The sequence below is a fragment of the Populus trichocarpa genome, chromosome 14, assembly GCF_000002775.5.
Source record: "Populus trichocarpa isolate Nisqually-1 chromosome 14, P.trichocarpa_v4.1, whole genome shotgun sequence".
In the NCBI taxonomy this organism is placed as follows: Eukaryota; Viridiplantae; Streptophyta; class Magnoliopsida; order Malpighiales; family Salicaceae; genus Populus; species Populus trichocarpa.
This window is the reverse complement of record NC_037298.2, coordinates 10,339,290-10,410,268: the sequence shown is the minus strand read 5'-3', so window position 1 is coordinate 10,410,268 and position 70,979 is coordinate 10,339,290. Positions and strand designations below refer to the sequence as shown.

The window sequence follows — 70,979 nt, the reverse complement described above, 5'->3', positions numbered from 1 at the left end:
CTTTCCAATAACATAGCCATAGTAGAAGTCCGCAGCTGGCAAGAAACACATGTAGCTTTTTGTTTAATTAGAGTGTTGGTTAAAGTTCTATTTTCTTTCTGCAAACATTTCAATCTGAACAAGCATTTTCCGCAGCTAACTATGACTTTAACACATATCATGGGAATCACCAGCAAATCATTCCAGTTTGAAAATTGTACTCAATTTAAAAGTTAAATAGTTTAGTGGCTTTTTTTTATTGGCTATTTACAAGAATCACGTGACTTCGAGGTAAAATTTGATGCTAAATTGATGTTCAGTTTTGAAAATTTAAAGTAAATTTAGCAAATATAAAATAATTAAGTATTAAGGAGTGGGAGGCTCTCACGCTATTCAAGCGAGACGTGAGTTGTATCTCGATGGCCAAATATTGACTTCTGCAACGACATTAAAAGTGTCACGCCGCTCTTTTCATGGTAATGCAACATGTGTCGATAGTGGCACAATGATTGGACTCTGGCGGGTTTTTTTTTCTCCTCCCTCTTTTTTCTTTTTTCTCCTCAAAAATTACACTGGTCTAAGAAAATTTAAAAAGTGTCATATTATTTGTTTATTATATCAAATTCAATCCTTATTTTTTTATTGCTATTTTTTTACTCCTTTTTTTTATTGATTTTTTTTTTGAATGTTGTCCCTTGGCTTTTGGTTTCATTTGAGTTTTATATCATATTTGATCTTCATTCATTTAATCGGTATTTATTTTTCTATCCTTTAATTCATTGAATTTATTTTTCAATTTCATCCCTCAACATTTTATTTCATTAGATCTTTTTTTCTTTAGATCTTTTTTTAATTTTATTTTATTTTTTAAATTTTACCTTTTAACATTGAGTTGGTTGGAAATTACTCTTCATAATCTTTTTGATGCGATGATGTTATACAACATTAACCTGGATTGACATCAATCATTTTTTTATCTCTTTTTTTACAGTGATTTTATTTTTTTGATTTTATCTTCAACATTAGATTTTTTGGGAATCGAGCTTCATATTTTTTTTGTTTTCCTTTCTATAAGGTTATCGTGGTCTCATGATCTAAATCGTGTGTTTGACGAGTTTTTTCAAGTTAGCTTGATCTTGTTTTTAAGCCTTTTTTCTTTAACATTGAATATTTTTTTCAGCTCCACCTTTTACCATTTTGTTTCTTTGAGAGTTGGGGCTTCATATTTGTTGTCATAACTCATTTTTGAATTATTCTTCAAATTCACCTTTTTCTTTCCAAAATAAAAATAAAATAATAATAGCAAGGAGACTAACAAGGTGGAAGAAGCTGGCTGAGGAAGGATTTCAAACATATAGGAAGATTAAACTGTAATTTTGGACAAATTGGAAGCCAATTGTACTGCATTACATCCAAAACTGGAGAGACAATGCAGATTCAAGGTCAAATTAAATGATTATTCGATGAATCTACTTAAAAATTAAGCTTAAGGACATAATTAGATTTTTAATAGGCCAATTTGATTTTATCATGGGCAAATTAAAGTTTAATTATGTTTAAAAATTAATTTGGGTCCAATTAAAGGATTTAATTAGGTGCAAGGACTTGATTATACTTTAAATGGGTCAAATTAATTTATTAGGGGTTTAATTGGTGAAAACTTAAGTTTGGAAGCCCCATAGGGTTTAATTGAGAAGATTAGAGTTTTAGGAGACCAAATTTAATTGAAATTAGAGGCAAAATCATAAGAAAATTAAAGTTTTGGGGTCAATTAGAGGTTAAATTTATTGGTAGACAATAAAGAAATGAGTGTTTGCCTAAACACGTGGCAGTCATTACTCTTCATTTCATTCAATTTGTAATCTTCCAAATTCACCAATCTAGATATGTCTAAAGCATATCAATCGGGAAAACATGGACTCTTAAGTCATTGGTAAACAATTAATTGTGTATTTTTGTCTAAGACAAAATTGGTTTTGGGCTTTATGACCCATGACTCATCATAAACCAACTCTATATTTTTATGGTGACAAAACAAAGGTATATACATTCTAGCATTCATGTTGTTCTTTACTTCCCTTTCACGTCCATAACCATGTTAAAAGTATTTTCAAACATATTTTTTTCAATGTGCATGATATCATGATTATGGCGGAAGATATTAGTCTTTCAATAAGGAAAATTCTATAAAATACTTCACATTACCCAATTGAGGGTCACACCAAAACTAGGAGACTTCTGCTTACCGGATTCAAAACCAAACACAATGTCATCGCTCTACAATACACTGTCATACATTTCTTCACCCGACAATATTGGCAGTGCAACATTCATTTTAACTCTACCAACAAAGGGGTCCTTTATGTTCTTTCTATACATGTGATCAATTGGAAAGAATTATAGGTGGCACTAAAAAAGACTCGTTACCACCATTTATTAAGGTGAAGACCTTGTTATTTTCCATATAATATGAACATGTTAATTTTTCATGTGTGCTCCAACAAGAAACCATTCCATACGCAAGAAATTATTGATAGTCTGGAGCAACTAACTTGTGCAGGGGTTATCAAATTTAAACTGACTAGTAGTGACTGAAGATGAAGAAGAAGAAGACGATAGATGGTGAAAAATAAGTGAGATACAGGACTAGAGAGAGAGAGAAGAAGAAAAGGAAGAAGAAGAAGAAGAATAAGATGAGAAAACAGAAAAGGTGTGAGGGAAGGAATCTTTGAGAAAAAAGGGAATGGGCTCAATATTAATTCTGTATGCCTTTGTTGAAAACAGAATGCAATATATATAGCAGTTTTTCCTTCTTAAACATTATCGTGTTTTCCTCATTATCAACACGTGGCTACTAACAAGTAAAAAATAAAACGCAGAGTATTGACTTATAATTGCTACACACCGTATTGTCTTATTACTACCCTTAATTTGAATTCCCCCTCCCCAGACAACCCCAGCTATCAGTTTCTTCCTTGCAACATAGTCCATACCAAAGTCGCCTTCATCTGAAAATTTTATTTTCTCAAGACATCATAAGTCAAAGTCCTAGATAACCATAATTGTTTCAACTCATCAATCAACAGTCAAAGACAAACATCTATATTCCGACCTGGACTATTAGAACCAGGTATGATCGTAGATAAAAACATGAACTTCAACCTCATATACATCCCCGGTGGCAAGTTGTAAACCATGAGTATCATCGGCCAACAAGAATAAGATGCAACAAATGAACCGAATGAATTGAATTCGTATATACATAACTCAAGATGTACGTTCCTTGATTCCATTAAAAACTAAAGATGCACCCTATTAAAATATTTTCAGGCTTCACCATCAAAAGGGTACACCATGACTCTATCCACCACATCATGTGAATGATGTCATGTCATGTGCTCAGGAGTCTTTGAAGATATGAACAATCTTTGCATTCTAAGAGTGATTGTGAAGTATCTAAGTTTTCTATAAGCGATAAGAGTCCTTCCTCTACCACTTCTAGTTTATAACGACCATGTCCATAGTTTTTGCACTCGGTCAAATCTGCCTTTTCAAGGTAATACAACATGCAGAAATTTGGACACGAGTTAATTTTATGGTATCCTAAGCCGAGGGTTTCATCATAGATTTATCAACATAGAAGTTCTCTTTCAACCTACTCCTTTAGGTAAAATGGTTCTCGCCCATTTGATAATTTTATCGTTACCGACTTCACTCTGCCCATGATCTTACTTGATGGTGAATACTTATGCAATGACCGATATTTTACAGTGATTTATACACTCATCCCATAATGGTTCGTCGGAGTCTTTCAAAAGATCAAACAACCTGGTAACGTCTACATTTGGTTCTTCATCTATGATTGAATATTCACCTGCATAACCCTAATTCATTCTTATCGCATCCATAATCATATTCTTATAAGGATTACTATTATCATCTACAACTTCATGCATGTTGCTAGAACTAGAAGTTAACCGAATCATCCTTTACATCATGGTCTCATAAGGAACATATGGTTCTTCGTGTATAAACCAACACAAGTATTTCTTCATGAACCTTTTTTTGTAGAATATGCATCGTTACAACATTTGAATCGAGAATCTTTTTATTTTTGCACCTTTTAAATGGACATCTAATATTACATCCACTAATATTTCTCATATTAGACAATGCATAATTAATAAAACCCTTAATCCTATTACAATAATCCATCTTGCGCAACCCTCTAGGTAAAACTCAATACATATTTTTAATACTTTATGTTTTTTTTTTTTTTGTAGAATTCTTTATACTATATTACCGGCCATGTTATTTTACCTTGACTAGGACACTAAGAATGAACTGTAAATTAAATACCGTACCCTTCTTAGAGTCAAAATCTGGCTGCTTTAGTTCTCGGACAACGGGACAAAGCCCACGGCTTTGTCAATGAGAGGTAATAGTCAAAAGGCCACTGTTATATATTCCCACACATAAGGGGTTTTTTAGCCCTACCACTTTATATAATTTAGGGCAACTTGAAAGAATGTTATTATCTTATTGCCAACCATTTATTACAAAAAAAGAAAAAAAAAGGTTTGGGTGTATGAGGTTGACAAAAGCGTCCTTCCAAGCCATAAAATTCATAAATCTAAGCTCTAAGAAATTATTGCATGAGTGTCCTTTCATTTTTACCAAGCCTGGCAGGTCAACCAAGGCAATCACATCATTGTGGCAATCAATTACAAATAAATAATTAAAAAAAAAAACCAATGTACTAACCAATTAAAATTGTTAACCATATAGGTGTAGCCAGTGGTAATAGTTCGGGATCAAGAAATTTGCTTCCTCTGTGGTCTCAGGTTCAAGCCCTGTGGTTGCTCATATGATGGCCACTGGAGGCTTACATGGTCGTTAACTTCAGGGCTCTTGGAATTAGTCGAGGTGCGCGCAAGCTGGCCCGGACACCCACGTTGAAAAAAAAAAAAAAATTGTTTGGTAAAATAAATTAGATTTTTACAATAACTCCTCGTAAGTTCTATAAGTTTTTATATTTTTTTTTAATAAATATGTTTCATAGAACTTCGTTGGTGGAAAAAAGGAAATTAACCCCTACCTAGTTTTAAGTGCATATATTCTATCCAATAAATAAAAAAAGTTAGAAAAAGAAAAAAAAAAAAGAGGGAGAAATATTCATGCCAAAAATAGCAATGCGGATGTAGCATAGGCTTCCTACCTCAATGACTCAAGACTACTCTTTCTGCTATATTTTGTTTGTCCACTATCAAATTTTCAACTAGTTATCATGATATTACTTTATTTTCCATGCTTAATCTCAGAAAAACACTAAAACTGTAAAATTTCATGTGTTTTATGTTATAGCATAACTAATTTTTAATTAAAAAAAAAAGAGTTTTTCTGGTGCAAATCTCCATAACTAAAGAATTATTTATGCATCTATTTTTTATTTCAACAAAACATGTCGTTTTTAATAATATTGTGATTTTTAAGAAATTAAAAACTAAGGGTAATTAAAATAAATATTCATGAGAATTTCTATAATTAAAATTCAGGAGGAAAAATATATTTTTAAGGAAAAACTCCCTTTTCTTTCTTTATTTATTTATTTATTTTTTATTTTGGCAAAAACATATTTTTCTTATTAGTAGTGTGTTTAAAAACTTACATGATTTAAAAAGCAGGTTTCAAACAAAAACCAAAATATCATGTCTTGAGTAAAACAATATTTTTCACAACATCATACTTGTCATATTTATCATAATTTGAAAAATAAGTTTCAAACAAAAACAATATTTTATTAGAGTAAAACACCTATGTATTTTCAACTGTTTATCACAATATCATTTATTACTTTATTTTCTATTCATAATCTTAAAAATATCAATTTAAAAAATTCAAAAGTTCATAAATTATAGCATGACTAAAGAGCTAGCAAGGATTATATTGCACAGTAAAGCATAGAATTTATAAATTTTATAGCGGTCCATAGAGACGATCTTGCAATTCAAAATTAATATTTAGGCAGTTTAAAAATTAGTAAAACACGGGGGTCATATTTTCACGATAAGAATTGAATTAATCACCATTGTAAAGATAAAATGGATTTCTCTTGATGAAAAATTTGAACCCATGATTCATGGTAATTAACTCACCACTTTTAAAGCAAAGTTCTGGCCGTACACATTATCAGAAACTCTATAGGACGTGATCATTTCATTGTAGTAATAAATGCTATAAAAATAACTATTTTGTTCTTCAGTGGAAAAAATGAGAGCCTTAGTCTTGGGGGTTATTTGATTTTTTTCATTGGCTTCTTGGTCATTAAAAAATTATCTAGGAATATCTAAATCTTTTTTATTGCACGGTAAAATTATGCTTTTACACTCGAAGTAAACAAATTTTAAAATTGTAGACCAAAGGTTTCTTCATCTTTTCACAAGCTTTAGAACAATAAAAATACTTATTTTTCCTCAATGTTAAAAAAACTAGAGTTATTAATTAACCAAGGAGTTTTTTTATTTTCTCTTCTTAGGCTATTGTTAAAATACGTCTTTGCTCTTAGAAAAGACAAAAAAAAAATAAGGTATGCAGTTAGAGGTGTTTTTGTCTTTTCACACAGGTTTATTTGTAATTTTCAGTGTTATGTAGGGTGTTTTAGTATTTTTATATTGATTTTTTAATTTTTAATTCTAAAATGTTGTTGGCTAATGCTCATTATGCTTAAGCATGTGAGTGGTACCTATGTCTTTCAAACAATACGTGCGACGTTGTCTGGTGGTCAAGCATGGCCTTCTGTCATGTCCTTGGAAACATCATCGTGTTCTTTTCCTCCTGGTATGGTGCGTGACAGGGGATGATAAGTGGTTTGTCACTGGTAGTCGTTTCATTTTTTTTCTTTCTTTTTTTCTTTCTTTTCAAGAGAAAGTGCATGTTTGTTCTCTTTTATTTTTGTTTTTCAATTTGTACCCTAAGGTTTTTTATTGCTTATTTTTGTCCTTTGTCCTTTAAAAAAAAGTATGTTTTCGATTTAGTCTTTAAATTACAATTTGTCATTTTTTTTCAATTCGCCCCTTATTCTTTTTTTATATTTTTTTTCTTGGCTATTTTGTTAAAGTTTTATTGGTTTTTAATTTTATCATTCAATCAAAGTTTATATTGTTTTATTTTATTCCAATCTATCCTTCATTCTTTTGATTTCCTTTACCTTTTATTAAAGCTTTTTTCTTTTCAATTTAACCCTCAAATTTAGATTTTATTGATACCCTCTAATTTATTTTTTATTTCAATCTTCACCCTCATTTTTTATTTTGTGTGATTGAATTTTTTTCCGGTTTCTTCCTTCAGCATTTAATTTGTTCGGGATTGGGCGTCACAATTTTTTCATTTGTCATGCTTCCAATCTAATAACACAAGTCACGAGTTTTAAGAGTTAATATGGTTAAGATTTTTTATTTCCTTGTTTTCTCTTGTAATTTTATCATTTTACATTATTTTTTATACTAAAAAAATTGGTTTTGTAGTTATCTTCAATTTCATTTCTATCGGTTTATTTATTCCGGTCTCATGACCCAAGCCACAGGTCTTGAAGACCTTTTTTGGATAAAGATTTTTTAAAATTATTTACATAATATCTTTTTTCTTTTCTTTTATTCACTAAATTTCATATATATTTTTATTTATGTTATCTTTTACTGGTTTTAATAAAGAATTTTAGTAGATATAAACGGGTAAATGTCTTATTTTACGAAATTAAATATCTTAATTTGCATCTATCTCTTAATTTTTAATGCTTATCTTTTAGTTATTGTTAACAATATTTTTGTTTATTTAAATAGATGATTATCAATTTATTTAATTATATACCTAGATAAGTTTTTTTATTTACACTTTAATTTTTTTATATAAAAAAATATAAAAATAGCCTTCTACTCAAATTTAAAAAAAAAATTATGATTTTTTTTTAATTATTACATGCAATAAAACACATGTCAAATATACATCCAGAGAAGAGGGTTACATATGAGCTCATGGTACCTTGAATGATTCAATCAATATATACACGTTTGTGTTTGTGATGGAGGGAGCTCAAAATTTTATAAAAGATGTTTAGATTGGAGGCCCACCCTAAGTTTGTTCAGGCTTCTCTATTAACACCTCCTATATTGACTGGGCTTTATTGTGGACCTTAGGCCCACATAATATTGGGCTAGTCGCACTCATTAACCCATGTTTCAGTTAAGGACCAAAAGGAAAGCTGATCAATATAATATACAAAACTTGAAAACCCAAGTTTGAATTTTAATGCATGAATTGATCCAATAATATTTATGATTATTGAAAATTTTTATTTATTATATCTCTCATCAATGATTTCTTTTATTCAATATATCGTTAAGTTAAGCAGAGTGCAAATCAAGGTTAGTTTAACACATATGACATGATTAGAATTATAAATTATAAATAAATAAAAATTGTAAATAAATAAAAATTGTAAATAAATAAAAATTGAATTTGGAGACAAGTTTTTTTTGTGTGTAAAATTATAAATTATAAATAAATAAAAATTGTAAGAAAATTGTGCGAATTGTTTTTTCTGTAAAACCATGTATATTTTTAATTATTTATTTATAATCTATAAAAAATATTTTTTTATAATATATAATTTTACAAAAACAAAAAAAACGGTTGCAATTTTTTAAAAACAAAAATACGTGTTTGGGAGTGTGGTTGCGATTGTTTTTCACTCAAAAATATATCGAAATAATATTTTTTTATTTTAAAAAAATTATTTTTGATATCAGCACATCAAAATGATTTAGAAACACCAAAAAATATTAATTTGAAGCAAAGAAAAAATAAAAAAAATTTAAAATTTTTAAAAAATATTTTTAAAACACAAAAACAAATAATTGTACTATAGTTAAAAACTAAACTGAAAAAAGTAAAAGATAAATAAAAAAATTAGTTTAACATATATATTTTCTGTAAAACAAAAAAAAAACGATTGCAATTTTTTTAAAACCCAAAAAATAAATTCGAAGATTACATTACTTGCGAATAGTACAATCTCTGGAAATTCTTAAAGTTTGTGTTTCTCGGAGTAGCGCAACCTTTGAGATTATTATTTTTTTTAATATGTGTGTGTGTGTTTTTTTTAAGGGTCATGTGCTATTCCATGTAATCAGCCTGTGAAATTTTAATTAGTTAACTCAATTAATTGAATTGTATTATTTTATTAGGTTGCAAATTATTTTTATTAATTATGTTATTTAGATTAAAAAAAAAAACTCTAAAATGTCATAAATCGCATATGAAGAAGATAGGAACAGCTATTTTACCCTCACTTCTTCACAGGTTAAATATTTTCTCAACAGAACATAAATATGTAAGTTTTTCCAATGTGTTTGTTAAAATAATTTTTTTAATAATAAATCAAAAAGTTTATTTATGCATTTAATACAAAAATAAAAATTATTTATATTAATAAAAAAAGATCGTTAACGATAGTTAAAAACTAAATTGAAAAAATTAAAAAATAGATAAAGATCAAGATATTTGATATCATAACACAGGTCATGTTCCTGATTGTATTTAATAACTTTGTTTATTAGAATCGATTTTTAATTTAATCAAATAATAATCGAAATAGACATACATATTAATGTGATTGAATAAAATTAAAGAAATAAAATTTAATGCAAGGTTGGACATATTAAAAAAATATATTATCATTATCTATGGAAAACAAGTAAAAACTAAATGGTATTTAACTAAAGACTAAATTGAAAAGTTGAAAAATAGATATGAATGTAGATATCTGATCTTGAAACATGAGGTGTAAACTCAATCGTAACTAGTAACTTTATTTATTGAAACTAATGTTTTATTTAATAAAACGATAATAAAAAATGCACACGTAGAAAAGTAATTGAATAAAATTAAAATAAATAAATAAATAAGGCTACATGTAAAGAATGCCTTTTGATAGAAATAAAAAAATATTGAAATTTAAACTAAATAAAAATAAAATTATATTACATTAACAAATACCATAGAAATATGTTAAAATAAAAAAAAATAAAAGTCAATATAAACTTAGATGTGTGGACCTGTTCTAGATGGCCCAACATACTTACGCTTAAAAAACCCAAAGTACATGGGACTTTCAGTTTATTCCCGCACACTTGGGTTGGGTTTTATTTTTTTTTAAGAGGTAATGAACATGTTTTTTATTTTTTTTGAAAAAAAAATGATATATTATCTGCTTTTTTCTATAATCCAGCTATAATGGTGATTTAAAAATTAATTACAATGATTTTTTAATCTAGAAACTTAATTTTTTATCCAAAATTCATATAAAATATTTGACACACCTTGGTAAACTATTATGTAAACAATGATGCAGGCTGTAAATCCACTAGCTTGGCCGTCGAATTTCGTCTTCCCCTTTTCATACTTTATGTTCTCTCTCCGTATCTAGATCTCTTAGTGATAATATAATTATGGTTGTTTATTATTTAAAAATATATTAAAATAATATTTTTTAATTTTTAATTTTTTTTTAATATTAAGTTATTAACACATCAAAATAATCTAAAAACTCTAAAAATTATTAATTTAAAACAAAGAAAAAAATAAAAACAAATTCAAAATAATCTAAAAACCTATTTACCTGACCAAATTCATTCAATAAATTGAAGTTGTTGGATTTTTTTAAAATATTTCTTTGCGTGAGGATATATATAATTGTTGAAATATGCAAATTTTAGGTTTCATGATGGTTAGGCTGTGCATGTTTACATGGGGCTTACCTTTAACTTTCTGGTTTTGACGAAGATTGATACAGATCTCATTATATTGTTTTCTTTGAAGAAGTTATGTTTTTCTTAGTAAATAAGACCATAGATTTCAAAAGATTTATTGAAAAATTTTAAGAAATCATTTTTTTTAAATGATTATGTTCTTATATTTTAAAATTAGAGGTATAAATCTGTTTAGTTTGTAAAAAGCTGAGGAAATTGAGTACATTAGAGTTTTTTTTTTTTGCTTAGCAAGTTTCATTTTACTTCTGATTGAATTTTAATTTGAATAAATTATTATTTAAAAATTAATATTTTTATTTATTTGATCAAATATGTTCTATATATATATATATATATATATATATATAATGTAAAGTTGACATTTCTTGTTTCTAAAATTAAAAACACTTAATTAATAATTTTTTGAGAATATATAAACTCAAATAACAAACAAATAATAAAACCACTTAATTAGAGAGATTTAAGAATAATAAAAATAAAAGCACTCCAATAAAAAATCGAAAACTGGACTCTCTAAAAATAAAATAATCTCAAAGTAGTGATAATATAATACACTAGCAACTTGATAATAAGAATAATGATAAAAAAAAAACAAAAAATAAAGTAAAGGTTCCCACATGTTTGACAAGTTGCTTGTCACACTATACATTGCACAAGATTACAAAACAAAAAGGTCACCTCAGGCTCAGGTTCAGGCTCAGGCTCAGGCTCCGTAGGGTGACGCAACAACTAGTCTTTGGACATTTCCCGAACGAGCCAATCTCCTTCCTCGAAATCAAACTTTCCTTTCCCATATTATCCTCTCTCTCTCTCTCTAGATTTTTAACTACCATAGTTATTTTTAGCAGTAGCAGCCTACAGTAGAGTTGTGGGAAGAAGCCTGCGCAGCACGCATCATGTATCAACAACCGTCGTCGTCTTCTTCTTCACCGCAAAAATCCAATCTGCCAAGTGGGCTAACAAGGTATGGTTCGGCCCCGGGTTCTTTTTTAACCCGAGCAGTTGATTCAGTCATCGGGGCTGACCGTGAACTCTCTGGTCTTGGATCAACTCCCCTCGTGGGCCGTCAACAACACTTCTCTGGGGACTCACCCTCAATCACCTCGGAGTCGACCTGCAAAGTCAACTCATCCAGCTGCGATCGAAAAGCACCCAAAAGTGGCGGCGGCGGGGGGTTGCAGAGGTCGTACGGTTTGAATGAGATAGCACATGGTGCTGGATCTTTGGTGCGGCAGAGGAGCTCGCCTGCTGGATTTCTAAGCCATCTCGCCACTGAAAATGGTAAATATACATACATATTTTCCTTAAAATAAATACATAAATACCATCAGTCTTTATCTTTGTGGATTGGATTGATACGGTGGACAGGAGTAGATAGATTCTTGATTTTGGGATGTGTTGTTTTGGTTTCTTTCATTTTCATGACAACCTTGTAAAAAGCTAAGGATAGAAAATGGGAGGAATCTTTGGTTTTGGTGGATAGAGTAGACTAGACACTTTCAATAAGTTGCAATTACTTTTGTGTCCTTTTTTACTGGGTCAAATAAGGCATTTCCTCATTTCATGATTGCGTGTACTTTTCTTAAATAAATAGGTTTTTACTTCTTACCACCAATTTCCTTTTATGTTTATTGTTGAGGAAGAGTTTGTTCGGGAGTGTTGATGAATTCTATTTCGATTTTTTTTTAAAAAATTTGTTTAAACAATAAACAATATATTTCCTGGATTTATTTTTAAATAAACAATATTGACAGGAGTGCCTCACAAATTGGCCTGTAATTTTTACCATTATTTTACTGGGTTTTTTTTTTCTTTCTTTATTAGTAGTCTGGTTAACGAGCGTTGACAAAAATGTAAATTGCAATATATCCCAAAGACAAAACTACCTTCAGTTTGATTTGCTGAAGGTGAATGAATGCTTTCTGTCTCTACATTAATATCCACGTGTGCGCTTTGTGGGAATGGAGGGTGGTTAGGGTATCTGTGCCTTCTTGGCAGCGTATGGATGATTAATTATTTCATGGATTCATTTGATTGGAGCCATGGAGGAAAATGGCTTGCTATTTCCTAAGTTTACAGTTGGTGGAGGAGAGACTGTGTTTTCTTTTGTTTATTTCTCTTGCGTGCACCAAGACATTGATGGACGTTGTTTATGGCTGTGCATACACCGAGACAGAGGTTCAGAGCCCCTTCCCTTCATTAAAACATGCATTCCAAGAGTATATTTATAGAGTAGAATATTAGTGGATAGGTTCCATCAGAAAAAAATATCTCAAGTTAGTCCCTCAACTATGAATTGATTTACAATGTAGTCCCTCAAACCATCAGTCTTCTCATCTGGGTCTCCAAAGTAGCATGCATCTTTCAACTGGGTCTTCCTTTTTAACAGAGGATGTCGGGGGTTTTTTTTCCTTCATAAAATGGTGTGTCAATTTATTGTTGGCGTACCCAGTTGAGAATTGGTGGATAGCTGGCAACTGATCTGAGGTTTGCACAAAAGGTTAAAGTTGTATTAATTATTTGAGAGTGGGTAGATAGGTTGGCAACGAAACGGTTTTAATTTTTGAAACCAAAACCAAACCGAGTGGATTTTATGGTTTTTAAATTGGTTTAGTCGGTTTTTCCTCTCGATTTGGTGTTTTCAGTTGTTGTTCTTTTTCAATTTAGTTGATTTGTTTTTTCGAACACCTCTGATTGTTACAACAAGGAATTAACAAGGCTTTGAGATTGAATGTATTTCTCAATTATGGCCAAGACCATGTTCTATTTATTTCTTCTTTATGAAAAAAGAAAAAACAAAGGACAGAAATAAAACATCAAAGTCCGTGTTGCGAAGGAGCAACTTGGACAGACTGTCCTGGCTGGCAATGACTCGGTGCTGTCTAAAGGACGAAATATTATCAAGTACCAGGACTTGATAAAGATATGGTCTTATCCATAATTGAGGCGGCTACTTTTGTTTTTTGAAGGAAAAATAGAAGGAAGAACGAAGAAAATGATAGCTACTTTTGTATACGAAACCGTACTGCTAAGATAGTTGATTTAGGTGTGAATGATATTTGGGACTGTTCATCAACAGCCACAGGTTGTTGGAAGACATGTCGAAGTGGATTTGAGGGATGATGTTCTGGGATTATGATATGTAATCTCTGTTAGAATTTACCTATTTTCAATCTTGAGGCACCTCTTAAAGAAAAGCTTCATTTATAGGCTGAAAATTATGATGAAAGTAAAAAATAAATGAAGTTTTTGAATAAATATGTTCCCTGAAATCATGTCAGTTTATGGAGGGAGATTAAGAATCAGGTCACGAGCCTGCACTAAGTTTATTTATTTGATATATTATAAATGTATTTGTAACACTATTCTAAACTCTTTATATGTCGGTTGAAGCAAGGATTGCAAAAACATACTCCGCAATGTGCCTATGGATCACAACCGCCGGCTCACAATAAATCTGTTTCTCTTTGGTGCTTCTTTGTGTAACTGCGCTGGTTTCATTTGTCCATTCATCTTGCCAATAACCAATTCACTAGATGAAGAAAAGGACTAGAAAAGAAAACGAAGTGTAATGAAATTGAAGTGCATATCTAATCAGAAGTTATCTGTTGTACATAATTTTGTTTCTTGAACTTTTAAAACATAAATGTTAACATGGTATAAGAGTTGTTTTAATCAAATGGTCTTGCATTCCATTTGCAAGATCTCGGTTTGGAAAGTCAAAAGTGATGCTGGAAATGTTTGGCTCTTGTGCAGAAAGAAGGATATGGTAAAAGCACATATAAAAAAAGTATTCCTACATCTGAAACTGTTGTCAGTTTATTGTTCACATTTTGTTGCGGAAATAAGTGACTGTGTGAATTATTTTGTACAACTCATCCTAAGATTATATGCATCGGTTACAGTAGCCCTAGTTAATTTTCAATGCAGTTTATATCCAACAAAAAAACTCTATTCGTACATCTGAAAGTGAGGCCTAAGTTATATTGTTATTCTTATCTTTAGGATTGAGGCTTAGACTACCTGTGATGAGTTTATATTTTTGGTTTTGAATATCATCTGTCTCTTTTGCCAATCTAAATAGGAGGTTTCTCAATTACAAGGGGAACTGGAGGCTATAACTCTCGCAATGGCTCTGGTGGTGGCCCCTCAAGGTTGAAGTCTCAATTGAGCTTCACTAGACAAGACTCTCTTTCTCAGATATCTGAAGTTAGTGAGAATGTTGTTGAAGGCATCGGCTCTGACAATGGCAGTCAGAACTCCACTCATTCTTATTCTGCGGCTAGCTTTGGTATGGAATCTTGGGACACTCCAAATTCCATTGTATTTTCTGGCCATCCCTCGAAACAAGCTAGGACTGGAGATGGAGACATTTATAGCTGTTTCAATGCGTTAGAAACTCAGGTACTAAAACTCTTTTCTGAAGACTTGTATGTCAGGAAATTCATGGAAGTGTGGATGATTTAGTTTGTTCTCTGGCCTCGACATCCCATAAACATGTAAAACACATGCATTTGCAAGTCCATACCACGCCCCAGCATTTTCTGGTAACTTATATACATATAAATAAGCTAAGGGTAATTGTAAATACATACAATTAGATTTAGACAGTTGCAAACCTCGTACGAAAACATATTTTTGTTTAGTTGTGAGCAAATTGCTGCACGCACATGGCATATTTCAAATGGATACTTGTTTTCTCAAATCATAGTATGGCCTGCTACGCTCTCTGAACTCACACCTACTTGTAGCATATTTTACTAAGGTTGCATTAAAAGACTTGCTGGCCTCATTTTTTACAACAAGAAGTAACCTTAGCCTGACATTTGCATGACAAACCTTATTTCAGCTCGTATATTTTTTTATTTTTTTTATAACAGGCAATTCTCCTTGGCTGGTGTAAATTATGCTTAATTTTATATTTTGCAGTATTTCTTTTTGTTTTTTCTTCTAGTATACCATATATCTGAGTCACTCTGCTCATTCTGCATTCAGTTTAGCCTGCCCCAGACAAGTCTTGAGATGGCAACAGTGGAGAAGCTGCTACAAATTCCTGAAGACTCTGTTCCTTGCAAAATCCGTGCTAAACGTGGTTGTGCCACTCATCCTAGAAGCATTGCTGAAAGGGTTAGTAAAGTTTTTTCAACTTTTTTAGAGAGGATTTATAGAAGTTGCATAAAGATTCCTTTCGTGCATCATTTGTAATTTGAGTCCACTTTTCAAATGGGATCATGGTGAATTGAAGTGACTTTTTTCAATACAGTCCTAAACATCATCTTATAGCATATGTTTGTTAGTGAATGTCCAACTTCTGATACGTGCAACTGCATTCATGACCTGCACATGTGATTTCCTTGGTTTCATTTCTAACAGAATCAACATTTTAGAAATAATACTGTGATAGGAGTAAATATTTTCAGATGCTTACTAGCAGAATTGATCAACCTTGTTAAGATATCTAATTAATAGATGACGTAGCTTCGTACCATAACAGAAAGTGCATGCATTATTATTTTACCTGAACAGTGTTTAGTGTGCAGTCTATTTATTTGTTACTCATATTTGTCCAAAAAGCGGGATGTTGTTTTGAAACCATGCTCTCTAACTCTTTTTGGACACGTTCTTGCTCCAATTTGCACAAGTGCTTGATACATAAATACTTTTCCCAAAGTGAGAGCAAGATTGTTCGAGAGAATTTTGGAAAAAAATTCAAATCACCCAATTGCGTAGTGTGATGCTTGTGGTGCAAGTAATGACAAGGAAAAACAAACACCTTGAAAGTGATGTTAATTTTGCATATTTCTCAAGGTGGATATTGGGCAGGCACCAACAAGGCTGTTTCGTGACTAATATACTAAGTAGGTTTGTTTCTAATTTGAGATATCATGCTGGCACAGTAACATGATTAACTAAGCTTTTCTTTTTAAGCCAAAGACTTTGTTTGGAAAAACCTTTTATAGCTCGCCTGCTAAATGCACTGTATTAAGAATAAAGGGACTGCTGTACATGATGCATACTCCTAGTCTCCTACAGCTTGCAACTTTCCTATTCAAGTTGCCAACACACCCACTTTGGTTCCACCCAAAGAAGAACAAGGCCAATTTCTCATTTGATCAAACGGCAAAGACGTGGTTCTACATTCTTTGCATTCCCTTTACTCTAATAAAACCAACATATTGAGAAGATGAACTTTGCTTAAAAGATCATGAAGAGATGTACATTCTTGAAGATTCTCCCCAGAGGTTCATTAGAGTTTGTTTATAGAAAATTATTTTACCATGAGATTTGCAGTTATTTGCTGATGCAAAAGGGAAACTCATCGGCACAAAAGTGCGAGTAGCAGATTTGATTTGTGTTGAGTGACCAATTTATGCAAAATACTGAAGAGGAAGACCATTTCTAGATTACCCTGTAACCAGAACCCTACTTTCGTCACAACAGATAATGCCCTTTACTGGAAGGCAGAAGAGGATAACCAATGAAACAAAGAATCATGTTGTAAAAGATAATCATAAACAACTAGGGGGTGACCTTCAAATTTGTAATTTTACATGTTAGTTTGAAAAGTGTATGCGGGGATAGAATTTCCAGGTCATAATATTTGTGCTTGCATGGTGCTGAAATATCTTATCTAGGAGTTGATCCAATCTGCCTGCATCATAACAAGAATATGGGTTACTTTGATTTGATGTCTACAAGACAACAATTCCTCGAATAATGCCCAAGAGTGAATGGCAGCAACCAAAAAAACAGATGCCATAACAGGAAGCGTGAGTGTGTATGTATCTCTGCTTGCACGTTCAAGAGAGAGAGGTAGTCAGTGTGTGCCACACCCTCTGTTGGACTTTTAGATCAGCTGAATAACTAGCATATAATTATGTTATATTAGTCTGGTTATAATGCATGCATCACAGCTAAACCTTGCAACAATATACTAGTGCTTCTGTTCATTCATTTCATAATTGGTTTATGCTGTATTACTGTAGATGTTGGTACTAATTAATTGCTGTAGATAGAAGTCAAGAGGATATCCCCCCTCTTTTCTGGGGTCAGTGGGAAGTTTAAGGAACAAGGATGTCAATTTTTTTGTCTGTATGGGTGATAATGTTAGTTTGCAAAATGTGCTACCGAAACCATGTTTTACTGATAGTAAAATTTCATTGCTTACGTATCTTGAATTGTTGTTGCATTGGATTAAAACAAATACAGATAACCTGTCTTGCGAACTTACAATTTGCAACTCCATTTGTTAGGAGAGAAATGGGTCTGGGACTCTAGGTACTGGGTGCATCAGACTTAATTGAAAATACACTATTAATATGTGCACATAAAAGGCTATTTGAGTATGCATGCATGCATACGTTCAATCGTTCAATCGTCTTATGTTTCATCTAAATCAGGAGAGAAGAACCAGAATAAGTGGGAAGCTGAAGACACTACAAGACCTCGTTCCTAACATGGATAAGGTAATAATGTGTCATTCATTTCTTTTCACATCATGCAATCTGGCTTTGAATGAGGTGTATGTTGATTTTTTTAACAACTTGCAGCAAACAAGTTATGCAGACATGTTGGAGTTGGCAGTGAAGCATATAAAGGGCCTTCAAAATGAAGTGGAGGTGAGTAGAACATTAAATGATAGCTAAACAAAAAGAAAATCTCAATTGCAAATGGTTGTATTTATTCTACTCTTTGCTGTCTATCAAAAACTGATAGATGCTATGCTGTACTACTTATTGCTGGTCCTTTCCTAATCTTCACTTGATATTTGTTTGCCCATCTCTCACAGAAACTCCACAAAGAATTGGAAGGTTGTACTTGTGGATGCAAACAATCAACCCCATGATATTGCCAACAAAGGAGATCTAAATCGACCGGCAAAATCTATGCTTTTTGAATGAAAATTTTTCACTTCACGGTAAGGTTACATGGTCTCTTAAGAGTACCATGCTGTCAGGCTGAAATCTTCAAAACATTGACCTGACAAATTCATGAAACAAGATTGTGATTCAAGGATCTTGAAGGCATGGAATCAGGCAGGCTGATGTTGTCTTAACAAATTTCAGTTTAACAATTGCACCGTTGGGGAATCAAACTCTAAGCTGTATATAGTGAAGTAATACTGTTGACTTGTAGTCCATCAGAAATCATGCATGTAAAATGCTGTTTAATTTCCCTCTTAGTTTTGCCTGGTATTAATTCGAGGATTGAGAGAATATTTGAACCTGGCCATTTCTATCTTCTAGAGTTCTACCATTAGTGTCCTTAGCCGTAGACTTAAATTTATAATTTATGGTTTGGCATTAATTTTGTACCTTGTGTAACACGCTTTGATTTTGAAACTGGTCCATTGACCCACGACAATCAATTTGCTGGTGCACTGAACAGGCTTGAGGTGCTTGCTGGTTTGATTGCATTGGTTCATGTTGGTCAGATATGTTGGATAGGTTAAGGCAAGCTGCTGCCGAAGATGTAGCTTATGCCAAGTTTTTTGATCTCGTAAGAGATGAGATCGTACAAAGATACTAGTTGGATAATGGCCTTCATTATGCGAAAAGGGGTTGCGGCAGGCCCAATGGGCGTCATGCCAGCACTCCCCTGGGTGTTAGGCTAGGGTGCCCATAGCCAAGTAAGCAGGTCCCTACAAAGCAATAAATGTTATTATAATTCTGGTAGGGATAGACTTTACTACATCTTAGATTCTCTTTGATCTGAGTCATCTACCACAGCTTTGTGCCACCACGCAAATATATTGTTGTGATGTTTTCTTGAGCATCAACTTCAATCTTAGTCATACTGAAATATTGCTCCATGTCTCACATAAGTTTTCCAATTCCTTGGAACGTCTTGCGCCGCTGAATGGTGAGGTTCAAGTAATTTGAGTTTAGAAATTTAATGTCACGCACACGTCGGTATAGAGCTCTTCTCGGAATACCTGAACATGTCGGTTAGGCCTTCAACTTGCGGGCATGGACAACAACCATGGTCATCGTGACGTCATGCTAAACAGATGGGCGCCCAGCAACTGCCTGCATCCTGGCACGAGCACAAAAAATGAATACCATGTTAAGATAGGAACATATAAAATCTCGTTAATCCATTAATACATGTCATTAATTAGATGACGAGGCATTTGGCTACCTTAGAAAAATCATAGTTACTCGCGTTGTTTACCCATACTTAGTTGAATTTCTTCATTTTGACATTCAGAGCACTAGTCAAAAATCACATCTCACAAACCAATTGCTAAACTGCCAACACCCTTGCTACCAATCTTACTATGTCTCAGCATGTCTTGGACTATCTGTCATCCAAGTTAGAGTTCGTGTCAAACATCTACCCATGTCTTGCTGAATTGTTAGACGTACACTACTACGAAATCTATCACTGTCAATGCACGCTACTGTTGTCTATGCATGTTGCCATTCATGCTAGTATGCCTAAAAAACTTCCATCAAGACAGATTGTAGATCACAAAATCAAACTTGTGCCCAGTGTGACACCACTGTCATAGGCTCACAGCCCTCATATCGTATGTCCCTAAAGGAATTGGGTTAGTTGAGAAAATAATTGACTAAATTGATTGATGCTCACGTGCAAACTAATTTTTAAAAAACTTTAAAAAGAATGTCAAGAGTGCATGGAATTTTTTAGTAGTAGCATTAAACCTCACAAAGTAGATTAATTTGGAAACCTCCAGTCTCGACTTTGTCTAGCTCAAGTTTTCAATAAAACCACGGGAGGAGCTGATCTAACATGAATGACCGGTAAAAACATGACTTTACTTTTAAAAAAAATTTAAAGAGACAATTTTTTAAAAAAACAAATATCAAGACTACACCTTTTTAGATTGACGTTGGTTACCTTGTGACCCAGATCTTGAATTTCATTGGGTTTAATAACTTTATTATTTTTATAAATTGTTTTTATTTAATTTTATAAAAAAAAGTAGATACTTGTAAAATTAAATATCAACTCTAAAATAGATATTTATCTGAGATTGTGATAACCCTAAAGTAAACATAAGTAAATCATGAAATTCATTTCTCAACCATTTTTATATTGAAGAAGGATGAAATAAAAAAACCAATTAAAAAAAATAAAGGACCAAAAACTAAAAACAAAAACATATCGGATTTGATGAGTAAACCTGTCAAATCTATGAATCAGGTAACTTGAATCAACATGTCAAACCCGTGAACTGAATCATGAACTCCACTAGGATTAATAACTTGTTTTTTTAAAACTATTGTTTATTCAACTACATAATAACAAACATAAAAGATTGCAAAATCGAGCACAAATCTAATATTGGGATTATTTTTTAGACAACAATAACCTTATAAAAACAAAAATGAAACAAATTATGAAATTTAATTTTCAATTAGCTCAATATTGAAGGATGAATTAAAAAAAAATTAAACCTGCCAAACTCGCGAACATGTCCATGAACTTTCTAAGATTTAATAAAATGGTTTTTTTAACTATATGATAAAAAAATAGATAAACACAAAATCAAATTCACTTGAGAAAAAATAAAGTACCATGTCAAACCCATGAGTCAGGACAATTCAGGTTACCTCGTCAAACTTGTAAATCAGGTCATTGACTCCACAAAGTTTAATAATTTAATTTTAAAAAAAATATTTTTTATTTAACTTTATTTTAAACAAAATAAATCACATCGCGATGTTGAAATATTTTTCTGATATCAATCTAATACTAAGATATTTTTTTAATAAAATTATAAGGGCATCTATGAGAGAGACGAAAGAAGATCTAAAAACTAAAAATAAAATAAAATTAAAATGCAAACATATAAATAAATTAACAAAACAATGTAGATTACTATTGTAATCTTATTTATGTTTATATGCATGAGGAATAATATTTTCCTGATATTTTTTAGTTTTTTTTGTAAATATAAAAAATAAAATAAAATAAAATATTAATTCTAAATCCTAATAAACACATAATATAATATAAGAACTAAATAAAAAAATTCAATAACCAAAGAAAAAAAGTATTAAAATGCAAAAAGAAAAAACTATTATAATCTATATTATTTATGGGTGCAGGAAAAATTGTATTTTCGCGGAACATGAAATTGAAATTGAAATGTTTTTGAGGCAAAAATGTGAAGGGGAAACAAACAGTATCTATCATGGGCCAATAATGACTCACAACCACACACCTCCCAAGGCCCCAAACCATAAGTAGTAGTCGCGTTTTTTTTGTTTTGAAAATAGCTTTTAATAAATAAATAATATTAATATTAATATTAATAATTGGTAATATTAATAAAGAAAAAAAATAAAAAGCATGGTAAATGAAAATCTTGAAAACGATTTTATTTTATTTTATTTATTTATTAAGATTAATGTATTATAAAATTAATATATCAATTGAAATTAAGGTTTTTCTTGAATAATCTTAATATTTTTATATTTATTTAGTGAATAATTTGTTTTCTTGAGATTTGAATTCATAAAAAAAAAACAGATTATTACTTGATAGCTTATGTGATAAATTAAATATATTTTTTTTTAAATTTGAATCATTATACTCTTTAAACCAAATTAAGTTTATTTTTCAAATAATCTTAAAATCCTAACATAAAATTAATATATTTAAAAAAATAAATTAAATGCTGGTCTAAAAGTTTAAATTCAAAAAATTAAATATGTTGTATATTAGGTAGCTTTTCTCTAATTAAACATTGATAGAGAAAAAACTCTCCTTAAACATCTCAAATAAATCTGAACTTGTTTTTTTTATATGAGAAAGGTAAAATAATTTACATGGGAGTATTTGATTTTTTTAAAAAAGTTGGATAAATGATATCATTAAATATTTGATTTAATTTATTACAAAGAAACATGAAAAAAAAAAGTCCCTAAAAAAATATAAATAAATGATATGATGAGTCCACAACATGCGCAGTCTGTCTGTGCCAGCTTTAGCTTAGACTGAAAAGTGAAAACGCACATTCAGACGCCTCTATCTCCACCTCCCTCCCTCCCTCCCTCAAAACCCACGCAGCTATCACAGAAACGGCAAGCAAACATGTCATCAGACGAGGAAGGAGGAGAGGAGTACTTGTTCAAGATCGTGATAATTGGGGATTCTGCAGTGGGAAAATCAAATCTACTTTCTCGATATGCAAGAAATGAGTTCAATTTGCATTCAAAAGCCACAATAGGAGTGGAGTTTCAGACCCAGAGCATGGAAATTGATGGAAAAGAAGTTAAGGCTCAGATTTGGGACACTGCCGGTCAAGAGAGGTTTAGGGCTGTTACTTCCGCTTACTATAGAGGTGCTGTCGGTGCTCTCATTGTTTATGATATCAGTCGCCGTACTACTTTTGATAGTGTCGGTCGATGGCTTGATGAGCTTAAAAGTAAGTTTTTCTTTTTTCTTTTTTTGTGAATTTGATGACTGCCCATTTTTTGTTGGTTCAAAAGTATTCAGTGGTGTAAAAGGTTTGGTTTTTTGGCTAGTTGTAGTTAGATCTGAAGTTGGAATGATGGATTTTTCAACAAGACTTAAGTTAGAAGAAAGCTATAAATTGATCTCCTTTAGAAAAGTTACTAAAGATGGTTGTTTTTTAGCTCAGAACTTGTTGCCATATCTTTATACTGTGCTTTTTTTTGTTTGGGTTTTCATAGTTGCATACTTTATGGATGGTATTGGCATGACATGAACTTCTTGAATGCTATTAGTTTGCTATTTTGTTGCTAAAAATTGGAAAATATATTCCTTGTTATGCTGACTAGCGATTTGGAAGTGCAAGATCTCAAATTATGATGACTATAATTTCCCCCCCCTTTTGGAGGGCAGGGTTAATGAGTATAAAGTATATACTAACACACTTAAATATAAAAGCAGCTTATTACGATTTCTATGTTGAGTTGCTGTGATTAATAGTTCGGTTCAGTTTAACAAAAAATATGGCCTGGTGAAAGAATACAGTGGGACCTCATTAGTGATTTTATACACTATGCATCTGTTTCTATGTTCACATATGATGACTCGCATCTTGCATTGTAGTGCAATTGGCTGATCTTGGTATATACATTTGGCCCTACAATCATAAAATGTCTATGATTAGCTTTTTTGGTGATGCCATGCCAAATTCTGGGATTGCATCCAAATTGGTCTTACTGTGTTTAATCTTTTTGCACAGTTAATCTTATCTCACGAATTGTTTAGTTCTATGTAATTTTGACGAGAAAGTTGAAGTTGATTTCATATTACTTAGGAACCGAATTACTATGATCATCATTTGCTTAAATTTGTATGCTTTAACCTGACCAGGTTGCCATGGGTGCATGCCAACCAAGCCCAGCCTTTAATCTTAACTGGGTTTGCTTACTTCTTTTTGAGGTTATATTGGGGGAAGTATTTTTCATGCAAAAGAACTTGTAAATACTCAAGTTCAAACAGAGGGATGGCAATGGGTACCTGGGGTTAGATTTCTTGATATCTATACCCTGCCCATTATTCATCAGGTAAGAAATTTAGATATCCATGAACTATTCATCAGAGGTTTTTGGTATCCATTATCTACTATTATTTATTATCAAATAAAAAATAAAATTGTTAATATATATATTTGAAGTATGTATATGTATGTTAAATGATAAATATTATACATATATATGGGATTTATATTAATATTGAAATATTTATATATAAAAATATATATTTCGGGTTAGGTTTGGGCGGGTTTCGGGTTGAGTTTGACAATATCTATACCTTATCCATTATCCATCAGGTAAGGATCCAAAAAATACCCACCCATTCGGGTCGGGTCGGTATCCATTAGGTTTGGATTAAATTGTCATCCCTATTCAAACACAGTACCTTTGTTTATAAGAAGCTCGATTCTTCCTTTAGTCCTTACATATGAGTATGACCAAAATCATCATGTCTTTGAGTGATGTATTGGATAATGTACACATCATGAAATCTACCACATGAATAGCACACAAACACTCACAATGGCACACTTGTAAATATATACAATGTTTTAATATTATGTCAGTGTTTGCAAATCACGTGCTTTGTTGAATGTGTCATTTCTCTCTGTACTTTCATGGGGAGTATCATGAGAATGAAATGCTTAAGTACCGAAGCCATGTTCTGCAGCCATATGATTTGGTGATTGGATGAACTTGACTTCAATTTTAGTGTGTTTGGTATTAGGTACGAGGTGCTTTTGAAAAGTATTTTTCTCTTGAATCAATATAATTTTTTTAAAGATTATTTTTAAATTTTTGACATCAACACATTAAAACCATTTGAAAGCACTTAAAAAACATCAATTTAATGTTTTTTCATGTCAAACACACTTTTGAAACACAATCAAATGCAGGTTGAAATGCAATGCCAAACAACCTACTGAGTCCATATGTTAGAGTAGTGCTATCCATCCTCAAATATTCATCTCAAATGAGTATGGTGAATAAATCGGATGGACTTAACTAGTGACTCTCATATAACTCCAACTATTAAGTGGTTGATATTGTTTAGGGACTCATTCTAGATGAATATTTTGGGATGAATAGCATTCCTCTTGTGCAGTCTACATTGCATTTAAGTGGCGTGTAGAAATAGCGTATGTCCCCAAGTGTGCTGGAGTTCATATCATACCCTATTTGTTCTTTGAAATAATGAATAAACATGCAGTGCTTTGAGCATTGAGCTTCTAAGTGGTGGGAATAATTGAGCGAGAAACAATTAGTCATCCGAGATTCTCAAAAGGTCAATGCACCTTTCCAATGTCTGCATTTTTTTAAGCAGTTCCATTACTGTTTAGTTCCCCTATCGTTGTTCATGTTGAGCACTCTGTTATAATCTGAGAACTGATCTGTTATTATCAATCGTTCTCTGTGCATGGCAACAAAATGATGTTTTTAGCTTGGGCTGGGATTGTTTAGAAATGGCAGAGTTAATATGATTGATTGTTAATGGTTTCTAGATGTCTCAAGATTCAGCAGTATTCCTTATCCTTTGCATGTATACCTTGCATATCTATTTGCTTCCAAGGAATCACTTTCCTCCTGATCGTGGCCCTAGATTTTCACAAATGCCTTTTGGTTTAAAAATCACCTTTTGAACTTAACTGAAACAATTCTGCAGCCCATTCAGATACAACTGTAGCAATGATGCTGGTTGGAAACAAATGTGATTTGGAGAATATCAGGGATGTTAGTGTGGAGGAAGCCAAATGCCTCGCAGAAGCAGAAGGCTTATTCTTCATGGAAACATCTGCCCTTGACTCAACAAATGTTAAGAAGGCTTTTGAGATTGTTATTCGAGAGATATACAACAATGTGAGCAGGAAGGTCTTGAATTCTGATACATACAAAGCTGAATTGTCTCTGAATAGGGTAACCCTTGTTAATAATGGGAATGATTCCAAGCAAGCTCAGAGCTACTTTTCCTGCTGCTCCAGGTGATCTCAGTTCTTCTCATCTCCAACAAGTGTACAAGTTACGGGATTTTACATGGTTGGTTTGATTCAATTTGGATGGTTGGTTTGTTTTATTTAATTGTTATGACATCAGGGCTTTATTAATTGCCAAATAACTTGATATTTATAGAAATGAAATTGTTTAATTCAAGATAAAAGAAAGGGGTCAAGCTCTTTGTGCTCTAGATAGTAGTCATGTAATTGCACAAAAGAAAGCGAACGGTCATAATCCTTTGTGAGCTTGTTTTTTAGTGGAAGTTTTACACGTAGCTCTTGAAATCTTTTCCTTCTATTTACCAGCAACTGCATCCTCTCTCATAAGAGGAGCAGCAGGGATGCATCCTGATCCATTTGCTTTTCGTTTCTTTCTTTTCTTCCTAAAGTCCCATTAAATTATGGATTACTTGTAGTTGGTCTGTGGAAGGAGGTGGACCCTGGCTCAGAGGGACAGCCAGCCAGTTTAAATTAAGCAACCCTTTTTGGGTGGTAAAGGTCTTGCAACTATTGTTCCCTTCCAAGTGATCATAAATAATCTGTGCCCAACCTTTCCTTGTTAATTGCTTTATCATGGCAGACTCTGCTCGGATGTAAGATGACAACGCTCGGGAGCTGAGAAAAATGAACTTTGGTTTCTGCTTGAGTTTGGTATTGTGATAGTTTTTATGGTTACGATTTGAAAAAAATTATTTTATAAAAAGTATTTTTAGTTAAGGTTGGTTTGGTATTTATATATGTTTGGTTAAAACTGTGGTTGGATTTAAAGTTGAATAAAAAGTAGTTTAATGTATTTGGTTAAAAAATTGCTTTTCAAATTGAGGTTATAAAATAATTAAAAAATATATATTAATATTGAAATACATCCGACGAGAACTACGGTTTCCTTGGTTTCTTAAGCGCACAACAACATCAGGTAACATATAATCATGAATAAAATTGGAATTGCAATTAAATTCTGCAAATGCTATGTCATCAATAAAACACAATTAAAAATAAAATTTAATTTTTTTTACTGGGTCGGACCCGGTTTAATATATTTAGCTTTGGATCGGATCTGGTCCGGCTGGAATCATGCACCGCTGTTCACGTGAATAGTAGAGTTGAACGCTAAGAGCTGCTTTCCGCGAAACTGTTATTTTTTTAAAAAAAATCTACATGGATCCCTCATATATAATAAATTATGTTTTGGAGTTACCTGCACCCTGCATTTGATTTCAAACACAGACGCAATCTCCTAAACAAACCGCCTGTAAGTGACTTGAGAAAGCAATAAGCAGCATTGCAGGTTGCTCTCAAGACAGTTGTGAACTTCTTTGGTTGCTCTCAAGACAGTTGTGAACTTCTATGGTTGCCTGGCAACCAAATATCACAGCCATAACGTGACCATGTAATTAACATATTGTTGGCCCAGCTATCCAACACCCAAGGTTGGGTCTCAATCATTACTACATCAAGCTTTGCTGAATTATCTTGTAGTGTTTGTTTTTATAATTCAACTATATTTAAAAAAAAAAATGAGTTGATTTTTTTTGTTTGAAATTTTATTTTAAATATTTTTAAATTGTTTTGATGTGCTGGTATAAAAATAAATTTAAAAAAAATAATAAAAAATTATTTTAAAAATAACCTTTATTATAATTTCAAATACACTCTTAATAAAGTGAGTATAGGCAACTAGCTTGCAGATAGGAGGCTCCCTTGTAGAGAATAGGTTAGAAATTATTGGAATATTAACGCACAAGAAAAATTCAATCCTAGTACCACTGTCACAACACCTAAAAACACAAAAGAAATAAAAAATTCATTGTGATCTTAGATACATTTCGCCCTTCCCAAACAAAATAAAATATTTTAGGATGGAATATTTTTTTTATAATTACCAGATTCATCGAGGAAATTTTTGTCTTTTAAGAATGATTAATTATTATCTAAATGTAAAAAACTGCAAGCACGTCCTATGCCTATGCATTTTAGGAGAGCCTTTTGTCTTGTCACTGGAAAAGCCTCTGCATCATTTTCCAGCTGGTATGGCATGTGTTGATGATGATGGAGCAGTTTATCATCGAAAAAAAAAAATTTCTCTCCTCTAAAAATTACAACTTAATCCTTTTTATTGTTAATATTTCAAATTCAAACCTTATTCTTTTAATTTTAAATTTTTGTTCTTGGTAAAAATTTTATTTATTTTCAATTTCATCCTTCAATTCTAATTTGTCATATATTATATTTTTCAATTTAGTCTTTATTCTTTTGGTTCTTAATTTTTTTTCTTGTCTTTTTTATAAAGGTTTTATTAGTTTTCAATTTCACCCTTTAATCCAAAATTATTGTATATTATGTTTTTCAATTCAGTCCTTATTCTTTTGATTTGTTTTTATCTTTTTGTTAAAGTTATTTTTCTTCTCAATTTCACCTTCCAATAAAAAATTCATAGTTGTCCTTTAATTTATTTTTTTTATTTTGATTTTTATCCTCATTTTTTTATTACTATTTTTTTTTATCATTTTGTGTGATTATTTTTCTTTTCCGATTTCATCCTTCAATGTTTAATTTTTAAAGATTGGATTTCATGATTTTTTCATGTATAGTTTTTCTGGTTTGCTGATCCATGTCACAGGTTTGAAAAGTTAATTAGGTTTATATCCTTTTTTTGGCTTATTTTCTTTTCTGATTTCATCATTAGACTTTAAAAAAAAAAATTGTTTTGTGATTCTTGTTTTTTCTTTTCTACCATGTTATCCCACCTTCATGATCTAAAACATAATTTTAACAGGTTGACTCAGGTTGACTCGTTCTTTATTACACAAGTTACATGTCTATCATGCTAACTCAAAATAACTTGCGCCGTTTTTTCTCTATTTTTTTTTAATTTTTTCCTTTCATATTTAAGCAGCTAAAATTTAAACAACATTATTTTTCTGCTCTTGAAAAAAAAAAATCAAGTTGTCGTGGTCATTTTTTTAAGAAAAAAAAATTGTTTATTTACTATCATTATCTATTTTTTTTATCTAATTAAAATAAAATTAATTTATTTAAGCATTTAATTTTTTGATTTATTTAAAACATGCTTACAACACATACACGTTATTTTTTATGGAAAAAAAATCAATAGTGTCCCAAGGTGTAGCGCGAGTCCATGTCTAGTCATAAACTAACGTGGAAAGAGAGGGAAAAAAACTCAAGAGATCAACGTACCACTATAAAATGTAATTAAAAGGGAAAAATCAAATTTGAAAAAAGATTAATAATAACGAGATCAACTAAGATAAGCTGACCCATCACGACTTCTGCGATAGCAATCTCTGCTTCTTCAGCTGCACTTTCCATTCTGCTAGAAGCTTTTTTTTTTTTTTTTTTGTGGCTCCCAATGAGAAAAGAGAGCATCATTTTCAGCTTCCATGTATGATTCCTGCGTGTAAATGGAGATATTGAAAGATAGAGACAGATAAAGATGATGTGTCCTTCATTTATTCCAACTTCTTTTTCTTTAAACAGTAGCAATGTGCTTCCATGGTTTGCAGAACCCACTCATCATTGGGATCTCCAATACTTGGCCATTTCAAACCCATTTTTGCTATAGTGGTAGTCCTCAATGGTTTGATCAATTTCTGCCTCTGTGTTCATCACAAAAGGTCCATACTGAACCACAGGCTCGTTAATTGGCTGTCCGGCAATCAGCACAAATCGCAATGGCTTAGAAGATCTGTTCCACACACTCAAACCATCTCCAGGACCTAAAACCAGGACATGATGAGCAGTTGAGGATGAAGAATTTGGCTTGCCGAAGACCCCTTCACCTTCAATAACATACACAAATCCATTCCATGATTCTGGGATATTTTGATGCACTTGAGCTCTGGGTTTCAGAGTGAAATCCAAATACATTGTTGGTGTTCTGGTATAAACTGGAGATCGCACTCCCATCGATTCCCCTGCTATAATTCTCACTTCAGCCCCGTCTTTCTCTGCTCTTTTTATGTCATCACTTAAAAGTTCTTGATACCTAGGTTCAATCCTGCCAAAATAGGTTTCGAATTATTAGCATCTTCTGCATGGTGAATATAGAAGATAAATTCTGAACACTGTTGTTTTTCAAGATGAACATTAGAAATATATGGAAAACTTTAAATTGCTTGATTGTAGGGGGGAGGCTGGCCTGTCTCAAGGCTCAATGAAAGTAGACATGCTTGAAAGTATTAAAAGAATTATCCTGGGACAATGACACATGCATACACACACCAAAAAAAAAAGTGCAGCTAAATTCTCAAAAATATAATTTAATTTTTCGAAACATAGGAGAATTTGACTGAGAACTAGTAACTAACAGATGATTAAGGGTTTAGGGGTCAGCTGGTTCTAGTCTTGCCCTTGCAACCTTAAAAACCCAGGAAAAGAAAAGAGAGTAATTGAGAGATTCTAACATTTTGTCTTGGGAAGATAGATTTATCCACAGCTGCAGACCCTTTTGAGCACCTTCTCCGGCAGGCATTTCTGAGTGGATGATGCCTCTTCCTGCTGTCATCCACTGCACAGTGAAGGGAAAAAGAAGAAGTTAAGAATCAAATGAAACTAAGAAGAAGAAAACCTAGAATATATAACGGCATGTAATGCACTGATTCATTGCCCCATCTGAAATCCTTCACCTGCACATCTCCGGTATGGATTGTACCCTTGTGCCCTGCAAAGTCCTGATGAGTGATGCTTCCCTGATATCCACAATAACCAAACATCAGTTTCTTAAATATTTAGTCTTCCAACATTCTGGTTTGTTAACCGAAAACAATTTTACCTGCAGCATGTATGTAACAGTCTCAAAACCTGCAATTCACATTAAGAAAAAATTACTAAAGGTATAAAAAAACCCAGAGAAAGAAAACATTAAAAGTGATGGAATAATTCAAGAACCTCTGTGCGGATGATCAGGAAATCCAGCAGGAGGAGACACTGCAACAACAACAACAACAACAACCAAACACCTTATAATTTCAATACCATACAGAATTTCTTAAACCGATTAGACATCGACATAAAACTAACCTGAAAAATCATCCAGCATGAGAAAAGGATCCAAGAACTTCTGTTCACTCCTGAAAATCAATTTCCCAAAACAAAGAGAACCAAGAAATGCATCAAGAAACCAGCAAACCAAAACTGGAATAAGTCAAGAACAAGAAGCCATGCATGATTTAAGATTGATATTTTAAAAAAAAAAAAAACCAAGAAGAAGAAGGAAGTACCTTCCAATGCCTCTTCTAACAACAGCACCATCACCTTCATGTTGGAGCTTGGCCAGGATCTTCTTGGTCACCAATCTGGGTGTGTCGAAACCAATGGATTGATCTGATTCAGACATGATATTTCTGATACGGTGTATACTGTTACTAGCCTTGGTAGTAGTTGGTGGATATAATCTCTTCAGAAAATTTCGATAAAAAGAAGCTCTCATATACTACAAGCAATCGAAAAAACAAAAAGAAACACTAAAAGAATCGTGTCTTTGGATTTATTTGTAAGCTTCTTTAGGAATTAGAACCTGCTCTGCATCCATATATATAGCAAGAGCAGGTGGCTTTGTTTGCTTTCGGACACGCCACAAATAGATTATTCTTTCTTCCTTGGGTTTTGAACATGATTACAATTTAGTCCTCAAGCTTGAAAACTTATAATCTAGTCCCTTAACTCTTGTTAAAGCATCTCCGTTTTCCTCTACACCTTGGTTTTCTGTTAAGAATTTAACTAAGAAAAAATCCGAAAATTGTTTTAATGCGAAAAGGGTCAGCAAGAGTCGAGGAGTTAAGTTGTAGGTTTTCAAAGGTGAAGGACTGAGTTATGATTCTCGTAAAATCCAGGGACTATAATATTCAAACACGTGCTGTTTTGCTGGGGTTGTTTGGTTTCTGTGACCCGAAGGAGGATGGAGGCGTGGGGATATCCTTCTTCTACTCTCTCCTTGGACCAAATATGATGATGATGTCAAGCTCTTGTCATCGTGATGTTCTTGCGATTTGCACATAGGCTGCTTTACAGAATTTCCTTCTTTTTTTCTTACAAAAATAAATAAATAAATAAATAAAAAGCACTTCGCTTTTCCATTTCTTTTTCCTACGCAGCTTTATTCTATAACCTCAAAAATAAAGGTCCTTTTTAGTTAACTAACTAGCTGTGGACCACGCTATGCAATGAGTTTAAATTTTTTATGTAAAAAAATATATTTAGGTATTGAAAATTTATTTTCAAGCTTGAAAACATTTATGAATAGGATAATAAACTTGACTAAGTTGAATAGATTAATTTTATTTTAATTATATGATAGAGAAGATAAGCGACGAATGAGATCAGAATAACTAGATGGAAAAGAAAATGAAGAAAATCATTTGCGTTAAATTTTTAAACACATGGTCCAGGTCATTAGACCGGAAACATATTATTTAATAAAATCACAAAACTCAATTCCTAACTAATCAAATGTTGAAGGTTGAAATTGAAAAAAGAACTTCAATTATACAAAAAGATTCAAAAAATAGCAATTGAAAGAATAGGGATCAAAATCGACATAAAAATAAATTTTATTTTTGATTGAAGGGTGAAATTAAAAGGAAAAATCAATTTTACAAAAAGATAAAAAAAAAAACAATCAAATGAATAAGAATCAAAATTGAAATAAAAAATAAAAACCAATTTATGATTAAAGGGTAAAATTGAAAAGAAAAACCAATTTAACAAAATGACTAAAAAACAATCAAAGGAATGAGGACTAAATTGAAAAAAAAACATATCATAAATTGGAATGAAATTAAAAATAAATAAAATTTTACAAAAAAACAAAGAATAAAAATTAAAAATTAAAAGATTAAGGATCAAATTTAATATCTTAATTAATCAAATGACAACACTGAAATTTTATACGGCTAGCGTGATTTCCGAGAGGAGAAAGAAGAAAAGTGGAAGGACAAGAAAAAAAAAAAGTCATCGACATCGAACCACTTCCCATCACTCATGTGTTAACCTCTTTTTTCTTTTCAATAATATTTTATATTTATTGAAATACCAAATTTTTCTTTAACTAACAAAATAATAACAGTAAAACAAAATAATAACGGTAAAACACTTGAAAAATATTAAATTTATTTATAGATCGGGATGAATAATTATTTGTGAACTCAAAACAAAGAAATTCTAAATATTTTCTAACACTTATTTTATAATTTCTCAGGATTTTTTAGAACATATAGTAGGAATCAGGACAATAATTGAATGGAAAATACTTGAAATAGACTGCTTGCATATTTGTTCTATGATCAAATTGTTACCTGCTGGATTACAGATTACTGCATTGGAATTTGGATGTCGTCGTCATCATAAAATCATGACAGCAGCATCCATTTCATGCTGTCGTCATACATTTTTTTTTTTTTGGTATATAATCTTTGTTTCACGATCTTTAAGTTGACCGAATTTACAAGTGTTTTTGGTAGATTCAAATTTAAAAAGCATTAAGGACCCATTTATAAAGTCAATAGCCTTTAACAATTCAAGTTATAATAATGAAGATTTGGAGTGAGAAGTATAAAAATATTTTTCCTCTGCTGGCCCCCTCTCTTCTGTTCATCATTGGGATCGGTGACCAACAATTTCATTTCCCTTCCTCTCCTCACTTTTCTTCTTATTTTTTTTATTTGTTTTTAATTATAATTTGTTGGAAAAATACTTTAGGGTAGCTCATGTATAATGTAGATTTTAAATTAAGTGACAATTAAAATTTGGAGTTTATTGAACTATAGTTATAGGTCAAGCATATCCATAATAAAAGGAGGTGTACAAATTAGGTTATATATAAACATTTCCTAGTCTAACCAAAAAATAATTAATGAATTTTATCTGCAAAGTAACTTAATTTGATATAAATTAAAATATTTTTTATTCTTGACAGCATAAAATTCTTTGAATAATTATTTCAGTATTTCCCAAACTGACCCTTAATATGAAAAGTGGATATATCATATTAAGGTCCGTTTGGGAACGCGGTCCAAACCGCGTTACCTCAAATTTTGAAAAAAAAATTTATTAAAAAAAATTTATTAAAATTTTTTATATATATATTTTCAGATTGTTTTGATGTGCTGATCTCAAAAATAATTTTTTAAAAATAAAAAAAATTATTTTGATGCATTTCTAATCAAAAAACACTTTAAACTATAATCGTTACCACAATTCCAAACAGACCTTAAAAAGATATCTTACATAGTCACTTTTGACTAGTGTTAATTTAATTTTATATGCATGATGAACATATAAAAGTAATGACTTGACCCTATTAGGAGGTTGTTATTTTTATAATTTAATTGAAATAAGATAATAAATGAACATTAAGGATGAATTTTATTCTAGACTCTCATGTGTGAATACATTTTATTCCTGGTATTTTAATTTATTAGTCTTATTATTAAAGAATTAGTAAGCTTAATGTATGATGCAACCTATGACTACATGAAGGTTAGAATTTACTACTAAATTGACATTGGTTAATTTAGATAAAATATAAGTTTCATAGCATTAAAGTATTTTCTTGGTTATTGCAACTTTACTTGCTGCTTTTATTGACAAGTCCAGTATTTCTATATTATATGGTGATAATTTTGTTAATTGAAAGGAAAATATCTACTTTGCATTGGGATGTGTGGATTTGGATTTGGTCTTACATATAGATGAGCCATCCATCCTCATGGAATCAAGTAATGCTCTGGAAAAAACTAATTATGAGCGGTGGAAGAGATCTAATCGCTTAAGTTTGATGCTCATAACGTCTTGTATGAGTATGAGTATTAGGGGTTCCATCCCTTAATGATTTAAGGCAAAAGATTTTTTAAAGGTCGTAGATGAATAATTTGTTTATTTTGATAAGGCATCGGCCAACACCTTAATGAAGAGGATTCATTTATGTTATTTGACTATTCTAAAAGTGAGCGTGAACACATTATAGAAATGAGAGACATTGTTGCTCAATTAAAGTCCTTGGAGGTTAAGATTTCCAAGTCATTCCTAGTTTGTTTCATTTTGATCTCTCTCCTCATGAAATATGGTCCATTTAAGATTTTTTATAACACACATAAGAAAAAATAGTTAATTAATGAATTATTGACTATATATGTTCAAGAAGAAAGGAGATTGAAACTTGAGAAACTTCAAAGTGCTTATTTGGCTTTTTAAACTAAGAAAAATACCAAGAAGGGTGAAACAACCCTTAAAGTGAAGAAACATAAAAATATGCCAATAAATAAACATGGGGAAATAACAAATGTTTCCTCTATAATAAATAGGGGTATGTTAAGAAAGATTGTTTTAAGTATCAGAAATGACTCGTAAAGAAAGGTAAACTCATCTCTTTAGTATGTCATGAATCTTTTTTCATTGAAGCTCCTAGTAATACATGGTGGATTGATTCTGGTTCTACAATCCATATTGTTAATACCACGCAAGACTTTTTAAGTCTCAAGAAGACGAAGAAAAATGAATGAGGCATCTATTTAGGAAACTAGATGCGCTCTAAAATTGAAGTTGTAGGGACTTTTAGATTAGTTTTAAAATTTGGACTTATTTTGGATTTGGAAAATGTCTTTTATGTTCCATCATTTTCTTGAAATTTGATTTCAATTTCCAGATCTGGAATGTTAGTTGGGGATTTTTGTTTAATGGAAATATTTTTAGTGTTTGGAAAAATAATTTTTTTATTATTGGTGGAACATTAATTGATAGTTTATATAAAATTGATCTAGACCTTATTTTTTAGCTCGACTGTTTATTAATGCTTGTTGATTATGGTATTAAAATGAGCAAAATTGATGAAAATTCCTTTAAGTTATGGCATAGGAGATCAGGTCACATCTCTATTAAAAGAGTTAAAAGATTAATGAATGATAAAGTCTTAAGCAACCTTGATTTTACTCATTTTAGTATTTCTGTAGATTGCATAAAAGAAAAGTAAACTAACAAGAACACTAAAGGTGTCATGGAGAGCTTAGAAATTTTAAAAATCATACATATTGATATTTGTGGACTATTTAATACTTCATGATTGAATGGTCAAAGATATTTTATCTCATTCATTAATGATAATTCTATATTTATATATTTCTATCTCTTATTTGATAAGGTTGAAACACTTAATGCTTTTAAGACCTATAAAGCTGAGGTAGAAAAACAAAAAGGAAAAGATTATAAGGTCATATAGAGGTGGAGAGTATTATGGTATGTATATAGAAAATGGACAAATATCAAGTCTATTTGCAAAGTCCCTTGAAGAAGAGGTCATTATTGCACAATATACAATGTCTAGAACACCACAAAGAATCGTAAACTTATAGACATGGTAAGAAGCATGATTAGTAATTCTAATCTACCATTATTCTTATGAAGTGAAGCACTAAAGACAACTATGTGTGTGTGTGTGTGTGTGTGTGGGGGGGGGGGTTCCGTCCAAAGTTGTGTATAAAATACCTTCTGAATTATAGAATGAGTTAAAGCTCGGTTTAAATTATACACATGTATTAAGTTGTCCTGTTGAGGTAAGTATTGATAATACTCAATTAAAGAAATTAGACCCAAGAACAACCAATGAATATTTTATTATTTATGTAGTGAACTTTAAATGATATAGGTTTTATTGTCCTCCTTATAGTACAAGAATAGTAGATGCAAGAAATGTTATATTCCTTGAGAATCTCTATTTCAGCAGGAGTGATTTTTTTATAATGATAGAATTTGAGAAAACATAAGATTCAACTGAGCTGCATAAAGATAAAAGACAAATGGGTATTGTTCAAGAAAATCATGTAGATAATTTTGAATAACAACCAATTCAAGAGTAACTAATTCTTAATGAAGTAAACTCACACTAGGAAATTGAATTAAGAAGAACTTTAAGAATAAAAAGACCAACATTTTCTAATGACTATGTTATATACTTTTAAGAGTCAAACTTTAAAGTTAGACTTAAAGGTGATCCAAATTCATTTTCACAAACCATTAATGGAGAAGACTCTACTACGTGGTATAATGCCATAAAGAAATAAATAGATTCTATATATAAAAATCAAGTTCGACACATCATCAAATTACTAGAGGGATATTAAGTCATTAGCTATAATCATGTTTATAAAACTGAAAGAGATGTTTCTGGTAATATTGAGCGATATTAAGCTAGACTTATAGCTAAGGGTTATAGTCAGAAGAAAGACATAGACTACCATGAAACCTTCTCTTTAATTTTTTTAAAAGGGTTTATTTAGAATAATAATGGTATTAGTAGTTCATTTTGATTTAGAGCCACATCATATAGATGTGAAAACAACATTTCTAAATGGAAATATGGATGAAGAGGTGTATATGAATTAACCTAAAGGTTTTTGTGATGACATAAATAACCAATTAGTTTGTAAGCTTAAAAAATCTATATATGGACTAAAACAACCCTCCTGAAAGTGGTATATTAAATTTCACAATGTTATAATCTCTTGTAGTTTTATTGAGAACATTGTTGATTAATGTATATACTTTAAGGTCAGTGGAAGAAAAAATATATTTCTTGTACAATATTCAAATGATATTTTTCTTGCAGGTAGTGACTTGAATTTCTACATAAGACAAAGCAATTTCATTCTCCAAACTTTGATATGAAGGAATTGAGTAAAGCCTCTTATGTCATTGGCATAGAAATTCATAAAGATAGGTCTCAAAGGACATTAGAGTTGTCTTAAAAGACTTGTATTGAAAAAGTTCTGGAAAGATTCAACATGTGAAATTGTGCACCTTCAATAGCACCCATTGTAAAAGAAAACAAATTCAATCAAAATCAATGCCTACAAAATACATTGGAAAATTACCAGAAGAGTAACATTCTCTATGCTTTTGCAGTTGGAAGTTTTATGTATATACAAGACTGTACAAGACCTGACTTTGTATTTGCAGTAAGAATGTTGGGAAGGTTCCAAAGTAATCTAGGAATTGACCATTAGGTATTTGCTAAAAAAGTGATTAGATACCTACAAATAACTAGGGATTATAGGTTGACTTATAAATATATTAATCACCTTGAGGTGATTGATTATTCAAACCCGAATTTTGTTGATTGCATAGACACAAGAAAGTTTACTTCAGAGAACATTTTTCTTCTTGATGGAAGAGTTGTATCTTGAAAAAATATTAAGCAAATTATGGTTACTTTATCATTACATGCTATAAAGTAACGACGCATACGACCTAGTTAAGAAATTTTATTTTTGGTCTTAAAATTGTCAATTCCATATCAAGACTAATAAAGATATATTGTGATAATTTGTTGCAGTTTTCTTCTTTAAGAATAATAAGATTGAGAGCCAAAATAAGCATATCGACATAAAATATATCATTGTGAAATGGAAAATGAAGGAACATGAAGTGTTCATTGAGCATATTAACACTAATTTAATGATTGCAGATTCTATGACTAAAGCATTGCAGGCAAAACAATATAGAGATCATGTGGATAGTATGACCGCTATGATTCATATGTTATATTCTTAATTTAAGTGTGAGTATTTTCACTCACTAGATATTCTGAACTCTATAAAGATATTGTCATTTTTCAGATGGAATCATATGGGCCAAGTTGAAAAATGTTAAAAAAATATTTTTAAGGTGGCCCACATGTCATGTAGATTTTAAATTAAGTGACAAATAAGGTTTAGAGCCTATGATGGATGGACATGTAAAAGTTAGTTTATGTTTAGCCAAAAAAATGTTAATAAAAATTATATTATCTTTCATCCACGTAAAGTAAACCTAAAATTCAACATAGATTATAAGATTCTTTATTTTTTATAGCAGAAAGATTTCTAAATAATTACTTTAATATTCAATTAATCATGGAAGAAGATATATATTCTATTATTTTTCCATTGCGTATATAGATTTGACATATTAAAATGATAAAAATCTTCTATTTTAGGATCATAGATTTGGTTCAAAATTCCTTATTGATTATGATGTTTAGTTTTATAGTATTGAAAGGGATAGATGGGTGATTCCATCGTCCTTATCTTATCAATGGGTATTAATATTCCGTGGATTAGATAATAATGTATTATATATAAGAGAAAACGATAAAAAAATAATTATAGTAACGATAAAATGTAATAATAATATAGTAGATTTTCTTATGGAATCTTCCTTCTAACGTGAAAAAAAGGAAGAAGAAAGGAAAAAGGAGGGCAAAGGGATCATGGCTGGTGACTCATTACCAGCTGTTTTGTTTTTTTTTTTTTTAAGAAAGCTCTATTTTAGGATTTTATGGCTGGAATTTCCGGTTCAAAAGACGGCATCGCATCATCCCTTTTTTTCTTTTTTTTTGATTGGAGAATCAAGCATCCTCTTTTAATTTAACCATATCCAAATGACATCTGCCATACCTAAGCATTGCGCTTGCCGAGGAACCTTGACTTCTCCCATTTATTTAACTAAGTATGACCATTTATTTTTTATCAAAGAAAATCAGCATGGGACCCCTATGGTTTTCTAGTTCGAAGACGGCCGAGTGGTACATGCACGGTGGTCAAAATACAGGCATGTTTGTTTTTATATTTGAAAAAAATTAAAAAAAAATTAAATTTTTTTTTACTGTAAATTAAAATTTGTTTATGAAGATTTAGATAATTTTGATGAGCTGATATCAAAAATAATTTTTAAAAAATAAAAAAATATATTATTTTGATACATTTTTTTAGTGAAAAGCACTATAAAAATAACCACAATCACACTCTCAAATACGTTATTGGTTATCTGTCGTGTTGTGGGGTGGTCAAAAAATTTTAAATATATAAAAGAAATGCTTAGATAATGATAGTATTTTTATAAATAAAAAAAACTAATACTTGAATCATTAACTAAACTAGATCTAATAAGACTTAGTAGTTTAATAATATAATTTAAACTATATAAAAAAATAACATGCTAACAGTAATAAAACTCTTAACAACAATCAATTAAAATAAATGAGCCATCAATAGTACGCCTGAAATGAAAACAAAATTATTGGAAACTCATCATCACTAAATAAAATTTAATAGAAATTTTTTTATATAAAGAATGGAATCAGAAAAAAATAATAATTAAAAAAATTAGAAATTAAATTCAACAAAGTAAAAAATTAAATAAAAATAAAATGGAAACAAAAATACAATCACACCTCAAAACATTACCTTAATAAGTTACCCATGAAAATCCAAATGACATCAATCATAGCTAAGCATTGCGCTTGCAAGGGAACTTGACCAGTCTCATTTATTTAACTAATTATCACCATTAATTTTTATCGAAGAAAAGAATGAGCATGGGGGGCCCATATGGTTCGAGACAGGCAAGCGGCACACGCACACGGCGGTGGCCATGTTGCCTCAAATGCCCACATAAATGGAATAGACGTGAAAAGGGAATAATTACGTCATCGTTCTATCACCATTACAATCTAAGTTACGCTCAGACGTTTTAGAAATACTTTTAAGAAAATTAAAAATATATATATTTTTTATTAATATTTTCAGATTTTTTTAATATATTAATATCAAAAATAAATTTTAAAAAATAAAAAAAATATTTTAATATATTTTTTAACAAAATACAATTGAAAAGTAATTACTCTCGAGGACCCTTCTTTCATGTTTCTTCTTCTTCTTCTTTTTCCCAGAAAATCTTTCAGGTCTTTTCTGTCTTGTCAATGTATGAAGTTTCGAGCTTTACACCATTTCTAGCTCTAACATAGTTGTAGGGGTACAAGACCGTGCACGATTCTATACATAAATATAGAGATTGAAATGACACAACTTTTATTTTCATTTTAAAAACATAAATTAATGGTTTGGTATCAATATATTTATCAATGTCAAATAGCATATATCTATATTAATAAGTGTAGTTTAATAGTTCATTTCAAATCAGTTTGAGTGCCACAAATCTTAGAGTTATTAAAGATTATTTTGATTGTTAGTTGAAATACGCGTAAACTGACTCAGACACTCATACTTAAAAAAATAAAATTAATATTTTCCAAACATCATATCTATTGAGAATTAAACCAAAAAAAATAAAATTATTTCCATCTTAAGAACATGCAGGCTTAGGATATCCTTTTCTCCGAAAATTATGTTAGAATTTGAAATTAATTAAAAGCTTGTAAATTCTCAATGAATATAGAGGAACATGGTTCTTCAAAACGAAGATTTATTCTGTGTTGGTTTGACATTTAAGAGAATAAATTAATTTTTTTAAATGCTAGCTAATCCTTAAATTTGAATTTGAAAAGTTTTTTTAAAAAATAAATAAACCTCATTAATCGTCCCCAACTGGAATTAAAATGTATGTATAATTTTATCATGGAGTTAAAAGGGTAATGTGCATACTTTAGAAGAATGCCTTCAGATTCGACCCCAGCCAGCATTCCAAAATTTGGGGCATAAATGACGGCCGCCGGACGGCAATATTATAGAAGCAATAAATTCCCCGATAATGAGGTTTGACGTAGTCATTTAATGCATAGTTCTTTACTCTTTCTTTTCGAATCTTTTGAATTTGTTCTTTAAAATTAGTTTTGAAAATATTTTTAAAAAAATTATTTTATTTTTTATTTTATTAAATTAAATTTTTATATTTTTAAATTATTTTGATGTACTGATATTAAAAATAAATTTAAAAAAAATTATATCAATATATTTTTAAATATAATTATTACCAGAATACCAAACAAACTCTAAAAAAAAAAAAAAAGAGATAAACTATATTTAGTCTTTATAATTTAAATTTTCTAATTCCAACTCCGGTGTTTAATAATAATTATCATGCATTGTGATATTACCCAAAAATAAATGCTCAAAATCTTTAAAAATTGAAAAGATATTGATTACTTGACCACTAATTACCTATTGAATAGTTAGTTTGGACGGATATCATATCTTAGATATATTCATGAAAGTTATAGATTTTCCATCCAAATTAAATATTTATAAAATAGAAGTTTTATTGTGTAGAAAGGTTTTCAAATCATGGAATGTGAATTTTATGACATTTGATGATACAATGATAATTATTAGAGTATTTATTAACTAATAAATCCAGCAATTATCATTGCATCATCAAATGTGATAGATAAATCGTAAATAACGTTTTGTCACATCATTTCTTCTTTCACTTTTTCATGTTTTCTCTTATTCTTTTTCCTCCCAAATCATCATACATCTTGATATTAAACATTTAAAAATTGAGGGATCATATTGAAACTTTTTGAAAACATCAAGGTTGATGTTAAGGGCGGGAGATATGTCTATAAAATTTAGATTTCCCCTCCAAAATAAATCCTTATAAAATCATGAATAGGGTTTTTCTTATTAAATAATTAATAGGTCAAATGTGATCCATCAAAATTAGAATCATAGATATTTCAAATTAAACTAAATATGAAGAAGAAATGCAAAATTATCAAATTAAAAAGAAGAAAAGCTAAATTACCAAATAAAAAGAAATAGAACACTCGAGAGACTAAAAAAGGGAATTTGAATACCAAACAGTTGTATGAAATGCGAGGGGAGGAAAGGTTATAGACAACAAAACGACGTCCTTTTTTATATTTTTTTAGATCCCGTTTGTTTGCTGGAAAGTAATTTTCTTTTGGAAAGTGAATTCCGGAAAAGTGAATTATTTTCTGATGTTTGGTAGTGTAATGAAAAATAAGTTGGAAAATATTTTCCAGTGTTTGGTTATATAATGGAAAATGAGCTGGAAAATAACTTATTAATGTTTTATTTTTCTCAAGTTTATTAAAATAATGAGGACCAAATCTTACAAATTAAAAAGTTGAAGGAGAATGAAATTGAAAAAAATATAATTTCATAAATTATCTCAAATAAAATAAATAATAATCAAAATAATAGACATCAAATTTAAAAAATAAAAAAAATGAAAGATAAAGAAATTAAAATAATAATAATTAACATTTCATAAATTATTTCAAATAAAATAAGTAACAATCAAAAGAATAAGAACCAAATTTAATACATAAAAAATTTCAATAAAAAAATGATAAGGAAAAAACAAATAACAATTATAAAAATGAGGACTAAAGCTAATATAAAAATTAAATTTTAAGAGATGAAATTGAAAAATAAATATTCAAAACAAAATATATATAGCAATTAAAAGTTTGAGGACCAAATTTGATATAATCAGCAAATAATATGACATTTCTAATTTTTTCACAACTTCCGGAAAGTGTTTTCCGCCCAAATTTTCCAGGAAAACACTTTCCTGAAAACCAAACCAAATTTTTCTTTGATTGGAAAGTGTTTTCTGTTGACTAATTTTTTTAATGACAAACAAACACAGGAAAGTTTGAAAAATGATTTTTCAAAAAATAAATTCCAAAAGACAAACATAACATTAATAAATAACTTTCATTTCTACAATGGGCCTAACTAGAATTAACAAAGAATAAAAAAAGCTCGAGAGATTTCCCACTTCCTGAGCATCTAAAGGCAGAATAGGATTATCCTAAAACAAAAAGAAACATTTTTTTCCTGCTGACCATCGAAGGCAGATGGATGTTAGCTTTTATCCATTGTTGTGACAACATCATTCGTTGAGCATCACGACTAATCATTACAGGCAAAGTCGTACATTTACTGAAATAACCTTTGTGATTGACCTTAGCATCCTTCAAAGTCAAACATATAATCCTTATAGGCAAATCCCAAACATTGCCTTATATCTGCTTTTTTTTTTCTTTCATTATTTCTAGACAGCACTAAACTGATGTGAGAAGTCTATTTGTGACCATCACTTTAGAAGGTATGGAAAAATTCGCTTAAAAATATATTTCATATCCTCACATTAAAATAATAAAAAAATAAAAAAATATTAATTTTAAATAAAAAAATCAATTCTTTTTAAAAAAAACATAGCCGCGGACACATAATTAAACACACCCTCAGTCAGCTTCTAGAAGCTGTGGTGGTGATTCCACGATAACATATAGAAGTGGGATTTGACCCATCTAACCACTTTGCTTTGACTTTGAGGGCTCTTAAAAAAGTCAAATCTTGTGAAGATCCAGGCTTTGGGCTCCATGGGCGAGCGTGTGACTCAGTTACCTGCGCTGGTTTTGGGCTTATGGTTCTGAAAAAATCATCTGAAAAAATATACTCCCACGCGTCAGACTTGCCCACATATTTTTGGGAATGCTAACGTAAAACTTTTCAGTTTTTGCCATCCTAGTTTCGAAGCATATATATATATATATATATAAGCTAAAAACCATGAAAATGGGTTCGAATCTTGTCATAGCCCACCTTGGACATTATGTAGAATGATGTGTCCATGTTGTCTCACCCCACCAGGCAGTAGTGTGCTGATCAGCTTAAGGGCCTGTTTGTTTTTGTGTTTTAAAAATACTTTTGATAAAATTTAAAATTTTTTTATTTTTTTATTAACTTCAAATTAATATGTTTTTAGTGTTTTCAAATCATTTTGATGTGCTGATGTCAAAAATAATTTTTAAAAAATAAAAAAACATCATTGGCATGCATTTTGACACGAAAAGCTATTTGAAAAACAACCGCAACCACACTGCCAAACAAACCCTAAATGGAGGGAAGTTTCTTTCCCTTCATATTCAGAGTGATGGGAATTTGGAGTTCTGAGTACCGAGAAGATAAAGCTGGTATAACATTTCATGGAAGAGACTGGAGATCCAGTAAAGTTTAAAATAATACACAGCTCAAAATTTGCAACTGAGGTTCTGCTACTTGTTCATTAGGGACTCTTCTTTTTTACCCTTGAACTCCTTACCGTTTGCGCTTGGTATAGGACCAAATAGACAGATGCGTAGATGGCCTTGCAATAGTCGTTGATGGAAGAAATCTTTATACAAGTCCCAGAACTCGTCTCTGCCAAAAAAAAATGAATACAGAAAGAGAATAGAGGGGGAGGGGTCGGCGGTTTGCGACATTGATAAGACATTGTTGGAAATAAAATCACCTCAAACAATATAAAGAGAGAATCAAAACCAGATTGTACCTGACTTGCGGAAGGGTAAACAATGAATAACCCTTGACATCTGCTTGCATGTCAAGTACAATCATTGTTAACCGTGAAAGCCCCAATGCCTCAATGTCGATCAACTTCTTTACCCTTGAAATAGTAAAGATGAAAGAATTATTAGGAACTCATTTCTATCAATTAAATTTGAAAGCTAATATGTGTTAACCCCGTTAGAAATATGGAAATGTAGTTAGTAACAGGAGAAAATAAGAAAAAAAACACCACCCTTTAAAATATTATGGCATAGAACGATAAGGTGTCCGGTGAATTTGGCCATAATGTTCTACAGAGCATGACTGTCAGCATCTTTTTTTAACAAACAAAACTGGTATGATTCCTATTACTATATTGCTACTTTAACATAAAACATGGATGACTCACCTGCTGGGTGTGCCGCTAGCAAAATTTACGCGGTTCTTCAACATGGCTACCTGCATTGACCATAGAAGTTTCAGAAACAAAATAAATGTTATTAAAAAAAATCACAGATAGTTAAAACAGAAGTGGTATGAGAGACGTAGAATATGGAATGCAAGCAGAAATTTTAATGTATCCAATGGTGAATGCAAGTAAGCAATTTCTTCTCTGAACAGATTACAGAAGCTTTTCTCTGAAGAGATGATAGAAAATTTTCTTGAACACCAACATATAGATAGGACCATTTTCATCTCAGTTTATAAGATTGGAGCATCTTTGATTTGTAGATATAGGTAGCCTGTCCTAGGCAACTTGTAAGAAATTTGCCTCTTAATTAACCACCCATTTGAACCTCAGAAACTAAATCTCTTCAACGGTATCTCCCTATTTCCTTTTCCATGTCCATGGTTCTAGGATATATTCCTTTACTTAGTTATCCCTTAGATAGTCATCCCTGACGATAAAGCATCAGAAATTGAAAGGAACAGCCTGGATGGTTTTCTATATTGCTGTGGTTAAACATGTTATGAAACAAAAACTCCAGTCAAAAGCAAGAGAACTCTCTTTTTTCATGTCATAACTAAGGAGCCATCCAAAAGAAATTGAAAAGATCATTTTTGTCCACTTTTATTAAGCTTATACGAGTTTGCATCAAGAAGTGAAGAGCAGATTGAACATATACTGAAAAATATAAGAAAAGGAAAATGCCATTGTTGAAGAACAGGAAGCCAGACAAAAAGGGCAAAAAAAAAAGAAAACTGACCACTGATTTGGTAATGTACCTATAAGAAAATGACGAAACCATCCACATCCCGTTATCAGTTATATTAAATACCAGTGACCACAGGGTGAATTTTGTCCCTTGGTTTAAGAATGGTATTGTATGTAATAGAAACAGAGAACTATGTTCTGGGATCAGACTGACGTGCAAAATAGAATTTCAGCAGAGCTGGTGCCTCTGATTAATTTTCTCATCATCTCCCAAACATAAAAAAAAAAAAAAGGTATTCACCTCACAGAAAGTGATGGAGATTTATCAAAAATCACAAAAATTGTTAAAATGATGAAAAAAAATCGAAGAACTATGTTCTGGGATCAGACTGACGTGCAAAATAGAATTTCAGCAGAGCTTGTGCTTCTGATTAATTTTCTCATCATCTCCCAAACATAAAAAAAAAGGTATTCACCTCACAGAAAGTGATGGAGATTTATCAAAAATCACAAAAATTGTTAAAATGATGAAAAAAAATCAAAACCGTAATTAAACATATAGATATATAAACAAAACAATATCCAGGGGCACATTTTGAGGTCAAATATTGGTGTAAATTCTTTCAAAGTCTGTTTGCAACTCAGCAACCTAGACTTTGGACAGTAATAAAATTGACAGAATGGTAAAAAAGAAACAGATTGCAAAAAGCAATTCCTACAACAAAAAATATCAGTGAACCAGTTGTTCAAAAGAAATAAAGGAGTACATAGGAAATAGATAGACAACGAAATCAGAACCACTGAGATTTTATTCGGATCAGACTGACGTGCAAAATAACAATTCAGCAGTGCTGAAGCCTCTGACAATTTGTTTTGTCATCATACCCGAACTTGCAAATAAACACATCATGCAATCTTACCATGGACTTATTGCTGATGGACAGAAGTGAAGTTAGAAAACAAAACAAAAATAAATATAAAAACAGTGAGATTTTTGGATGAGACTGAACGTCAAAAATTCAAAACAGGAACAAAAATCCAAGAGAATGATGATAGAAAGGGGGGAGGTGCTAAAGCATGAATCAACAAAAAGATTAATGAGCCCAGTTGTGAAAATAAATAAATTAGTGCATAAAATACTTCATTTCAGATCAGTTGTGAAAATTAGATAAATTAGTGCATAAAATACTTTATTTTGGATCAGACTGACGTGCAAAATATCACCAGTGCTGAAAGCCTCTGATATTCTGTTTTGGCATCACATCCAAACCCATAAAAAAAAAAGGAAAGTAAAGGAAAAATCACAAATCACAAACCAAGCCATCTCACAACAGACATTGTGGACTCATTAGCGGTCATTAAAGTAGATTGGAATCAAAACACACGTAGAAATCCCAATGAGAATGAACAAGTAGAAAAATAGTCACAATCAGTGTAATTTTAGGATCAGACTGACGTGCAAATGATTATTCAGCATCGATAGCTCCTTTAATAATCTGTTGTAACTTTCATCGTTTCCCTACTTCACAACAAAGTGAACATATGATAAAGGGTAAAAAATGACAAACCAAGCCATCTCACAACACACATTGCGGACTCATTGGAGGTCATTAAAGTAGATTGGAATCAAAACACACGTAGAAATCCCAATGAGAATGAAAAAGTAGAAAAATAGTCATAATCAGTGTAATTTCAGGATCAGACTGACGTGCAAATGATTATTCAGCATCGATAGCTCCTTTAATAATCTGTTGTAACTTTCATCGTTTCCCTACTTCACAACAAAGTGAACATATGATAAAGGGTAAAAAATGACAAACCAAGCCATCTCACAACACACATTGCGGACTCATTGGAGGTCATTAAAGTAGATTGGAATCAAAACACACATAGAAATCCCAATGAGAATGAAAAAGTAGAAAAATAGTCATAATCAGTGTAATTTCAGGATCAGACTGACGTGCAAATGATTATTCAGCATCGATAGCTCCTTTAATAATCTGTTGTAACTTTCATCGTTTCCCTACTTCACAACAAAGTGAACATATGATAAAGGGTAAAAAAATGACAAACCAAGCCATCTCACAACACACATTGCGGACTCATTGGAGGTCATTAAAGTAGATTGGAATCAAAACACACGTAGAAATCCCATTGAGAATGAAAAGGTAGAAAAATAGTCATAATCAGTGTAATTTCAGGATCAGACTGACGTGCAAATGATTATTCAGCATCGATAGCTCCTTTAATAATCTGTTGTAACTTTCATCGTTTCCCAACTTCACAACGTAGAGAACATATGATAAAAGAAAAAAGAAAGAAAGAAAAAACTAGATATGTTTAAAAGTAAAAATTGCACAATTATTGTTGCTAAATTGAATGGAAAAACCAAAGAGAAAACAGCAGGAACCCGAGATAAAAGAGGAAAGGCAGTAAGACAGTATTTTCACTTCTCTTCTTCATCAAATACTTGATGCATGAAACTTACAGCTCGTGTGTATAGTAGCAAGATAACATATTCTTATAATCATGTGAAAACCCAAATAACGAATCAGAAGTGGATATTCAACAATATAATATTAACAGGAATGGCCATTTTCTGCTAGTAATAACCAGACTACTCTCACAGCTCAAGAGCAAAAAGAATCAACAAATCCATGGATATGAACATCAAGAAAAATGACTGATACTTTCACAAACACCATAAACAATATGTAAACCGAAAGATATCTATTTCCTTGGAAAATCATAAAGCTTTAACAATTCTTATAAAAAAAAATCAACCAGAGGAATATTTTTAAAGGGAAACCTACATAATGTATCCATTCAAAAATAAAAATAAGGAGCTAGAAAAGACCAAGAAATAACCTGTTCCTCGACCTTCATATGCTTGGAGAATAGCTTCGCAGCATGACATTCTTTCGTCAAAGAGCGCACACCCCTAGAGGAAGAAGATTTTCACTTGTTAATACGTTAGGCTTTCAAAAAATAAATGTTCAAAACTACAGAAACTACTTAACATCAATTAGCTAAATTCAAATCATATCTAATTAGCGAGAACAGGAAAAAAAAACAACGGACCTTAGAAGTTCTAGAGATCTCAAGGCAGATGTAGAAATAATAAGAACAGCAGGACTCCCTGGATCAATAATGCCTTCCACCAACTTCCCTTCACAAAGAACTTGTTTCCAAGATGGGCCAAAAGCCGCCTTCATGTGGCTCCCTAAGGCCATAACATCTTGACCCGATTCTTGAGATAACTCAGCAAAGCAGGTCTCTGCATCATCAATGTATCAGGATCCAAACAAACACAAACAATAAAAAACGAAAAGAAAAGAAAAGAAAAGAAATACCCTTAATTGATTCGAGCTCAATAGATGAAAGCTGAACCCCATTGGCAGATTGAAACTCGCTTATGAAAAAACTAAGCTGCTGGGAAGCTGAAGCTGGGGTAGAAGCCTCGCTCTTGTTCTGGTTTTCTTCGTTTTTGGATTGGTCAGTCTTCTTGTTGATACCCGTTTTCTTCTTGAAGTTGATTTTTTTACTAGGGTTTCTGAGAGATAACCCCTTCTTCTCCTTTGTCTTTGAGTGTCTTTCTGGTTTCCCGCTTCCCATTTCTTTATTTTGCTTCTTTGCCTGCGGCTTAGCATAAGTACGTATTTATAGTATTAGGTTTTCTAGTTTGGCTTTGAAACCCAAAATCAAACATGGTCCTCGTACTACAGTAACTAGGTCTACTCCGTCCTCTATATTTGTTTTAATTTAATAGGTTCCTAGAAAATTGTATACAGACCATCGCATGCATCTATTTCGGGGCAGTTATTTGGTACATGTAGTGTAGTGGTAATTATTTTTAAAAATATTTTTATTTAAAAATGTATTAAAATATTTTTTATTTTTTAAAATATTTTTAAAAAAAATATATTGTAACAATTTAAAAATATAAAAACAAAGTAATTTAAAGCAAAATAAATCTAAAAATTTTCAACATCGGTTTTTTATCGCAAAAATAGGCATACTCTTCATCTTACAAAAACATTTAGAAAACTTCAAAAATATCACCCAAGTATTCTCAATATTATTATCAATTAATTTTTTAATCAGTTTTTACTATCAAAGTTTTAAAAATTCTTAATTAAAGAATTTTATCTATTTACAAATTAATGTACTACATGTGGTCTTTTTTGTTTTTATTATTCATATTTCCATTAAAAAATTGTATTAATTAATCTATTATAGGCATGGACAATAAACTCATTTTAAAAATAATGGTGTGACGCTCACGATACTGCTATGAAGAATACTGTTTGGCGAATATAGGAGCTCGCATACGCCATTTAAAGTATACGGGCTCCTTTAACTCACTAGTGCATGTATTGCATAAGTCAATAATTTTTTTGATATATTTAAAAGACCTAAATGTCCCTAACTATAGTTGATAATTATAAAAAACTAAATTAAAATGATGAAAACACATATGGACCAAGGTTTGAGAAAAAAAGAATTGCAAGGGTGGTTAAGTAATTACATTGTTTAAAAATAAAAAGACAAAAACATCCCACTCCCCCAAGTTATTTGTTTTTTGTTTTAAAAGGTATATTAGTAATTCTACTTTGTAATAAAAATATAAAAGACTAATTTACTCCACACAAATTGATAATGTCAATTAAACCCCGTTAAAAGACTATTATACCTACGGAATATCAACCATTTCCTTTTAATTGTAAAGGGCCAAAACATCGGCGCACTGCAGCAATTCTCAATACACCGAATCTTGCTCTTCAATAAAAGACCGAGTATGATTTTTATGATACATAGATCTCTTAGACAGAGTCCCTCTCAATCATCACACAAACTATCTCATGGATCTCATAAAAAATCACACAATTTAATTAATTTCCAAAACCTTTAAAAATCCTTAACCATGCTATCCAAAACCTAGTTAATTAAAAATTACACAATTTGACGTTAATATGAAAATTTACACAAACCCTAACAATTCCCAAAACTGGGATTTTCAATCCCCCATCATAATTCAAGAAATTAAGTGCATTAGTACAAAAGTATCATTTTACACCCAATTGAAATTACGAGGACTTCCTCTTCCTCTTCAAAATTTGCATATTTTTTCCATCAAACCTCCAAACTTCCAACCCCATGCCATATAAATTAAGAGAACTTAAAGAAAAATGGAGGAGAAAATAAATGTTTTTCAAGATTTTCTCCTTAATGGCCGATATGTTTAGTCTTAAAAAGGAAGAATTATTTTCTTATTTCATCTGAGATTTTTTCACCAATTAACTAGGGATTTCCACCCTTAATCATACACCTTTTTTCTTAAAATATTATTTTTTGATTAGAAAATACACCACTAAACATGAAGTTTAAGGATTTCGGTCAAGTTTTATAAATCTGATCATCGTTCTTTTTATTGCTATTTTTACTAATTATTTTTGTTTTTAATTTCATCTTTTAATTTGGGTTTATTAGGCACCGAGCTTCATGATTTTTTTTCTATGGGTTAATCTCGGTTTCATAACCTACCTTACATGTTTGTCGAGTTAACTCAAGTTTACTCGAGGCTTTTTTTTTATCTTTTTTAAAAATATTTTTTTCAATTTCATCTCCTAATATTAGATTAGTTGGAAACTTAACTTTGTGTTTTTTTATTCTCCTTCTCATGATCTAAGTTGCAATCGGTGTTGACTTGAGCTTTTTTTGAGCCTTTTTTTCTAGATGTTTTTTTTATTTTATCCTTTGATATTGAGTTGATCGAGATTCATATTTTTTTTAATTTTTTTCTATTGAGTTGTCTCGATCTCATAACTCGGGATATAGATTTAGCGAAATAGCATGTGTTGTCTTGGGTCCTTTTTTGATCAGCTTTTTAAATATATTTTTTTCAATTTTACCATCTAGAATTAAATTGGTTAGTAATTGATCTTCATAATTTATTTTAATTTTTTTTTAAGGTTATCTCATTCTTATGACCTTTGTCACGTGTTCATTGAGGTAACCCGAGTTGATTCAAGTCTTTTTTCGTTATTTTTTAAACCAATTTTCTTTTGTAATTTCATCCTCCAACATCGGGTTGGTTGAGATTTGTGCTTTATAATAATTTTCAACTTGCTTTCTATGGGGTTATCCCGTTCTGATAACCCGTATCACAGGTTTGACGGAATAACATGGGTTGACTTAGGTTTTTTGTTTTTTTTTAAATCTTCATAATTTTTTCAATATGAGTGTGGGTACGAAACTACCATATGATATGCTAGATATGTCAAGCTTAATGATCTATGTAAATGTCAAGCTTAATGCTAGATATGTCAAGCTTAATATTCTTGAAATTTTAATTTCAAGTTCGAATTAGTATCTTGCAACATGAAGGAATAGTGTTCTTTAGCTCCTCCATTTAACGACTAATAAAACCAGTGGATTAGTAATCGATTGTTTTGCAACAGCAAAAGGAGAAAAATTCCACATTACAGAGAGAAAAATAAATCACAAAATAAAATGTTAAAAAAACAACAATCATCGTATACGAATGCATGAGATATACTATACCTGCTTTTTATAGTTTTAGTTATTTATATTTTATTTATAAAATTTATTTTTTTACATTTTAATTATTGAATATTAAAAGATGAGAAAAAAAGTCACAAAAAAAAAAGAGTGAAATATTTTGGTCATGCCATAATTTTTAAATGAGATTAAATTTTTTAAGATAATATTAACAATTATTCTTATAAATAACTTTTAAATGAGAGTAAATATTTTGTTATTTTTTATTGTAAAACTTTTATATAGTTTTTTCAAATTAATTATTTTGTTAATTTTCTTTTATATGGTAGCATAAGTATTATAAAGACAGGTCTTTTTTTTTTCATCGAAAATTATTTTCCAAATTATGATAAATTTTTATTTAGAAAACCATATTTAAAAAAAAAACATATTTTCATTGAGAAAAAAATACGTCAATAAAAAAGTGAGTTTTGATTAAGAATAAATTGATGAAAAAAAGACAACAATTTAGTCTTAATCTATATATACTCCTTTAAATCTTATCAACTAAGTCCCAAACATTTTCGATAATTCTCAATAAATTATTTTCCTTGATGCTCATACCTTTTGTTGATAAAATACGCACATGGGATCATTAAATTTTTGTTGATAAAAGGACCCTATTGAAAAAAGCAAGCAATATTTCGGGAAAAATTATATGTAGTTTGGTATTTTTGTGATTTTTGTGGTTGTGGTTTGAAAAAAGTTGTTTTATAAAAAGTACTTTTGGTTGAGGTCGGTTTGATATTTATATATGTCTGGTTAAAACTGTGGTTGGAATTAAGGTCGAATAAAAAGTAGTTTAATGTGTCTGGTTAAAAATGTTTTTTAAATTGAAATTATAAAATAATTAAAATATATATATATATTAATATTGATGGTTTTTAATTTAAATATTGTAGATTTAATTACTGCTATTACATTATAAAACAAACGCTACGTCATCAAACGATCTCTTTCTAATTTATATAGTGTCATTGAATAATGTTAAACACTAGTTTTTCGAATAAAACACAATTAAAAATAAAAATAAAAATAAAAATTGATTTTTTTACTGGGTCGGACTCGGTTCAATGCATTTAGCTTTGAATCGGACCCGGTTCGACTAGAACAGTGGAGAGAGGCTGTGTTTATAAACACAGGAAACTTTCGCAACGAAAAGCATGCAGTTTCTGCTTCAACAAACTGAGTTTTGAACGCAGATAATAGTGGGGTCCAAGCATGAAAATTGCGGCTCATTTTGTAACTAAATGATATGTTGCAACTGTTAAATAAAAACGCTGCCGCAAACGCTGAGCCAAACGGGCTCTAGTGTGAGTTTGGTATTATGTTGTAATATTTTTTTTAAATATTTTTTTAAAAATATATAAAAATAATTTTTTATTTAATATCAGCATATTAAAATCATTTAAAAATATTAAAAAAAATTAATTTAATATTTTTTCATGCCAAATATACTTTTAAATGTACCAAAATGCAGATACAAATGCAACGCCAAACAACCTCTTAAGAATGTGTTTGGGAACAAAGCTGGCCGCATGTTTTTAAAAATTTTGATTTATTAAGTTTGAATTTTTTTTCGAGTTGTTTTGATGTGCTGATGTTAAAAATATTTTTTTAAAATAAAAAAAATATTATTTTAATGTTTTTTCAAGTGAAAAACACTTTAAAAACACAAGCGTTATCTAGGGGTGATCATTTTCGGTTCGGTTCGGTTTTTATCAAAAAAAGTAACCAAACCGAATTTTTTTTTGAAAAAAAACCGAAACCGAACTGAAATCGGGTCAAACCGACCGGTTTCGGTTCGGTTCGGTTTTTTAGGGCAAAAACCAGTTTGGCTCGGTTTTTTCGGTTTTGGCTCGGTTTTTTTCCGGTTTTGGCTTGGTTTTTTCGGTTTTGGCTCGGTTTGGCTCCTTTTTTTTCTGGTTTTTTGTCGGTTTCGGTTCGGTTTTTCGGTTTTTTGCTTATAACACCGAAACCGAACCGAACCGAACCGGCCGGTTTTTTCAAAAATTTAATCGGTTTAATCGGTTTTTTTTTTCGGTTATTTTTTTTCCGGTTTTCTCGGTTTAATCGGTTTTCTGATTTTTTTGCTCACCCCTAGCGTTATCACATTCTCAAACACCCTCTTAAATGAGACTAAGAGCCTATTTGATATTGTGGTAGAAGTTGTTTTTCAAAATATTTTTCGTTTCAAAAAATATATCAAAATATTATTTTTTTATTTTTTAAAATTTATTTTTTATATCATCACATTTTAAGAATATAAAAACATAAAAAAATAATTAAAAAAATATATTTATTTTTTGTTTTAAAAACAAAAACAAAGATACTCTAAATCAGGGTTTCATCAGGAACTTTTAAAAAAGTATTAGAAGTACAGTAAAAATAACAAAATTACCAGCCTTTGTCTTTTGCCTTGTGCACGCAAAGTGGGATGCTATTAGTCTAATAATTAACACGTATCAACAATATCAAATCCGTGGAATTAGTTAAGATACGCGCAAGCTGACCCGGACACCCACATTAAACTATATATATATATATATATATATATATATATAAAAAACATGAGACGTGTCTCGTCATAACAATACGTTAATTTTCCTTACCGACTACGCGCCCTCCCCTTTCCTTTTCCTTCTTCTTCAACACAAGCAAGAAAAAGAGAGAAAAAGATTCAATATCTTTCTGCATTTCAAATCTGGGTTCCCATTTTCAATTTTCATAGCCATCCATGACGTTTCCTTCAAGAAGAAGTTGCTCTCTTCACACAATCTTCTTTTGCATTTTCTTTCTGATCGGTCTCTCGTTTGCTGAGGAAGCTTCTCACGACGGCGATTCCCCCAAATTCCCTGCCTGCGACCATCCTTACAATTTGGTTCGCTCGCATTATTGATTTCCTCACATTTTCCGAATTCGGTCTCAAATTTGATAAATGCAAATGACAATTTTGGTAATGGAACTTGTTTTTTGACCTAAAATGTTGCAGGTCAAGGTTAAGAACTGGGTTAATGGTGCCGGAGGTGAGACTTTGACCGGGATAACTGCAAGATTTGGAGCTCTTCTGCCAAAAGAGGAGAGAAATGGTGTCAGATTAACGGCTATTTTCTCTAATCCGTTAAATAGCTGTTCGCCTTCTTCTTCCAAGGTAAGGTTTTTCCGCTGCTCTTTTGCTTATCTGAGTACTTTCAACCGGGAATAGAAAATGTAGTTGGTGGTGTCATAAAGTTTTGAATAATGAAATTTTGAGGGAGGGAGTCGTGTATTGTCACAATTCTATTGGTCTTCATCCATAAAATTTTCTGAATTATAAATGATGGTATGGCTATTTTCCTGTTCTGCAGCTATCTGGTTCTGTTGCCATGGCTGTGCGCGGTGACTGTGACTTCACAACAAAGGCTAAAGTTGCTCAGTCCGGAGGTGCAGCAGCTTTGTTGGTGATAAATGACAAAGAAGGTTGTAGTTTATTTAGATTGTTGGAATGTTGGGGAGTTGGTCATTTATCCTTCCTTTTGAATTGATTGTAACTTATGTTTCTTTGTGTTTGAATTTATTCTTTTAGAGCTTGCCGAGATGGGTTGTGAAAAGGATAGTTCTGCCCAAGATGTATCAATCCCTGTTGTACTGATTCCAAAGTCAGGGGGTGAATCTCTGAACAGATCTGTTGTGGATGGACAGAAAGGTGACCATTGAGTCCTTACAGTTTTGTCATGATTATGTATGCTTATCTAGCATTGTCTTGCACTATGAGACCTTCAAAAGAAGCCAGGATGATTTGTGCTGCATGTAGGGTATGAGTTAGATAGGAAAGTGAGGTGATGGGTGAAGATCACTAGTCAGGTAGAAAAAATGGAAATACGGTCATGTTTAGGCGTTGCACCAGAACTGTTATAATGTTTATTTTTTCTGTATATAATGTCAATGATTGTACAGTAGCATAGTTAATAAATTGAATTAAGCATGAGAGCACATTAGTTTTAGCTGTTCTTTATCCTTCAAAATTTGAAAAACAACATGCAGTCTCTCTTTCTGCCTTCTGCCCCCACCCAAACCCTCACTCAACACAAACACAGCATGTATACCACTCCTAATTCTTTATATGGATTTTCATAACAGTGGAGCTTCTGTTCTATGCACCCGTTCGTCCTCCAATGGATTTGTCGGTGATATTCTTATGGATGATGGCCGTCGGAACAGTTGTCTGTGCTTCACTTTGGTCTGAGATAGCTGCTTCTGAGGAGGCCGAGGAGCGGTATAATGAATTGTCACCAAAGGTTAACATGCACTCTTATTTGTGTCTTCAAGTCTACACTCAAGTTGTTGGCATCTTTATTCCCTTTCTTTGCTCTTCTTTTCCCTGTCTATGGGATGGGTTTTTAGCTGGATTGCCATCATTACAAAAATAGCTTAAAGCAAGTAAATGTCCTGTAACTAGTGCGACTTGGAAAGCCCTTGTTTGTCAGGTGAGAATAAATGGCCGTAATAGACATTTTGGAGTCCATAAATTCTCTCCCAGAGATGTTCTCTTTATGGACTAAACAGATCAATTCATTTTAAATTCTTCCATCACCTAGTAAGAATATGCATGTTGCGAATAACATATTGGGGATCTGCTATACATTTTAGAAGTCTATATTTTCCATCATGCTTCACCTTTCTAGTTTTTTGATATATTTTTCTGGCAAGCTACTTGATACATATTAATTTGGTTTTTCTTATTTTTATGGGACATTTTGATAGTGAACAGTAAGATAGTGTTTACTTATTGAAGTTAACTTTAGAATGCGTATGGATCATTCATTGGAACAAGTAATCAGGATTTGTTGAATGAAAGGACTTTCAAGAAATAAGAGTCTCTCATATTTTCCTTTAAGCTTGGCAACACTTTGATGAAAATACTTTGACTTGGTGAATCCAAAAGAAGAAAGATATGAGATGCTTCTACAAATAGAAGTTTCAGTTGTTCCATTGTTGAATTGAATAGAACTGGATGAAATGGGAATCACTCTACAGAACATCCTATTGTAGTTACCAACCACATTTAGTTTGTTTCACTTCTGCAAAGAGAAACACTTCCAGCCAGAATTATTGTATAGATTCTTATTTTTCTGCAGAACCAAATTTCATATCCCCATCTGGTGAACCGAATCTTTTGCAGGTGTAAGCCATGTTCTTCTTTCCTAGCCTAACTCATTTTTTGCGCCCAATGCACGCTGTAAACTGGCTTTCGCTGCAAATGGTTTCCCAAACAGTTCTGATCTGGCTTTGTTGCCAGTCAAGAGATTGGGAAATGAAATTATCAGATTTTAGTCCTTTTTCTTCTTGCACTTTTCATTTGAGTCTTCCAACTTTAATTCTTCTTTTTTTTCAGTATTGGAATTATTTAAAAATTCCTAATCAAGTACAATATTCAACAAATATTCTTTAACCAGTGACATGTCAATTGGTATAGATACTGAGGGGTATTGTGGAACAATTTATATGATTATAATTTTTTATGTAGTTTAGATAAGTAACTAGGATAATTTGAAGTTGAAAGGATCAAAAGAGTTAAGAAAATGTTAAAGGATTAAAGAAGCAGGTACCCCTTAGATTTTCTTAAATGTGTTTTATGCCATTGAAATTGAAAGCATTGGTACCACTTTATGCTTCGCAAAATATCCCTGAACACCATAGATACTTATAAATTCACCTATGGGTAGAATGCCACTGAAAGAAAGGTGTATTGGAATGAGAATGAGACATGGGTATTTCCATCACCTGAAGCATAATCTTCATGGACATTTACTTGCCTTTATTTATGTTCTTGATCTCCTTGACATGCGTGCACACACATGCGCGTGTGTGTATACGTGTCTATGTATGCATGTATATTCCTTTTCCTGTTTTTTAAATTCTTCTGTTATTGCTTAATTATGCTTAGTCGGGAAGTATTTGAATATTCCCCCCTTTCATTGGCCAGGAAACTTCCAATGTCTCAGCATTCAAAGACAACGCTGAGAAAGATTTCCTTGATATTGATGTGAAGAGTGCAGTAGTTTTTGTGATAACAGCATCTGCATTTTTGTTGCTACTTTACTTCTTCATGTCAAGCTGGTTTGTCTGGCTGCTGATCGTACTCTTCTGCATTGGTGGTATTGAGGTACAAATTTCCTTATTGGTGAATTGCTAATATTAAAGCATTGAAACAAGGGCTTGTTATATTTGATGAACTCCAACTGAAAATTTCATGAAACTGTAATTTTGAGCTTATTGTTTGGGAATGGTACCATTTTTAAAAGAATAACAGACATAAAGATATAATAGAGTGGATCTGAAGCTGCGCTTGGTCAGTTTAATTCCTGCATGTCATACTTCCACTTCTCCGCCCATGGTTTGAAGAAGTACAATTGCTTTTTCCATTTTCTTGGCGCATTTATAATGTTTCCTATTTGTTGAAAAATACAGATCTTTTCTCTTTTGGGATTTTAGACACTCAGCTGACACATGGCCAATGCATGTTAGATTGCAATGGACACTGATTAAAGTTCTTATCCATAGTTTGTCTGAATCATTGAGTGCATATGTTGTTAGGCGTGTTTATTATTTATAGTGTGGAGTCAAGGGTAGTAAAGTAATTTTATACTATTTTCTTATATATATGAGATATAAGCTAGTGATAGATGTAATGAACTGTCACTTCATTTCAAAACATTTCTTACTTCTTTTTCTTCTTTCTTCGTTATTTTTTCCTCTCATCTTCCCAAGTACCTTCATCCATCTCTAAATAATCTTTAGAAAACAACTGCATGTAAACTCACTGAAAACCATTTATTTTGCTAATATTTAGCAGATACTCCAGGAGGCATGCCTTTAGCAGATATGCAAAGGGATCGAAGTGCTTTGTTATTCTAAACTAGCCTTTTCATTTTGTTATTTGATAGGATGTTGTATTCTCCTTTTGAGTATTAGTTTTCTTTCCTCTAATAAAATCTCCTTCTTTTGTATACAAATTAATTTATACACATTTGTTTTCGTTTAATTTTAAAAACATGTTTAATGGGCAGCAACTAAGTCTGCATCATGCGTATTGAAGTATTTTCTTTTTTCCTCAGGGGATGCACAATTGCATAACAACAGTTATTTTAAGGTATACCGGTATTTGATTTCTTGCGTTTCTTAATTTGTGAACTGGTGAGCTTGTGGGTTTTATGTTATACACTACATTCATGTTACTCACTTTTCTTATATGTGGAGCAGAATATGCAAAAACTGTGGGCGGAAGAAGCTAAATTTACCTCTTCTTGGAGAAACTTCTCTTTTATCACTTATTGTATTATTCTGCTGTGTGGCATTTGCCATTTTCTGGGCTATAAATCGGCAGGCATCGTATTCATGGGCTGGGCAGGATATTCTTGTAAGTTTCATTTATCAATACTTGTAAACAAGGTTAATTTATTGATCAATTGTTATATTGTGCGGAAATAACTTTAGTTGTTAAGTTTGACCAAGCTCCTAGAAAGACTACTAGGTCATCTCATGCAAGTTATAACTGCATATCTGGTTGATGTGTCTGGTCTATCCTCTGGATTATTTATTTGATGCAATTAAATTTCATTGCATAAAGCATGTGTGCAAGTTTTTGTTCAGGACTGTTCTTATGCTGTGATGGTTTTAAATATCATTTCTTGATCATGTAGCCAAAATGATGTGGAGTTGAGATCTTACTCTTCATCTTCACGAGGGTTGATTTAGAATCTGTTGTGGTTTGCATTTTGGGATCGCTGTAAACAGATGGTATCAGGCCCATAAATCTGGAAGCCTCCATATTTCGTGGCTTTTGGCTTTTTAGTTTTCTTGCTACCAGCATGTGTTCATTTTCAAATAAAAGAACAAGGACATATTCTCTTAATGCTTAGGAACTAGTGGTTTGATGCAATATATTCTATATATGACCCGTTGATGTTGTTTGTACATTGTCTAGATCATTTCTACTTTCCTGCTCTTCAATAAATAATGACTTTTTTGTTGTCAGGGCATTTGCTTGATGATAACTGTCTTGCAGGTGGCTCGATTACCTAATATTAAGGTACCTTCACTCTTATTTTGTCAGCATTCATGGTGTTGTTCATTCATGGCATTTGCTTGATTTTTTTTCTTCCTTTCTTATCTGATATTTCTATGGTGACTCAGGTTGCTACAGTACTTCTTTGTTGTGCATTTGTTTATGACATCTTCTGGGTCTTTCTGTCACCAATAATATTCCATCAGAGTGTTATGATTGTGGTAAGTATTATTGCTGTATATTCAACATTCCTTACCATCGTGTGGTTCATACACATGCTGCATTGCTTTTAGATTGAACATGGAAAGTTTACGTCATCGAAAAAGACTGATAGTTGTGGTTATAGTGCTTAAAGTTATGTTTTTGATAGATGTATGAAAATGAAAGCATTGAGACCAAATGTAGGGAAGTCTCTGTTTGTTGATCCAGTATAAAGAAGATGGGGAGTTTAAAGCTCAGCAATTGTGAATTTTGTAAGATTGGTTGATGTAGAGTTGCAATGTGTAAGGGTGATCATTTAATGGACTGTTACTGCACTTAAGTTGCATTATACATAACAGGAAGTACATACGGATAAAATGATACTAGTGGAGTCATTTAATGGGAGCTTATTTAATGGACTGTTACTGCACTTAAGTTGCATTATACGGAAAAGGTTAGACTGATGAAATGTACGAGACTGTGTTTATGCCAGCAATGCTTAATGGCAATGAATGTTAGACAGTGGTGCAGCAACATGTTTATATAATTGGTGTTACTAAGATGAGAATATTAAATGATTCAAGAAAGGACTAGATAAGAAATGAATCCATTCGATAAAAGTTGGAGGTGGTACTCAATCTTGTCAAGGAAGAGTTGGTGAAGGAATGTTGAGATGCTTTGGTCATTTTACAATATAGCATGGAAGCGGGATTGGATTGAGTTGAATGTATGTAAGAGAATGATAGAGGTAGACCTGAAATGATCTCACTGGAAGTGGTGGAAATTGATTAGATGTTGGATTAGCTTGCCAAATATTTGGCCTTAAACATGACTAAATGGATTGAGTTCTTAGTTGAATTGAGTTGAGTTGTACTTTGGGGAGATGCAAAATCATGAATGAGTTTATATTAGGCTGATGTATAGTTTCTTTCAAAGTATTATCTGCAGCTGGGTATTTTTTTTGTGTGGATTAACATCTTGGGAATGAGTTAAGTTTATTTAGCCAAAAGCTAATGATTGCTATGGAGGGATCTGCCCTTGGAAAGCACAAGCTTTTTCTATTTTCTTTTGTCACCCCTACGTTTGGCTGTTTTTTTTAGCAGTCTCATCTTTCTTAGAACTCAATTGTAGAAATTTGCCGCATCTCTTCCTTTTTTATTTTCCTTCAAATTCATACGCCTTTGCACCCGTTCTTCTACCATTGCTTCCTTTTTCTTGGAGTTGCCTTTGCCTTAAATGCTCAGGAAAGTGAGAGAGACTGTTGTTTCCCTGTTCCTTCTCAGCTGTTGTCATTGATTAATAGGTTTTTGAATCTCATACTGCTGCTTTTTAGTCCATTACATGCGAATGGGCCATGGTCCTACCTGTCTGTACAACATCTAATGTGACTTACTATAGACAAGTTAAGAGTGAAAAATGAAGACCATGATTACAGCACTCCACTAGTCAGTACAACATCTTTGATACACAAAGACAAATAAAAGAGCTCTTCTATTCTGTAAGAATGTTAACAATGATATTTCTGTTTTGTGCCATTTTCTCTTTGATTCTTTGCTTAATAAATTTTCCATTGATATGAATACATCTTCAACAGTAAAATTGTTTGGAGAACTTGTGATGGGACATAAATGGGAGGGTTTGTTAGAATTTATAACTGGATGAATTTTTGTATTGAGTTACCTTCTCTTTCTTTAGGTTGCTCGAGGTGACAACAGTGGCGGGGAAACTATTCCGATGCTTTTAAGAATCCCTCGATTTGCTGACCCTTGGGGTGGTTATGACATGATTGGATTTGGCGACATTCTTTTTCCTGGCTTGCTTGTATCATTTGCTTTCAGGTAGCGTGCTAACTTCACCTTAGATTATAAATTGTGCATTAGCACATAGTTGAGTCAGTTCTATCCACAAGACTTATCCAAAAGATATAAGCCTTGTTGTGGGTGGCCCGTTCTCAATATTCTATATTGCTATGTTTTCTTGTATTTATTAGATGTGGGACAGTTTCTCTGACATACGCTGCATATTTTTTCCGTTGCTTGTCTCAGATACGACAAAACAAACAAGAAGGGTATAGCAAATGGATATTTTATTTGGTTGACAGTTGGCTATGGAGTCGGTGAGCATTCTTGCAGAATCTTTGCTGTATCTTAATTCAGTTGCAATTTTGTCAGTGAATTTCTTTTCTATGCTATGTTATTTTGGTTAATGAGTACACTACACAGCAGGGTAAACTTTCCCTCTTTCCTCCCTATATTTTTCTTATCCCAAGTGCAAATTAGGTTTCAATCCTAGGTTTTTAAGGATGGCGCCAAGTGATGTCTTAGGCAAGCTAGTTGGCACCTTGGTGCAAATGTTTTAAATTTACCAAATAGATAGTCAAAATTCACCACATGTTACCATATTTTGTTGCAAGAATATTTTGTTACTTCTGAGTAGAACAAATTCAGATTCCAGTCCTGTCCAAATCAGGTCTTTGCAACAATTTCAAGCACCTGAAGTTTTTGATATTTAAGTACTGACATGTGTAGTGTTTTCTTACTTTGCGACTGATTGTGGAAATTCTTTCAATCATCAATCATTAGCTGTGGAAAATTTACCACCGAAATCCACGTACCTGTAAACAATACTGTAATTAATCTGTTATTTGTATAGAATTTAACAGAGTTTAAGTTTCCTTGGTTCTCAGTTTGTGTACCTTTCTCTTACTCGTCAGAGTGTAGAATGGGGGGGGGGGGGGGGGGGGGTGTGGGGTGGAGGAAGGACCTTGGTGTTATGGTATCTGTCTCCTTTGTGACACTGATTTTCCTGTTTCAGGTCTTTTCCTGACGTACCTGGGCTTATATCTGATGAATGGGCATGGTCAACCTGCACTCCTCTATCTTGTTCCTTGTACTCTAGGTAATTGGGTGATTGCATTTTCATTCTGGACATATTTATTCTGATTTGCTATTGCAAAATAACCTTCTCACGTGCTCGTCACAAAACTTTGCTTCTATTCACTTTGTTATCAGGAACTTGTGTCCTATTGGCTTTAGTGCGAGGAGAGCTGAAAAACCTCTGGAATTATAGTTCTGAAGAAGCTTCATCAAGGGTTTCTTCTGGCGATGCATGAAGCTGTAGACCAGTTATTTCTTCATAAGCTGCAAGGGAAATTACTCTTAGAACACCTAAAGCTATACAAGCGGGCTGAACGTCTAACTGCATTTCTTCTTGAAATATTGCATTGTAATTAATTCACGTGTATGTACTTCTACAATTGTTGCCAGTCTTGATATATTGTGACATATATGATAAAAGAAAATCGTAATTAATTTTGTTTACAAAGAGTCTATGTTTCTCTCTCTCTCTGTATTTTTTTTTATATTAACACATTAAAATAATTAAAAAATATCTAACATCATTTTTTTTTTGAAAAACAGGTTGAACTGCTGAAACATGTAAAACTGAACTGTCATTTGATGTGATATGATCCATGTAATCAATTCAGACATCAGGACACCTTTCCCTACACCATGAGGATAATTACGGGAGCCTAGGAATATTCATATGAAAAGAATATTGCAATTATTGTACGTGATCAATTCCTGTGGCACCTTGCTTTTTGCAGGATGTAGAAAACCTAAAATCGCCAAAAAAAACCAAAAAAGAAGAAAGCAATAACAATTAAGTTGAAGCAAATCTTTTACTCCAAGCACGTAAGAGCTTGATCCATATTTTCCTGGGTCCTGGAGCACTTGAATTTTTTGCCATTAATTAGTTTCAATCATTGTCCTTGTGTAAGTTCAATCTTAGTCGTAGGGGATTGTTTACCAATATTGATTTCACAATATATAACCATGCATCTATATATATATATATATATATATATATATATATATATATATATACTCGCAACTATTTTTTTTTCCTGCCAATAATAGATCCCTTCTTACACCTTGCAGATGACAGTGACCAAGCACGGCAAGGCAGTGGGACTCCATGGGATAATAAGCACGAAGCAGTGGATAGCAAGCACAGTACTGACACAAATTTTCACGATAACATTGGATTAACTTAAGCTTAATACACACTCATCAACTAACAAACAAGAACTCGCAACAAGGAATTACATCAAATCACAATCAGGAGGATAATTAGCTGGTACTTAGCCAACTTCTAAAGCGCTGATCAAGAGGAGCATAGAAGGTTAGCTGATTTATTGTACTCTTCCTTGATTTATGATCTCTTCTTTTGGCAGACGTTTATGACATGATACATATATGTAGAGGAAAACCCTTGGATCGATTACGATCGGTAGTCTAGCAATTAGCAGGGTGAGGAAGCTTGCACTTGCCAGGGAGCTGCATGGCAAGTTTTGGGTCGATTCCAAGGGAAGGGAGCAGGTTGGAATTTTTGTAGGAGCAAAGGCAGTTTATGTCAGCATGCGAAAGTGCCGAGCAGCAGTCTGCCGAGGGTGCGGTAGGGTTAGGAGGAGTTACAGAAGGCTTGCATGACATTAGGCCAGCAACAGGCATTTTGCATATGGTACTCTGGGCATTCGCAATATTGCTTGCTATGGCTAGTACTGCAAGCAATAGAGCCACACAAAGGAGCTTTTGGACTTTCTCCATTTCTTGGAATACAAACCAGGCAGAGAGACAGTTGATCTTCTTGTTTATATTCTTTTGTTGCTTCTTGGGGCGGTTTTGGTTCGATTATATATAGGAAAAGGAGGAGGATAGGGATAGGAAATAAGGGTAGCCCGTGAGTTGAACTTGGCAGGTTTCCCTAATCCATCAATCAATACGCTGAACTGAACTGTGGCATCACGGATTGTGAACTTGCGGTGGAGAAATGTTTGTTGGATCTGTCTTTCTGTCTGAACATGGGGGCTTGTATATCCTTGGGCCCCACTCTAACCTATAGCAATGCCGTGATTTAGGATGGTGGTTAAAGGGTATTATTTAAGCAAATTAATTAACCATGCATGCTTGCATCTCTTTTTCAAGTAGAGCTTAAAAAACAGTTCTTCTCAAAGTGCTACTCTTTGGAAAAAGGTGAGGTCTCGAGTTCAGTGTTACCTTTGGATAAGCGTGTTTTTATTGATGTTGTTTAGCTTAAAATCTATGTTTAAAAGGACGTGATAATTTAATATTATTGGATCAACTATTTACTGTGTGTGTGTGTATATATATATTTGGTAAGTTATGAGACGCAGAAAGATGTTGAGTCCAAGTATACATGAGTCTGATAAAGTTACTAGACTTAACATAACTAAACTCAGCTATTTGCTGTTAGACTCAATATCTCTCTGAGCTCAAATTTATATAGAACCAATGATCTTTTTAGATCTCATATCGAGCCATAATACTCCGCTTGTTTTTCCTCATAATTCTTAACATAAAATGTTGAGGTCAGGGATACTCATCTCTCTATACTCTTAGATGTATAAAAGTCTTCAAAAGAACCTACCACTTATCCCTCGTTAATGATGTGTAAAAGATATTTCTCATTGATTAATAATTTATGAGGGATATTTATCTATCTTTAATGAATGTGTCAAGGATATTTTCCCTCGATAATATTATTAGGACATGAATCATGGGTTATAAAAACCCTATGAATCCTTCAATGAAAGCAGGTTCAAAATCTTTGTTTTTTACTGTATGTTTATTTTCAGAGTCTCTCCCTAATATATCATTGTCTTTTCTCTAAAAAATATACTTACTTAAATATTAAAGAGTCCCTAAATCTATCAAAATAAGATTTTTATAGGTACCAGCCATGTACCATCTTGACTTATCAGGCACTACACATCGATCACCAACCATTTTAGCCACGTGGATCAGATTACTAGAACCAAGATATTAGCCGATTATCCAAGACACAATCCTTGCTTCTAAGCTACTTGGATTTTTTAGGACATCATCAATGGTGTCATTTGTGGGAGCAATGATAAAAAGCCATCAGTTGTTCTTCCTGAATTGGTTTTTGACATCCTTTATGACTATTAATGATAGATAATCAAGACAAACCTAGAATAGGATGTGTTACGGACCTCCCTGCGACTACTGGCACAACTGCTTTATCAAAGCATTAACAACTTTTCAACCAAGTCCGACTCCTCATTAAGGTGGTGCTAGCTACATAAGGGAATCGTTAGGCCCATCAAGTCCAATACAATATTTAGGAACCAATCTCTATCATGGTTTTCAATGGCCTTTGTGTTAAACTTGTATCACTTTTGAGCACTAGTATTCTAGTTAAGAGAAGCTCTGTAGAGCTACAACATCACTCTACTAGGAGAAAAATGTTTATTATTTTGTTCCTATTGATGATACCAATCAATGTTGTTAAAATCGCGAGTTGACTTGTAAAATCGTATATTATTTTGTTCCTATTGATGATACCAATCAATGTTGTTAAAATCACGAGTTGACTTGTAAAATCGTATGATTTTACGAGTCAACCTATACTTATAATGTCAACTCGGTATAAAAACTAGAGAACTATTAAAATCATACTAAAATAGTTTTGACTCGGTAAAATCACTTGACATCGAGCAAAATCGTGATTTTTCTTCCGTGTTCATGTTTTCAATTAGAAAATGAAATTTGTCAATTTATCACCAATCAACTTTAACCACAGACATAAAGCATCCTTATCCTCTTTTTCTCTCCATTCTTTGCAGTTCCATAACCAACAAGGCAACACCACCCATATAAAATAACCCAAAATCAGAGCATACATATCCTTCTCTTCTAGAAAGCCACCTGCAACAAGCTGATCCTTTTATTCCCCTTCATACTTCTATTTCTACTTTACCCGAGCAAGCCAATTTTAGTTCCTTCACTTCTTGGGTGTCGCTTTTCTTTCTAATGTTCTTTCTTTCTTGGGTCTTGCATATATATCTTAGACTGAAGAGGAATAATAATTTCAAATCTTGCTCAATTGTTGCCTTTTAATTGCTTTTACATGCTTCAATTCAATCATTCGAAAACCTTTTGGTTAATAGTTAACATAAACATATCTATGTTCTTTAGTCATATGATATCATACATTAGAATGCTATGTTTTCCATAATTCATAAAATCCCACATAAAATCAGGATCTTTTAGAAGTTATTGTTTTTGTTTCCATTTGTTACATATTTTGTTTTCTTTATTTTCTAAGTACATGAAGTTTGTGGTTTTTTACCTAGAGTTTTCTTTTCACAAGTGATAGATGTATTGAAACGCCCAAATAGAGGTGAGGTGAACCATGTAAGCATTAAACAAGATATATATTAATAAAAAAGACAGAAAATGGAAGAATGAAAGTTATGGATGGAAGGAAATAAAAGAACCAGATCAAATTCCACTTTGAATTTTTCATAGTTTGGGTTTATCTCATTAGGCATGTTCAATGCAATTATTTGTCATTCTTATGAATTACAGAGGAGGTGGCAACGTTGCTAAAAACATATGTCAATGCTTTTGTTTAAGTATGTGAATTGTTGGTGAATGAAAATTTATGAAAATCAATAATTGTATTTATTGTATTTTTAAGATACTTAAACTATATTTGAATTTTTATTTGAACAATGTGTGTTTAAAGGTGCTTAAACTATATATGAAAAAAAATTCTTTATGATTTTATGATTTTACGACCCGTTTTTACAATCCGAGTTTGTATTATATTTTTCGTGTCGTGTTAAAAATATGTTTTTGACAACCTTGGTACCAATAAATTTCATTAACAGAAGAGACTATTTTAATAACCAAGAATGTTCTAAATCAACTTGGTAGACATGATCTACCGTGGATATTTGATGTGCATTGTTTGTAAGAGAATCAGAAAGCTATGCACCATTTTTATTGCTCTAAGTCAAAATATGATTTCTCTTATTTTTCTCGGGGACTTGGGAAGACAAGCAAATTTCGAGCTATATATTTGTCGACTTCATGAATGTCATTAAAACCTCGAGATCTTAAAAGCTTTTTACAAGTGCAAATAAAGTGTTGGTTCAAACAATAAAACTTGTGAAGTCTCTTTGGCAACCATCCAAGGTAAAATGAGTCAACTACCTAAAAGACATCTACTAGAAAGACATTATTCTCTCATCACCTATAAAACTGAGACCATGATCTCAACAAAAACTGGATACCTAAATTATCGAGTTGATTATACCTCAAAGGGCAATAAAATGTACTATGGTCAATGATTAAGAATATAAGTTTCTTATGTATATATTAACTTGTTCAAAATAACAATGTTTTCATTTTTTTCAAAGTGATGCTTAAGAGAACTTGCCTTATAAATCTTTCAAGGATAGGATGAACCCAGTCTCCCTAGTGTGATTACATAATTTAGCATGGAAGGGATCAACTCAGTCTTCCTAGTACAATTGCAAAACTTACCTTGACAGGGATTGACATGGTCTTTCTAGTACGATTGCATAAATCTTCGAGAATGGGATTGACACGACATCTCCCCAGGAAAATGGCCCCATAACTCTTTCAAGGATGAGATGGACTTAGTCTCTCTAATGTGATTTCATAATTTAAATTGGAAGGGATCAACTCAGTCTCCCTAGCTAGTGCGATTGCACATCTTACCTTGGAAGGGATTGATATGATCTTCTTAATGCGATTGCACAACTCTTCGAGGATGAGATTGACATGACATCTCCCTAGGGCAATGGCCCCATAACTCTCTATGGGATTTGACTTCATATATGCAATGTAATAACACCAATCTCTATGCAATTCTAGGGGCATCTCAATAATCTATTGGGAATATAAAGATATACCTACAACCTTGATTTCTTCTCAATTTCAAGCAAGGGGTAAATCTTACAAATGTTAGGCAAAATTCAAAGCTCGATTCTTTCTAAAATTTGATAAATATTTTTCTAAAATGGGTGTTAGATCCATATAAATTCCCAACAATTTTCTAAAGGCTTTGGACCCTGTATGAAATCTTTTACTATGGGTGTTGGATCCATACAGATTACACAAGTTAACGTAGAAATAAAAAAAATTAAATTTATAAAATAAAAAGCTTCACATGGATAAACCCCACAAAACCGAGGTTATTTACATAGTTAAGAGGAGAAAGGGGTGCAGGTTTAGATATCTAGCTCAGGCTCCTTAATCAGATATTCTCTATGTTAGGTAGTTGTAGCCCTAATAAGGAACACATATGTAAAATCAAGCATTGAGACTGGATGAAAGGCAACACTGAATTCCACCTACATTTCCTTTTATTGATTAAAGAAATATAGGTTGGGCATGGCATGAAAGATGTTATCCCCAATTGTTTTAGACAAAGTTGCAGACCTTTTAAGAAATTCCTGGAACTTCTTAAAAGAGTTCCTCAAAATCTCCAGCTGCGCTCGAGAACCCTGGGCTTCTTCTCTGATAGCAAGAATCTCAGCCCTCGGGCTGTCTTGGGTGGCATTCGCCTTAAAGATCTTATATTTTAGGGTATCCACCCGATTATAAATAGCCTAATTTTTTTTCAATGGAGCCTAATTGAAGAACAAAGCCTTGCATATTTTCCTTTAACGATGTATAGGCCACCTTGAGGCTCCTTGGTTTAGCTTTCACACAATTTTTCTTATTTCTTAGCCATTGAAGGGAAGCCTCACCAAGAACAAGGTTGGCAAAAACATCCTTAAATTTAG

At 31.9% G+C, this 70,979-nt stretch overlaps 6 protein-coding genes, 4 non-coding genes and 4 pseudogenes across 11 annotated transcripts; 3 read left to right on the top strand and 11 right to left on the bottom strand.

Annotated features, from left to right (window-relative positions):
- The first annotated feature begins 11,326 nt into the window (after positions 1-11,326).
- Positions 11,327-19,037, top strand: LOC7462039 (transcription factor bHLH128). The gene is made up of 6 exons (XM_002321076.4): positions 11,327-12,086; positions 14,890-15,209; positions 15,801-15,932; positions 18,206-18,271; positions 18,356-18,424; positions 18,595-19,037. Exons 1-6 carry the CDS (start codon positions 11,702-11,704, stop codon positions 18,649-18,651), a joined length of 1,029 nt encoding a protein of 342 aa, XP_002321112.1. The 5' UTR covers positions 11,327-11,701; the 3' UTR covers positions 18,652-19,037.
- A 3,700-nt stretch (positions 19,038-22,737) lies between these two features.
- LOC7468492 (ras-related protein RABA5d) lies at positions 22,738-26,552 on the top strand. The gene is made up of 2 exons (XM_052447209.1): positions 22,738-23,205; positions 25,950-26,552. Exons 1-2 carry the CDS (start codon positions 22,872-22,874, stop codon positions 26,267-26,269), a joined length of 654 nt encoding a protein of 217 aa, XP_052303169.1. The 5' UTR covers positions 22,738-22,871; the 3' UTR covers positions 26,270-26,552.
- Positions 26,553-29,464: 2,912 nt separating this feature from the next.
- LOC7468491 (pirin-like protein) lies at positions 29,465-32,003 on the bottom strand. Of its 2 annotated transcripts, XM_002320416.4 has the most exons (7): positions 31,518-32,003; positions 31,318-31,367; positions 31,186-31,224; positions 31,070-31,098; positions 30,924-30,986; positions 30,702-30,805; positions 29,465-30,295 (listed from the first exon to the last, which is right to left on the bottom strand). In XM_002320416.4, the coding sequence occupies exons 1-7, from the start codon at positions 31,724-31,726 to the stop codon at positions 29,812-29,814; spliced, it is 978 nt and encodes a 325-aa protein (XP_002320452.2). In that variant the 5' UTR covers positions 31,727-32,003; the 3' UTR covers positions 29,465-29,811. The 2 variants fall into 2 exon arrangements, with proteins under 2 accessions (XP_002320452.2, XP_052303167.1); XM_052447207.1 differs by lacking the exon at positions 31,186-31,224 and having other exon boundaries at positions 31,518-31,804.
- Positions 32,004-44,997: 12,994 nt separating this feature from the next.
- On the bottom strand, positions 44,998-50,169 carry LOC7462038 (uncharacterized). Its single transcript, XM_002320415.4, has 6 exons — positions 49,878-50,169; positions 49,606-49,801; positions 49,393-49,465; positions 45,778-45,827; positions 45,373-45,486; positions 44,998-45,242 (listed from the first exon to the last, which is right to left on the bottom strand). Exons 1-6 carry the CDS (start codon positions 50,137-50,139, stop codon positions 45,098-45,100), a joined length of 840 nt encoding a protein of 279 aa, XP_002320451.3. The 5' UTR covers positions 50,140-50,169; the 3' UTR covers positions 44,998-45,097.
- LOC112324209 (small nucleolar RNA Z122) lies at positions 46,722-46,799 on the bottom strand. The gene has a single exon (XR_002977957.1). It is a non-coding gene; the product is annotated as a small nucleolar RNA Z122 (small nucleolar RNA).
- LOC112324208 (small nucleolar RNA Z122) lies at positions 46,902-46,979 on the bottom strand. Its single transcript, XR_002977956.1, has one exon. It is a non-coding gene; the product is annotated as a small nucleolar RNA Z122 (small nucleolar RNA).
- On the bottom strand, positions 47,335-47,415 carry LOC112324215 (small nucleolar RNA Z122). The gene has a single exon (XR_002977959.1). It is a non-coding gene; the product is annotated as a small nucleolar RNA Z122 (small nucleolar RNA).
- Positions 47,718-47,794, bottom strand: LOC112324216 (small nucleolar RNA Z122). The gene has a single exon (XR_002977960.1). It is a non-coding gene; the product is annotated as a small nucleolar RNA Z122 (small nucleolar RNA).
- On the bottom strand, positions 47,964-48,047 carry LOC112324212 (small nucleolar RNA Z122; annotated as a pseudogene).
- Positions 48,216-48,299, bottom strand: LOC112324214 (small nucleolar RNA Z122; annotated as a pseudogene).
- LOC112324211 (small nucleolar RNA Z122) lies at positions 48,468-48,551 on the bottom strand (annotated as a pseudogene).
- On the bottom strand, positions 48,721-48,804 carry LOC112324213 (small nucleolar RNA Z122; annotated as a pseudogene).
- Positions 50,170-55,673: 5,504 nt separating the features above from the next.
- On the top strand, positions 55,674-64,657 carry LOC18105321 (signal peptide peptidase-like 3). Its single transcript, XM_006375451.3, has 14 exons — positions 55,674-55,966; positions 56,078-56,236; positions 56,433-56,544; positions 56,651-56,770; positions 57,205-57,362; positions 59,051-59,230; positions 60,183-60,217; positions 60,328-60,484; positions 61,103-61,156; positions 61,261-61,353; positions 63,029-63,171; positions 63,379-63,449; positions 64,148-64,231; positions 64,345-64,657. Exons 1-14 carry the CDS (start codon positions 55,823-55,825, stop codon positions 64,443-64,445), a joined length of 1,611 nt encoding a protein of 536 aa, XP_006375513.2. The 5' UTR covers positions 55,674-55,822; the 3' UTR covers positions 64,446-64,657.
- Positions 64,658-65,353: 696 nt separating this feature from the next.
- Positions 65,354-66,015, bottom strand: LOC7468489 (putative lipid-transfer protein DIR1). Its single transcript, XM_002320414.4, has one exon. The coding sequence runs from the start codon at positions 65,941-65,943 to the stop codon at positions 65,632-65,634; it is 312 nt and encodes a 103-aa protein (XP_002320450.2). The 5' UTR covers positions 65,944-66,015; the 3' UTR covers positions 65,354-65,631.
- Between the last annotated feature and the right edge of the window lie 4,964 nt (positions 66,016-70,979).

Excerpts from the sequence above, each read along its gene's own strand:
- LOC7462039 (XM_002321076.4), top strand. The coding sequence starts at position 11,702 with ATGTATCAACAACCGTCGTCGTCTTCTTCTTCACCGCAAAAATCCAAT. Across the intron at positions 15,210-15,800 it reads TCAATGCGTTAGAAACTCAG|TTTAGCCTGCCCCAGACAAG; the intron begins GTACTAAAACTC and ends TTCTGCATTCAG. Across the intron at positions 18,425-18,594 it reads GCCTTCAAAATGAAGTGGAG|AAACTCCACAAAGAATTGGA; the intron begins GTGAGTAGAACA and ends CATCTCTCACAG.
- LOC7468492 (XM_052447209.1), top strand. The coding sequence starts at position 22,872 with ATGTCATCAGACGAGGAAGGAGGAGAGGAGTACTTGTTCAAGATCGTG. Across the intron at positions 23,206-25,949 it reads ATGGCTTGATGAGCTTAAAA|CCCATTCAGATACAACTGTA; the intron begins GTAAGTTTTTCT and ends ACAATTCTGCAG.
- LOC7468491 (XM_002320416.4), bottom strand. The coding sequence starts at position 31,726 with ATGAGAGCTTCTTTTTATCGAAATTTTCTGAAGAGATTATATCCACCA. Across the intron at positions 31,368-31,517 it reads GTTAGAAGAGGCATTGGAAG|GAGTGAACAGAAGTTCTTGG; the intron begins GTACTTCCTTCT and ends ATTGATTTTCAG. Across the intron at positions 30,296-30,701 it reads CTATCTTCCCAAGACAAAAT|GATTGAACCTAGGTATCAAG; the intron begins GTTAGAATCTCT and ends CTATTTTGGCAG.
- LOC7462038 (XM_002320415.4), bottom strand. The coding sequence starts at position 50,139 with ATGGGAAGCGGGAAACCAGAAAGACACTCAAAGACAAAGGAGAAGAAG. Across the intron at positions 49,802-49,877 it reads TGAGCTCGAATCAATTAAGG|AGACCTGCTTTGCTGAGTTA; the intron begins GTATTTCTTTTC and ends TTGATGATGCAG. Across the intron at positions 49,466-49,605 it reads AGATCTCTAGAACTTCTAAG|GGGTGTGCGCTCTTTGACGA; the intron begins GTCCGTTGTTTT and ends TTCTTCCTCTAG.
- LOC18105321 (XM_006375451.3), top strand. The coding sequence starts at position 55,823 with ATGACGTTTCCTTCAAGAAGAAGTTGCTCTCTTCACACAATCTTCTTT. Across the intron at positions 56,237-56,432 it reads GTTCGCCTTCTTCTTCCAAG|CTATCTGGTTCTGTTGCCAT; the intron begins GTAAGGTTTTTC and ends CCTGTTCTGCAG. Across the intron at positions 63,450-64,147 it reads GACAGTTGGCTATGGAGTCG|GTCTTTTCCTGACGTACCTG; the intron begins GTGAGCATTCTT and ends TTCCTGTTTCAG.
- LOC7468489 (XM_002320414.4), bottom strand. The coding sequence starts at position 65,943 with ATGGAGAAAGTCCAAAAGCTCCTTTGTGTGGCTCTATTGCTTGCAGTA.